Source organism: Paramisgurnus dabryanus, chromosome 24 (assembly GCF_030506205.2).
Source record: "Paramisgurnus dabryanus chromosome 24, PD_genome_1.1, whole genome shotgun sequence".
NCBI lineage: Eukaryota > Metazoa > Chordata > Actinopteri > Cypriniformes > Cobitidae > Paramisgurnus > Paramisgurnus dabryanus.
This window is the reverse complement of record NC_133360.1, coordinates 10857277-10929365: the sequence shown is the minus strand read 5'-3', so window position 1 is coordinate 10929365 and position 72089 is coordinate 10857277. Positions and strand designations below refer to the sequence as shown.

General features: G+C 37.2%; 3 protein-coding genes and 1 long non-coding RNA gene across 6 annotated transcripts; 3 read left to right on the top strand and 1 right to left on the bottom strand.

Moving 5' to 3' along the window:
* Positions 1 to 47054: 47054 nt before the first annotated feature.
* fam32a (family with sequence similarity 32 member A) lies at positions 47055 to 48894 on the bottom strand. The gene is made up of 4 exons (XM_065244865.1): positions 48740 to 48894; positions 48402 to 48540; positions 47811 to 47864; positions 47055 to 47494 (listed from the first exon to the last, which is right to left on the bottom strand). The coding sequence occupies exons 1-4, from the start codon at positions 48805 to 48807 to the stop codon at positions 47426 to 47428; spliced, it is 330 nt and encodes a 109-aa protein (XP_065100937.1). The 5' UTR covers positions 48808 to 48894; the 3' UTR covers positions 47055 to 47425.
* A 195-nt stretch (positions 48895 to 49089) lies between these two features.
* mrpl54 (mitochondrial ribosomal protein L54) lies at positions 49090 to 50379 on the top strand. Its single transcript, XM_065244852.1, has 3 exons — positions 49090 to 49254; positions 49678 to 49834; positions 49920 to 50379. The coding sequence occupies exons 1-3, from the start codon at positions 49155 to 49157 to the stop codon at positions 50050 to 50052; spliced, it is 390 nt and encodes a 129-aa protein (XP_065100924.1). The 5' UTR covers positions 49090 to 49154; the 3' UTR covers positions 50053 to 50379.
* A 2966-nt stretch (positions 50380 to 53345) lies between these two features.
* Positions 53346 to 57746, top strand: LOC135727113 (uncharacterized). Of its 2 annotated transcripts, none has more exons than XR_010525161.1 (3): positions 53346 to 53841; positions 54404 to 54463; positions 57043 to 57746. It is a non-coding gene; the product is annotated as an uncharacterized lncRNA (long non-coding RNA). The 2 variants fall into 2 exon arrangements; XR_010525166.2 differs by lacking the exon at positions 53346 to 53841 and adding an exon at positions 53848 to 54001.
* Positions 57747 to 59772: 2026 nt separating this feature from the next.
* malt2 (MALT paracaspase 2) lies at positions 59773 to 70993 on the top strand. 2 transcript variants are annotated; one of them, XM_065244821.2, is made up of 17 exons: positions 59773 to 60052; positions 61510 to 61652; positions 62630 to 62796; positions 63048 to 63178; positions 63782 to 63932; positions 64267 to 64448; positions 64532 to 64628; positions 64722 to 64766; positions 64839 to 64880; positions 64961 to 65164; positions 66317 to 66494; positions 67827 to 67901; positions 67985 to 68112; positions 68450 to 68599; positions 68760 to 68917; positions 69736 to 69873; positions 70293 to 70993. In XM_065244821.2, the coding sequence occupies exons 2-17, from the start codon at positions 61516 to 61518 to the stop codon at positions 70731 to 70733; spliced, it is 2424 nt and encodes an 807-aa protein (XP_065100893.1). In that variant the 5' UTR covers positions 59773 to 60052; positions 61510 to 61515; the 3' UTR covers positions 70734 to 70993. The 2 variants fall into 2 exon arrangements, with proteins under 2 accessions (XP_065100893.1, XP_065100902.1); XM_065244830.2 differs by lacking the exon at positions 59773 to 60052 and having other exon boundaries at positions 61526 to 61648; positions 70293 to 70991.
* The last annotated feature ends 1096 nt before the right edge of the window (positions 70994 to 72089 follow it).

The window sequence follows — 72089 nt, the reverse complement described above, 5'->3', positions numbered from 1 at the left end:
CATTTTAGATCCAATTCATTCAAACTTGTCACACAAAGAGAACGGATTTCTGAAAAGACCTCGAGTGATTTGTCTCTTTATCGGACTGCTCTGAAAATCTCATCGTGTACCCATTTCACACTCCATCCTTCGTGTGCCTAACTAAAGCAAACAGAAAAATGTGTCAAAGGCCGTGTGTGTAAACAAAATTATTCAAATGTCAAAAGGAGATCCAAAGCCATGTAAGATACTAAGCGACTTCAACGGCAGGGCTTGGTTTGTTTACCCTCCAACAAGACTCTGTTTGCGCTGGTCACTTAAGACCGATATCGCGTCGAGCAAATACGCTTCAACTAATTACATTTTCAAGACTCGATGAATGCGATGTCAAGCAAAGTTCAGCCTGTTGCATGAGTCGTGGTATTGAGAGTATCGATACAGGCTACGTGTTAAGCTGTTTATTTAAAAGTAGCTAAAAGGGCAAACATAAGTACTACACAAAGAGGTATTTACTGTGTTTACTTTTTCTTGTCAGAAAGGTAATCTCTGCCTGTTTACATTTTTACTAGTCTATTTTGTGAAGGTTAAGTTCACAAGAATGGCCAGCGCATGACTGTTATGTCTAACGCAAAGGTGTTTTGTTAACGCCGCTAAACTATGCGTAGAACAAACATTTCCACTTCATTGATCTGTTGCGAATTTTCTATAAGACGCAACTTTTTTTAGCTCGTACAAACACACACACCGACTATACTCTTTCTTTCAAGTCAGGTGCAGACGTGTAATTATGCGCTTCATTTGGGTTTAAAGTTACAGACCTTGCGTTCGGTCTCTAATACAGGCCTAATTTTCAGAGTTGAAATGGAAGTTCAGAGGATTTCCCCGTTTGTGGCTAAATGCTGATAATAGCGCTGACGAAATGACAACCATTTAACAGGAACAAAGGCAATGCAGACAATGTGACGTGATTGGACCGTTTCAAACTTGACAAAAAATTTTTTGCTTGATTTTGATGTCCTAATACATAAACGCTCTTAGAAACCTTAAAACAGTAAACAACTGCAAAAAAATAAATAAAAAAAAACGATAAATTGCTGTCCTCTTATAAGCGCATTGACTGAAAGTTGACCCTAAGGGTAAAACTTACATGGGAACACAGTGATCATTCTGCACACTGTGTCTTTGATTTTGACGATATGACGAAGCTATTAAGAAAAAATTAATTTATAATGCAATTAGCAATTACGGTTAAGAAAACTGAGGTTAAAAAGTACATAGACATAGGCGTGAAATAGAGTCGTGATACGATTTACGATGTAAAGTTCACACACCTGCTTTTGCCTCTTAGCGCTTGTGCAAGGGTGTACTTGTTGTAGACTACCGTAATTATGACTATTAGTATTTGTAATTGCGCTTAAAAGGGTAACGGGCTTGTGGTGTCAGCAAAAGTGGCATAAAAAGTCCAGAATATTAAAACGTTGCATGCCAATGCTTATTTTTCCAATTCTTGTAGTCAGCAGTGCACTGAAAAAAATTATTAATTCAATTTACTAATTTTTTAAGGTAAGTGCTTGCAATCAATTTATTTAAGCTACATTAAAAAAAAAAATTTTTTATTTTATTTAATTTTTTTCTATTTTTTTTTAAATGTAGCTTAAATAAATTGATTGCAACCACTTACCTTAAAAAAATTAAGTAAATTGAATGAATTACTTTTTTTCAGTTTGGCTACCTTTATATATTTTTTTGCCATGTGTGGGAACATTAGACTGTAAAAAAAGATGGACGTAGTCACCCATAGGTATCGAAGATCGTTTTTGAAGCTTAAAGTAGGCGGTGTCTTCAGACGCTATCTTGGCCGTGCGTCACCGCGCATCACTCGTGGAAATATACGAAAATGGGTAAAAAGGCCCAGGGTTGTGGGTGAAGCTGAGGTGGCTGGTTGCTGAAATCGACTTCAGTGACAGCAGTGGCAGTTCACCTGTCACTCAAGTGGCCACGCCCTTAATTATGCAGAACTTTAAAGCTTGATATAATTTAAACGGATGAGTTACAAAAAAGTTCACCCCCCTCACAGTTGTCATGAAGGGCAAAATTAGCTATACAGACCAAAAACAATTTTTGTACCAGGCTGTAAACATATTATTTTCTACTGTAAAGTTGGCCATTTTAACATGGAGGTCTATGGGAATTGACTCCCTTTTGGAGAAGGCCTCTAGTGGCCAGTCGATGAATTGCAGTTTAAATCACTTCCGTATTGGCTTCATCAGAGATCGGAGGGTTGATCCTCGGTGGGATCACGTTGTTGAATCTTGTACAAAAAAACATAAAAATTATGTTTAGCAGGCGTGAGAATAATCTCGTCTGTCTTTAAGTGCGGTGCCAATGCCATTATATCATTCATGAGAAGCTTCCTGATTCATTAGCATCCGCATCTCCTGTACCGGTCCCACGATGCAATGCGGTTACGATTTAAGTTTACATTGATCGTTCGATATCACCTGGGGGCCAAAATCTACCTTGGAACGTCTACCGATGCCCACCTGCACTCACAAACCGTGTTTTGCTGATGGGAATAGCAACATTCCCATAGCTTCTCCATTTCTGCCCCTGTAGATTTTGGCCAGTCGGTGTTCGAGCGGGATTCGAAAGCTAACGCAAAGCCTGCGGAGAACAGAGAACGAGATGGGTCGGTGTTGCATGTTCAGGTTAAGACAATAAACTGCAGATAGAGAGAAGAAGCAGGCAGCGCATTCCTACTGCTGTAAGATTCAGGACTTTCCCACAGGCTCCCACTGAAAACCTGCGGAGGGGAAAATATTTAGCTTGGAGGTTCGCACGGCTGCGAGGGCAAGCCAAGCTAAACCGCACGTATGATGACTACGGTTGGAAAGGTGGAGGCGAAGATGGCAACGAACGGTTGCCATGGCATGAGAGAGAGAAAGTCTGGGACCTAACCCCATATACCGGATACGTGTCAGCGTGCATGCTGGTGTAACATTATAAGGTTTGGTGAAACTCTAACAAGCCAAATGGTATTGGAAGTGGGTTAGTTGACCAAAACGTAGTTGTTACAGGAAAGCTAAGGTCACAGGAGTGAGTCAGGGGAATATTGCTATTCCCATGTGAGTCTACTGTACACTTTTACAGCTGTTGCACAGGAAGCATAGTGTTACAGCTATAGGGTTTTTAGCTACTGTATTAAAATTTAAAACCGAATGGGTCAGTGAGTCAATACACATTCTTTTACGGAGTCAACAAGTTCAGCTCACCAGTTTTGGTGAATCATATTTCAAAATCATCAGATACCTGCGGTTCTTCTATTAGATGTTAATGGAGGAACTGTGTGAAAGATGAGATTGCGTTAATATCTAACTGCACAAAAGGGACACAAAATGGAGAACAAGTTAAGATGTTTGCTTAAAGTCACAATTTTTGGATTTTTAAATCTGTTCCATTCCTCAAAACAATCTCTCTTTACTTTCGGTCATATGGCAGGTGGACGGGGCCTGGAAAAAGATATCTACGATAAGCAAATAGCAACACGAACCAACTTCCAAAAGGTCCAATCAATTATCGATGGATGAATTCAATTTAACTCCTACCTTTTTTCATTTCAAAAGCTCTTTTATTCGGATAAAGTTCATGACAGGAAAAATAAGACAATCGCCACTTTCGTTTCATTGTGACTTTAAAGGGATAGTTCACCCCAAAATAAAAATGTTGTCATTATTTTACTCACCCTCAAGTTGTTTCAGACCTATATACATTTCTTTGTACTGCCGAACACAAATGAAGACATTTTGAAAAACACATCTGGGGCACCATTCACTTCTTACTATGGAAGTCAATGGTGCCCCAGATCTGCTTGATTATTTTATTCCTAAAAAACAATGTTATTTTGTGTATTTGGTCTATTACAATGTGTTCACGTGGTTTAGGGTTCAAAAACACATTATTTTCCACAAACCGTACATTTTTGTAGCTCCAGATTTCCCTGTCTTCCTGAAACGCACAGATTTTGTACAAAACTGTCCCTGATTGGCCAGCTAATCTGTACGTTGTGATTGGTCTGAATACATCTGATGTCAGCCGGAAATGTGACGCTCCTTACCATGTTTGAAAGATTCGTTCACAATGCAATGCTAACAGGAGTTAAATTACATGCTAAGTCCAAACAGGGAGGAATTATGATAATGTCGGTCTTTACGTCACCAATCGCAGAAATTAAAATGTTGCCTACAATTCGTGTGTTTGTTGTAGTCAAAAAAATAAGAGATTTACGTTGGAGACGATAACTCGCGTCATCGTTTACTTTGGGGTTTGTACCTTTTGCATATCGTAATACACACTTGAAATGTAAAATTGTGAATCAGATAATTGGTGCTCTTTAAAAACATTCTTCAAAAAATTTTCAGCAGAACAAAGAAATTTATACAGGGTTGAAACAACTTGGGGATAATTAAATGATTTTCAGGTGAACTATCCCTTTAATCTCTTAGCATTTTCTGAAAAACTGCTTAAAAAAATCTTAACATGAAAACTTTCAAAAGCTCAGGTCTGCCAAGATTTTAAAGTCTGCATCAATCAAATAGACAAAGATCTCAATATCAAAACAAATTAATTGTACTCTGCATTTCTTCTGTATCTCATTTAAATGTCTGGTGAAGCATCCTAGACAAAGTTTACTGAAGTTGGCTTGTGAGTGCACTGGAAAACACAGCCAAAAGTTCAGCGGTCCAGCCGATGTCAGGTCAGGAAAGTCTACGATCGAAATTCCCCCAAATCAGGTTCATGTCAACCCAGAGACCTTCAAAGCCTCTGGAGTCCTAATGGAGATTAGCGAGCATGAGTTTGACCTGTTTAATTACCCCTGCAACTACCTCAGGTATAAATGCGCCGCCCCCTCCTTTTTCCACCCCGATGGGTAGATAACATCTTCCTTTGCCATTGACTCTCAGTCAAACCCCTCTCAGCCAAACTACCTCAGAGCCGTGCTTTAACATTGTGTCCTTCAAGAGCAGCTTCCGTGGAGAAGGCATTCAGACTGACTGGAGACAGTGCTCACTAAAACTGCCTCCATTCAACTCGAGCCGTCTTTTATTAAGCTAATTAGCCCACATGGAATAAAGGGGCTGTGTGGTGGAAAATGCACCCAGCTGGTAATAAAATCTGGGCCCTGTCATCTCTCTTCACCAAAACATAGTCGCGCTGTTTAATTTATGGCACAGTAATGAAATAAAAGAGGTAATTAAACTAAAAAAATGGAGCGCGGGTGATCATATAAACCTCGTTTTAAGGTAAAGTTTAGGTGCAGACACAACCAGTAAGGTTGATTGACTGAAAACTGAAAACGTTGTGTCACTATTAACCCAACATAACATCCAATTGACGGCTGTTTCAGGCGGGACTATCTACTTGGTCGGCGAATGAGAGATGGGGGAAGTGTTCTGGAAAGTTTGTTTTAAAGACATTATCATTATTTTTTGGCGATTACATTTTGATGATAGTGGTACAGAAATCCCACAATTTGCATTTTGTTTATTAATTTGCATGAACACTTAAAACTGTTGACTTTCAAGATAACAAAGGCCCTGTTTACACCTAGTTTTAAAATGCTTTTGGTCGATCGGATGTCATGTGGACAACGCTAAAAACAGGTGTAAACGTTTTGGAGCACGTCCACTTTTGACCACATTTAGAGATAATTGAAAACGCATTTGACCGGTTTGCTTTTTATTGCTGTTTATACCTGATATTAAGATGCACTTGGTGTATCAGATCAACAACTGGATGAGAGAGATACATTCATGTCTGGTACTTTAATCTGTCTCTTTTGTCCACTTTGGACATAATACTTTGAGGGGGTGGTCTGTGGGCGAGTCCCTCTGCTTTTGTTTGGACACGAGCTGGAGAAATGACGGGTTTACATTGACACGCACTAATATTAGGTCAAAGTCCACTGTTGTTAGTAAACATGCTGCATGGTGTTTTGTACATGTATATAGAAGAGCTTTCTTTGATATTTCAGCGCAATCGATGAAATAAGATTGCGCAATTTTACACGCTCGCAAAATGAAAAAAGAAAAGAAAAAAGAGGCGGAGAGAAGTATCTTGAGTTTTATCAATGATAGCCTAATGAGGCATACACACAAACGTGAGTTCAATGATTTGCACGAGTAGATTACATACAAAGTCAATGCAAAGACGCCATCAGATGCATCCTCGTGAGTTCACCAATTTGCACGAGTAGATTACATACAAGGTCAATGCAAAGATGCGATCAGATGCGTCCTCGCGCGGGGCGATGCGAATGATGCAATATGGGCGGTGCGTTTGCCGCGAAAACACGCGCTATTTGCCTCAAATGCGTCTTTGCCTAAGTTGAAAATATTCAACTAGAGCGAAAAATTCGCATGACATGAAGTTAAATCCCGCGAGTAATCTAGAGCGAGTAATGCGATGGCCCGCGTTTGGTGTGAACGTAGCATAAAGATCGCTAAAAGTCATGTTTGATGTTAAAACATTGTGCATGGTACATTACACATAAGATAATAGGCGGAGAGTTTTTTGTTTTTGTACAGTGACCTTGAGTGTTCAGAACGGCAACTTTAAGTAAAATGTATTATTATTATTATTATTATTATTATTAGAGTAGGCGGTCTTTTGTGGCTGCTCGAACACATTCGATCACATGCAATCTAGTCACTTGTGTTTTCGACTACCTCTGAATGTGGCCGAAAATGGACGAGCTCAAAAAGTTTCACACCCCGTTTACACCTGTGTTTAGCGTCGTCCACATGTGATCCGATCGACCAAAACGCATCTTAATACCAGATGTAAACAATCTCTTAGGGGCTGATCGACCAAACGCATCTTAAAGGGACATTTCACTTTTTTGAAAATATGCTAATTTTTCAGCTCCCATAGAGTTAAACATTTGATTTTTACCTTTTTGGAATCCATTCAGCTGATCTCCGGGTCCGGCAGTACCACTTTTAGCATAGCTTAGCATAATCCATTGAATCTGATTAGACCATTAGCATCGCAACAAAAATAACCAAAGAGTTTCGATATTTTTTATATTAAGTCCAAAAATAGTCCCCTGATATTGAAAGTAACCAAGGCGACTTACGATTTTCAGGCAGTGCGTAATATCATTGCGCCTGCTGCAGCCATCTTACATCAGCAAATTCCTTGATTATTACGCCAGAATGAGAGTATAGTTCCTAACCATATCTGCCTAGAAAATCACAACTTTTAATTTTCTGTCTGTCTTAGTACACAATGTAACTACAGAAGAGTCAAGTTTTAAATATCGAAACACTTTAGTTATTTTTAGCGTGATGCTAATGGTCTAATCAGATACAATGAATTATGCTAAGCTATGCTATAAGTGGTAGCGCCAGACCCGGAGATCGGCTGAATGGATTCCAAAACGGTAAAAATCAAATGTTAAACTCTAAAGGAGCTGGAATATGAGCATATTTTCAAAAAAAGTGGAGTATCCCTTTAATACCAGGTGTAATCAAGGCCAAGATTTAATTTTAGGATGGAACTTAACTTTATTCATGGACTGTGTCACGTTGTCTTAAAACGATTGGCAGTTTTGGGAGGAACTGTAAGAAAGGACTGATGATGTCAGCAGAAAAAGGGAAATCATTTCATAGCATGTTGATGAAAGATTTATCCCACCATGAATCATTCAAAATAAGAGCAGTAACATGTTAAATTTAATTTTGATTTTATGTCGACTAGCTGGGTGGAGAAATTGAATTATTACCACAAAAAATGTAGTGATACTTCAGCATTCGAGTCTGTAAACTCGCTGAATCTTTCCATGATCTCTTCCCCTATTCTCCACTTTCCCTCTCTCCATTCCTCACATTCCCTCTCATAAACAGAAGATCTGCACAGCATGTATTTTTGTTATCCTCTCTTTTATCACACTCGAGTTAGGGGAAAAACATTTGGGAGCGTTTCGAAACTGTCCATTAAGACGGGAATATCGTTACATCTTTTGCCGTGTAATCAGACTCCAATTAGGCTGTGTCTAAACAATTACAACATAAACACCTGCTAATTATTAATATGTCCAGTATGTATAATAGGAATTCATTGTAGGAATACATTCCCTGTGGACGTCGAGCACCAGTCAGGTGCTTCACAGCTGCTACAATGAAATTCCAAAGGCTTGTACAATGGGACTTATTTTAATCATGGACAAATAAAATCACTACTTTTAGCTCTGACCTACTGAGCTTAAAATTTACCCCCCCCCAATTCCCATGTAGCTGAAAAGGCATCCCATTGTTTTCTGCTTTAAGAGATTTGAATAGACCTTTATTCAACACCGAGTGTCTGGCCCTCATCCAAATCAATTGTTTTGCGTTTTTACATTCAATATTTCTTCACATCATCTTGGATTTCCATTTTGGACGCCCCTTCCAGCTACAAGGGTCAAACCGTCGTAGCTATGTTGAAAATTGAGCCGTTCGCGGTAATCGACTTTGTAGTAGGTTAAATATCCCATCAATTTTAATACAACTATCAGCGATCGCATTGACGGGACCCTATCCTGAAGCGGCACCCTGAGCTTGTGTGGCTGAAAGCTGTCAGGCGGGGTTGAATCCATTACAACAACTTTCCTGATGTTGACGCTTATGTTAGTCAATTCCAAAGTGTTTTGGCAGTCTGATGGTCTCAGGTTGCACTTATTTGCTGTGTGAGGTCTGCAGATGGTTTTGAAACGCTGCCTGAAACCTCCCCCACTAAAAAACATTGATATTATTTTAGCGCGACGCAGTTTATCCCATTTCTTTATGTCTGGTGATGTTGCGTCAGCATTTCTCTTGGGGATTTTCTGGCTTTACTACCAAATTCCATTGCAAAAGACTTAATGAGAAGGAGTTTGTCAACCTCAAGCGACGGCGTTGAGTTTTGCTACATTGTTTATGGAAAACAATTGTCTTGACTTATTTGAGTCATCAAGATTATATTACTGATATACATACTGTAGTATTATGTCTGCTTAACATGAAAAGATGTTGTGTGGTAATGCAATAAACTTACTTGGGCAACTTGTTTGTATTTTAACCACACAGCTTTTGTCATGTTCTTAAATCAAAGGCCTTTAGATTTCAACTGTGCATTTTAAATGTAAGTCTGTATCATTTGAAACCAGACCAAGATGGTTTGCTGGTCTCTTTGTTTAGTTTGCAGTTTGCACATAAAGAAAAACATGTAAAATAACACGTAGTGCATTATATATAAATCATTATAAAAACAACAACATTATTCAAATGTTATCATTCACATATACAGTATGCTGTCAGAAGAAATGGTTCAAAAATGGTGCAAGCTTTCACTGGGACAGTTCCCCTTTAAAAAGGTACTAATATGCACTCTTTACATGCAAAAGTGTATTTTTTGATAAGGTACTACCCCAGTGACAGCTAGGGACTATTTAAAAAAAAAATTCTGACAGTGTATATCATTTCTTGAAAAGCATGAGGAATAAAAGAGTTATTTTTGCTTTACTTTTAGGCACCACATAAGGTTTTATTGGGGGAACCTAAGTGTCTTAATATGACAAAACATCCATTTGTATTACTTGACTAGCTGTCTCAGTTGCGTAACTTACGGTTTACATTTCAGCCTGAACTATTTGGGCATCGTCCAGACAGAAACATCTCTCTGGCACAACATCATTCAATCATGCCTAAAACCACCTACTATACTGTACTGTATTGCATTGTTTCTACTTTAAAGAGTGCTGCAGGGATGACGTATTTTTGTAGGCCAAACCCCGGAAGTTAGTGGGATACTGGCTCCCTAGATAAATATCCCATTCATTTTTCCAATAGACTTTTGGATTATTCGCAAAAAAATAAGATCTGTGTTTGACAAACGTTTATGACACTTACAAGTTTTGTACGACAAGAAAAACTTCACAGATGAACACAACTTTTATACATTTTGAAGTATTTTTTTTTATTTCTAGTGAGCGCGTGCATGTACTGTAGACTTAAAAAATCATAAAAGTTGTGTTCATCTGTAAAGAGAAACTTGCTGTACAAAACGTGTAATGGAGGGTACACATCACACGTGAATTAAATGATTTGCGCTAAAAACGCGCTTTTCCCCTTAAACGCGTCTTCTCGTAAGTTGAAAATATTCAGCTCAAGTGAAAAATTTGCAACATTTGCGAAGTTAAGTCCTGCGAGTAATCTAAAGCAACAGACGCAATGCTTCACGTTAAATGTGTACGCAGCATAAGTGTGATAAACTTTTGTTAAACATAAAGCTTACACTGTAAAAAGTGAAAAGGTGAAACAATGAAGGGTACACACCAAACGCAAATCAAACCATTTGCGTGAATAAATTACATTCAATGACGTGAACAGTCGCAAACTCGCACGGGGTGATGCGAATGACGCGAATTGGGCGGAGCGTTTGCAGCGAAAACACGCTATTCACCTCAAATGCGTCTTCTTGTAAGTTGAAAATATTCAGCTCAAGTGAAATTTTTTTAACATTTGCGAAGTTAAATCCTGCGAGGAATCTAGAGCGAGGAACGCGATGCTTCACGTTTAATGTGTACGCAGCTTAAGTGTGATAAACTTTTGTTAAACATAAAGCTTACACTGTTAAAAGTGAAAAGGTGAAACAATGGAGGGTACACACCAAACACGAATTAAACCATTTGCGTGAATAAATTACATACAAAGACGCGAACAGTCGCAAACTCGCACGGGGTGATGCGAACGATGCGAATTGGGCAGAGCGATTGCAGCGAAAACTCGCTATTCACCTCAAACGCATCTTCTCGTAAGCTGAAAAATATTCAGCTCAAGTGAAAAATTTGTAACATTTGCGAAGTTAAATCCTGCGAGTAATCTAGAGCAAGAAAAGCGATGCTTCACGTTTAATGTGTATGCAGCATAACTGTGATAAAGTTTTGTTTAACATAAAGCTTACACTGTAAAAAGTGAAAAGGTGAAACAATGAACGGTACACACCAAACGCGAATTAAACCATTTGCGTGAGTAGATTACATACAAAGACGCAAACTCGCGCAGGGTGATGCGAATGACGTGAATTTGGCGGAGCGATTGTAGCGAAAAAGCGCCATTCACCTCTAACGCATCATCTCGTAATTTGAAAATATTCAGCTCAAGTGAAAAATTTGCAACATTTGCGAAGTTAAATCCTGCGAGTAACCTGGAGCGAGGAACGCGATGCTTCACGTTTAATGTGTACGCAGCATAAGTGTGATCAACTTTTGTTAAACATAAAGCTTACACTGTAAAAAGTGAAAAGGTGAAACAACTTTAAAGATTACTTCAATTACTTTCACCTAAAAAAGTTATTTTATTAAGTGGAAAAATTTATATATATATATATATATATATATATATATATATATATATATATTTTGGTGTTACGAATTGAAAAGATTTTTTAATGATGATCTAATTTTACTTTTTACAGTGTATTGTTTGCGATAATTCAAAAGTCTATGGGAATAATGAACTGGCTTTTAGTGAAGGAACCAGTTTCAAAGTTTCAATCTTCATTGAATTAGGTGAGCAACCCGTCATGGCCAGTAAAGTTGATTGCCGTTCCCGTTGACCAGCTGAAAAATGGCGGGTCTAGTCCTGAGTCATCACTTGACGTGATTTCCTGGCTATCACGCATACAGGAACTCTGATCTTGGCTGAGTCCATGGTAAATACCTGCCATTTCCGCCCATCTACCTTTTGGCCTCGGGGTCTTGGACAGGAGTGGGATTTCACCACAGGATGTGTGCAATCAGCTGATACTGTAGATAACCATTAGATGATCTAGGCACAGCTTTTTGAGACTAGATAGTTGGTTCCTGTCAATGAGTTGAATCACGTGGAGGGAACGTGAAGGTTTTAAAATGCTCCCTAGCTGTCACTGGGGCAGTACCTTCTTAAAAGGTCCTAATCGGTCATTTGGTACCAGCATGTCCCTTTAAGGTACTAATATGAACTTTATTGGTGCAAAGGTGTACTTTTTGAAAAAGCTTCATCCCGGTGAAAGCTAGAGGGACCATTCTGTGACCACGTTAGGAAAATTTTAATTATTTTCGTTTTGAAAGGGTTCCTGGTAGAGTATTGCATTAGTAGTGCTAAAGGTCATACGTTCAATCCCAGTATAGCTTGAATGCACTGTAAGTCATTTCGGATAGAAGCATCTGCCAAATGCACTAATGAAATAAATGAAGGAAACCGTTTATTCAGGAATTCATATAAAAATCTTACATTTGACCTATCACAAGTATGTGTGAGTACAGCATACTTGGCCGTTAACTACAAGCAGCACACAGCAGACGTTTCCCCCTGTAGCCCCTTCTTATAGTCGTGGGCGCTTTAGACGAAAGGGGAAAACAAGCTTGTTTCATGGTTGCCACGGAGAGTGGAGCCAAAACAAAGGGCTCGTGATTCGATACACGCTTGCTTTCTCCCTCCACAACAGGGGCGCCCTTGCGAGATGACTTTTAGCGAAGGACAGGCGTGTCCACGATCCTCTTCCAGGGTATTTTCCAGTCGCCATATTGACTTGGCCCTGTGACAGCGGAGCTGACGGCAAATGAATTTAGAGCTCGCTGTCAGCCAGCAATAATCGCCGGCATGTTCGGATTTCTGTCTCTCGAACCGCAGAGAAAACACTCAGGCTGATCAAGAAAGAAAACGGGGAGAGGAATCCCGCCTGACGGACGTCAGCGATGGCGTAACCTTGGCGAGCTTCGTTGTATGTGTGTGGAGTGTCGTCAAAATGACTGAGGCTCGCCTGGAGTCGGGCCAGGCCTGACACAGAGCTCCAAACTGAATGAGCCTGCCAGGCGTATAGCTTGGTGGGAACGGGAATGTGTTTGCCTGAGTGTTGGCGGATCTGGATGCCGACCACACCAGAAGGTTACGGAGGTCCACCTGCAGGCACTACGGCCGCCCTTGTGGTCTTTAGGATCGGAGGCTGCCCCCCGTCAACAGAGAATCGAATGGGGGTCACCGCAGGCAGCAGAATGTTGTAATGAAGCCCATATGCGGTGAACACCGCAAGCATCTTGATCAAATTGGCGGCTATCCTTATATTCTCTCTTTTTGGCTTTCTCCTTTTTCTCTCAGCCTGCTGCGAGTAATTATCTCTCCTCCATCTCTCCATGACAAGCCTGCCCGAGTCATCCCTCCCTGTCATATCACAACGGCCACAAAGTACCTACATGCTACGAAACATCAATGTGAACTTGCTCACCGCCAATCGCAATTGGCAATCAGCATCCCATTATTTCCATCTCAACATATCAGACTAATGTGCTCTTCAGTGGCTTCAAATCCTCATCCAAGCTCAACTCATTCACCTCAAATCCAACACCGTGAAGAATCAGCTCCGTAAACAGAGCTCGTGCTCTGCGTTCGTAAGTTTCCAAAAGTCAACAATGAAAAACATTGTGAATGTTTTGAAACCAATCTCACTCCGTTCTCCAAGATCTTAAACTCCACGCACGACCAACCTGGCCAAGCGGATCAGCGCAGCTCGTTCGTTTCGTAATTGACATTAACTGCCCTCGTCTCTTGCCGGGCTCCCATCCAGGAACACAAATCACAAGTCTTGCTGGAGGAATCGCTCTTTTCTTTCTCTGGAATGCATCGTTCCTGAATATGGGTCCTGGGGGAGTAATGGAAAATATGGGCATATTTCAATAAACAATTGCAGCAGATGCAGAGCACTGGGCCAACTTTACTCCAAGCCCTTGTTTCATGGATGACGCGAGGCATTAATAAAAGACAGAAACACTCGACGCGAGTCCACTGTTCAGAATTGTTTTCAGGTGGCCTGTTTGGGCACTTAACCTTTAAATGTTATTGTAATGTTCTTTTCGTTGCTCAGCAATTGCGTACGAGTCGAAGCAAAATCCCCGCCATAGATCTACAGTAATAAAACTACAGCTGAAGTGACGTGATGTGCATGAGTATCGTAATGCTCCTGTCATTTTAATGTAAAACATTATTTCCCAAGTGTAAGTGGGCATAGGAAAATTACAAATGGGATCTACTTCGTTTCGCAGCTGTTTCTCCCATACATCACTGAGATGAAATGGAGATCTCTTCTACTCCATTTAAGAGATCTCAAATCATGCTCAGGTTTGCAACAGGGTGCCAAGGTCATGGAAATCCTAGAAAAAAAAATCTGTATAAACTCCAACATTTCTTATCAAATGTTAATGAAGATCAGCTCAAATATTAAGGACAATTCAATACAAATTGAAGATAAATCAAAGCATTTGTATAAGATAGACAGATATAGTTTGTGACTGTCTTTCTCATATAGCATAAAATGTTAATAAGGTGGTGTAGTGGTTAAGGATGTGGGCTTACAACTCAAAACTTGTGGATTCAAACTCAGCAAGATATGACTCATAAACAAAAGCACGAGAACTATACTGTAAATCTGAAAGTGTCTTAATATGACAAATAAAGCATCCATTTGTATTACTCGACAAGCTGTCTCAGTTGTGTAACTCCTTTGACAGCTACCATACTGTTTACATTTCAGCCTGAACTATTTTGGCACAAAAACATCGTCCAGACACAAAAACATCTCTTTGGTTTAACATGATTCAATCATGGAGATCAGGCCCACATGATAGAAACAAGTTGTCTTAACATGTTAAATTAGATGTACTGTCACATACACTGTCAGAAAAATATGTATCCCAGCTGTCACTGGGGTGGGACCCTTTTGAAAGTACAGTTTTGCACCTAAAAACTACAGACTTAAATACATTTTGGGTAATTTATATAAGCTGTCATCAGACTCATCTTCATCCATGTGCAACAATTCCCACAGAAAGTTTTCAAAATTCCCAGATTTTTTACAGACTTGGTCGCTGTGTGTCCCTAGTCTCATTCAATGAGGTCAGTAGGAGGCGTTCCTAATTTTGGTTGTCCTATAAAGAACTATAAACAAATGAGTAACCGTCTTATCAATAAATAACGAAAGACGGGTGACAGGATCTCTCTGCTTAACTCTCACTGGTTGTCGCTCCTGAAAGTCGCTCGTCATTTGCATAAAGTTAAACTGTTCTCAACTTTAGCACATAGCTAGACACGCCCACTTCTTTGAAAGGTCACGCATGACTTAAAGGATTAGGCCATTTTCTTAAAAAAATCCAGATAATTTAATGTTTAATCCAAAATGATGATGTCTTTCTTTGTTCAGTCGAGAAGAAATTATGTTTTTTGAGGAAAACATTCCAGGATCTTTCTAATTTTAATGGACTTTAATGGACCCCAACACAAAATTGCAGTTTCAAAGGACTCTAAACGATCTCAAACGAGGCATAAGGGTCTTATCTAGCGAAACGTTTGTCATTTTTGACAAGAAAATAAAAAATATGCACTTTTAAACCCCAACTTCTCGTCTATCTCCGGTCCTGTGACGCGCCAGCGCGACCTCACGTAATTACGTAATGCCGTGAAAAGGTCACGTGTTACATTTATGAAACGCACATTTGCGGACCATTTTAAACAATAAACTGACACAAAGACATTAATTAGTATCAATCGACATACAACAACGCTGAACGGTCCTCTTTCTCCACACTTGTAAACACTGGGGCGTAGTTTCACATTCGTCATCCGTGACCTCTTGACGTGATGACGTATTGCGTGAGGTCGCCCTTGCGCTTTTTTTAGGACCGGAGGAAGACAAGAAGTTGTGGTTTAAAAGTGCATATTTTTGATTTTTCTTGTCAAAAATGACCATCGTTTCGGTAGATAAGACCCTTATGCCTTGTTTGGGATCGTTTAGAGTCCTTTGAAACTGCAATTTTATACTGCATTTAAACTGTTACGTGTTGGGGTCCATTAAAGTCCATTAAAATGAGAAAAATCCAGGAATGTTTTCCTCAAAAAACCTAATTCCTTATTGACTTAACAAAGAAAGACATAAACCTCTTGGATGACATGGGGTGAGTAAGTTATCAGGAGTTTTTTATGAAAGTGGTGTAATCCTTTAACATATATTTTCCATCTTGATAAAATGCATAAAGTATTACTTTATTCTAACATTTACGTTAATTATTCAGTCCCATGCAAAGCAAGCTGGGAACCTGAAATCCTCTGCCCAGGTTCAGGAATGCTGCTTTGATAAAACAAATAATTTGCATAGTCCCAACTCAACATAATAAATAGTGACCAATATTTTTGTTTGATTTTTTTTTCTTTAAATAAAGTCAATTAACAATTACATGTCAGAAAAAAATTGTCAAAATATGTACTCAGCTGCCACAGCCCAAAAAGTTTAGTTTTGCACCTACATAAAAGTACCTCAGAGACACATATTGGTTCTAAAGTGTGCATATTAGTACCACAAAAATACATATTAGCATAAGTGTGGCATAAGTGTGGCAAATGGTACATGTTAGGACCTTTTTTAAAGTTACTGGCCCAGTGACAGCAGGGGTACATATTTTGATATTTTCTAACAGTGTTAGTAAATTTAACAAAGAGTTAAATAAATTTTTCAGTATATCAGGACTTTAAATAGCACTTGTAAAAATGGACAAACTTTTATTTGTTACATAGCAGGTTTTTCTCATAACCAAGGCAACATCACAAAGCATCATTTTCGAACAATGAAGAACAGGATAAACATGCACTCCATTTTCAAGTTTACAACTAAGTAAACAGTCAGTGTAATCTTCATTGTGTTAAATGCATGCTGGCAGGTGTGGCCGTGTTTCCTGCTAACGTATACGCAGGTAAATCCTTAAAGTGAACCCGTTGAACTTTTAGCGTGACAGCCGCAGGTTTCTACAAACAGTTCAATATGTTCTGCGACGTATGATCTTTAGCATGTTATGAATCGGAATACATATCCTCTTTGTGAGCTTTACCAAACAGATGTGAGACAGGACCCGGTCGCTGTGCGATGCATTAACAGCTTTGAGAGACCTGTGCCAAAATCTGCATTCGGTTCTGTGCGAGTCTTTGCGTGCAAGACTTTGCAAAGCTGCAGTTTATTCTTTTTTTTCGTTTAAACGTACTTTGTACTGACACACTGATTTGATTTTCATTGCATTTAAGTATTTGACCATGCAAGCAGTTTAAAAAATGCATAGTCGCAGTTATGTGCGTTGTACAGTGATGGAAAACATATTTTTAAAAGACAGATACCTAGACAGACGAACAGAAAGATACAAAATATTTTATTATTGCTATTAATATTATTTATTTATTAATTTTGCTGAATTAATGAAGAAAACTATTTGTGAGCGCAAAACCAGTTCCCTTTTTGAGGAAAAAACTGCTTCGTCTTAGTGACGCTTTGGGAATGCCTCCAGGCGTGAGTCCGTCTGAATGTGTCTCAAATTCAACCAATGGTTGGGCGTGACATCATCAGCGGGGTGACGCGAGAGCCAGAAAGTATAAAAGGCATCTCGGTCTCTGAAATATTGTCAAAGACGGCGTAACAGCGACGCATAAAGTATTGCGAGGAGACGCAGCGTCTCGTTCCCTTCGCATGGAACAAGGGTTACATACGTAACCCAAGATGTTGTAACGGTTTTAAATTGAGGTTTATACTTTAGAAAGTAAGTAAATAAATAAGCTTTCCATTTATGTATGATTTATTAGGATGGGACAATATTTGGCCACTATTTAAAAATCTGACATCTTCGGGTGCAAAATTCGTCTTTAAAGTTGTTCAAAGTCCATAGCAACATATAATACTATTGATATATAAAAAAATATATATATTTTTATTGGAAATGTACAAAATATCTTCATGGATTATTATATTTCTTAATATCCTAATGATGTTTGGCGTAGCTATTGCTACCACTGAAAAAAATGATTCATTCAATTTACTAATTTTTTTTAGGTGAGTGGCTGCATTCAATTTATTTAAGCTATTTTAGTTTTTTTCTATTTTTTTTTCTTGTTGTTTAAATGTAGGTTAAGTAAATTGAATGCAACCACTTACCTAAAAAAATTAGTAAATTGAATGAATATTTTTGTGGTACTTATAATTGGGTTTGTGCTTCAGGGTCACATTTTGTTCCTTAATAGCTACTAATAGTCTACTACTATTGCAAAACTTGAAAGTGCATCTTATGTCAGATGCCATTCTCGAGGGTGTGACAGTGTAATGTTGACAGGTGTGATGTTGACAGATGTTGATGTTGACACTTAAGATGTTATTTTGTTGACAGACTGTTATTTAATCACTCGCACTGTACTCATTTAGGAAGAATCATTGGATAACAGATCCGCAGGCCACACGTTTTACGTATAGGCCCTACGCCCAATTATTTACACTCAATTACATCACTGACAAGAGAGCATTCAAAATACGGCGAAACTACACGAAACTTCGCCGTACGCCAAAACCACCTCAAAGAAATCGTTTATTTCCAAATTTATCCTTTAGGCCGATGTGTCACAATAACAGTACGTCACCGATTTCTCACGGTAATTAAGCGGAGCGGTATTGTTACGAAACAATACTACAAAAGCCAACTTCTGCTCCATTGAGTCACAGACAGATGGACTTGCAATTAGTATTTGATCGGCAGACAACAAACTTGTTGTTCTTCTGACCCTAGACACACAAATTCCTAGTCTGGCCTTTTTACTACTAGCAGCAACAGGGGGCCGGCAAGGTGCATTCAGGTGCGCTGGTGTCTTAATGCATAGTAGAAGACATGCAGGACAAATAATTAAGACTCCCACAATCCCCTGCCGAGGGCCTGTCTCAGGTGTGTGTTTGGGGATAAACAAACAGTCTTTGTTTCAAACTACGTGTTTATCAGGTTAAATCAAAGCCTGGACGTGAATAACAATGCTAGTAATGGAGTGCAATCAATTTGGTTTCAAGTAAAACAACATGAATTAAATCAAATGACTTTAAGGCTTTAGACACTTGCAAATGCTTTAAATGCTGGAGGGTTGTTATTTATTATTTTGTTAACTTATCTTGAATTACATGCAATTTATTTCAGGGCTTAAATGTAGAAATTATTGCAAATTTACGGCATTCATTTACATTTGTAAGATTTAGGTTAACATAATCCTAACCTGACGTATGTGACCCTGGAGCGCAAAACCACACTGGAAAAAATTATTTTCAAGAAAAACATTTCTTAGTATTTTTGTCTTGTTTTCAGTAAAAATATCTAAAAAAAATTAGCAAAACGACCCAAGAAAATAAGTCTAGTTTTTAGACCAAAAATATCTAATTTAAGTGATTTTGTGCATAAAACAAGCCAAAAAATCTGCCAATGGGGTAAGCAAAAAATCTTGAAAAAATTTTTTTAAACACTCAATTCAAGAAAAATGTGCTTACCCCATTGGAAGATTTTTTTATGGAAAACAAGACAAAAATACCAAGATTTTTTTTTTCTTGAAAATAATTTTTTTTGCAGTGCAGTCAAAAGTAGATTTGTAAAAAAATTTAAAAATACATTACATAAAGATGAAGATATTTTGTACATTTCCTACTGTAAATATATATAAAAAATATTTATCATTAGTAATATGTGTTGTTAAGGACAACTTTAAAGGCGATTTTCTCAATGTTTAGATTTTTTTTGCACCCTCACATTTTCAAATAGTTGTATCTCAAATATTCTCCTATCTTAACAAACCATACATCAATGGAAAGGTTATTTATTTAGTATAAATCTCAATTTAAAAAAGTGACTTTTGTGGTCCAGGGTCACATACTGTATATTGAAATTAAGATAAACTGAAATGTTTTTTTTTTTTAAATCCAGCCGTGCTGTTGATTTTATTTAGTACTATGGTAAATGTGACTTTAATACTAAATGATAATTTTATGTATTTGCTGTATTTATGATGATGAGTAAAAACAAATTAGTAAAAAAGAAAACAAAATATATATTTATTAACAAAATAAAAAATAGATGCAGGTACACTGTAAAAAAAATGCAGCAACTTAGTTTTGCAAGTCAATTCAACCTACTATTTTAAGTTTTAACCATAGTCTGTAAAAAAATATGGACGTAGTGTCCGTGACATCACCCATAGGTTTCTGAAGATCGTTTTTTAAGCTGAAAGTAGGCGTTGCCTGCCATCGGCATCTTGGCCGTGCGTCATCGTGCATCACTCGCAGATATCCGAAAATGGGTAAAGAGGCGGGACGTGTGTGAAGCTGAGGTGACTGGTTGCTGAAACCACGCCCGCCTAGCTCGACTCTAGTGACAGCGGTGGCTGTTTAACCGTCACTCAAGTGGCCACGCCCATAATTATGCAGAACTATAAGGCTTAATATAATTTAAACAGATGAGTTACAAAAAAATTCACCCCCTCACAGTTGTCATGAAGAGCAAAATTGGCTATATAGACCAAAAACAATGTGTGTACCAGGCTGTAAGCATTATTTTCTACTGTAAAGTTGGCCATTTTAACATGGAGGTCTATGGGAACTGACTCCCTTTTGGAGCCAGCCCCTAGCGGCCAGTCGATGAATTGCAGTTTAAATCACTTCCGTATTGGCTTCAACAGAGAGATCGGAAGGTTGCCCCTCGGTTTTGACCATAGACTGTAAAAAAAGATGAACGACGCGACGTCGCCTCCCTCCGTTGTAATAAATTGAAGCCAAAAATGTCCGACCATGGTAGCCGCCATGTTACGTAAAAACGTCAGTTTGGAGCCAAGGCATGCGCAGAAGGAATCGTCCGTGGAGCCAGAGGCGGACCGCGGTATCAAACTTCAGGCCAAACGCTCGCACAACCAATTCAACCACGCCAATCATAACGACACGCCCCGTTTCTATAGCATTAAATTATTAGCTAAAATGAAACTTATCACAAAAATTAGCAATTGAACATATATCAGCGTGATAACAACTACTTGAAAGGACCAAAAGCATCTTTCAGAGACTTTTATTGGAAGTGTAAATAATTTTTTTATTTAGAGCAGAGTCCCATTCGTTTGAATGGAGAGGGCGGGGTTTATGACTTGTACTGCAGCCAGTCACCAGGGGGCGATCAAACAGCCAGCGGCTTCACTTTTCAAGACTTATGAGGCACATCCGGTTTTGACTTGTGATAAACTGACATAACTTATAAAAACAAGTTGAAATTATTTAACTTTGTTTTATTATTTTTTAAAGTAAAGTAACATAAACGTTTATTTGACACCATTTTTTGCCGTTGCAGTAGCTATAGCTAATAAAAATGTTGGTTTGTACACCAAATTCTGTTTGAAAAGCTTAATCTACTGTGTAAATAACTTTTTTAATTAACATTTTCAAGAAACATTGTAGTTGAAACTTGGCAATTTGATCCTACAGATATTCTATAGCTCTTGTTTAATAAATTGCTTGTGATGATCCTCATTTGTAAGTGGCTGGATAAAAGCATCCGCTAAATGAGGAAACGTAAGCATAGTCTAGAAGCCTCTTTCTCCGTGGCAATCGCTGAATCTCTAGATAACTGAAAATTACCCCAAACTATGTTTGATTAAAGCGTTTGGACCACCATCGTTTTCAGATGAATCTCCAGCGTCGACCCCTGGGACATAAATCTCCCTGAACCGCTTCACATTTTCCTGAAGTATTAAGCATTTACCGTTAACCTTTGCAAAATAAATCGCTTCAATGTTTTGGTTTGATTTTCTCCCCTGTGATGCAATGTTTTGCAATTGTTAAAGGTTAAAATCTTCGCAAATCATGTTAAAGGTAAATGCTCATCTGGGACTTGCGTGGCTTAAAAAAATACCCGTTTGATAAAGGCGGTTGGCAGGGCGAGGTGAGTTATACCGGCATTTATGCTTTTCGAGTGTTGCGTAAAATCGAAAAGCGTTTGGCAAAGTCTGCTTTTTCTTGGCCACAGGATCTTGACAGCCGATTCAAAATGAGATGAGAATTCACCTAACTTTGTACGTGAAGGATTAGCCGCAGCTAAAAGTGCTTTAAAGTCATTTTTTTGAACACTGATTTCTCAAAACCCAAGCACTTAATTCTTACCTCGCTTAACGAGCGTGACGTCAGCCGGCCTTTTCATTTCAGCCTAGCGCAGCAGAGCTCAAACGCAATGACAGCAGAGCACCCGTGTCATTTTCTTTCAAATTGCAGACTCTGTTACCGCGTCAATGGTGAGTTAGTAACCTAAAATGACATGCTTCCTTTCAAATAGTGTAATTACATGATTGGAGGGTTTGCATGTGTTATTTAATGTGAGTGTGACTTAATAAGGGATGCAGAAGGGGGGCAGTCAGTCCATGTCAGCATGAGGCTCTTATATGTAGTATAGTGGGCCATCTGCCGTGACCTGGCAGAGCAAGCGAGCTTACGCCGAAACCGTAATTCCCTCCCACGCTTCTTGCACTACAGGGACCATAAGCTGGCTGGTATGAGTCGTTCTGGAAGGAATGCAGGTACGGCACCTTCGTCTAGACGGCATGTTCCGCTGATCCCACATCTGTTACATTCCCAGGTCTCCCGCAAAGCCTCAGTGCCGGGTCCAATCGGTCCTTCAAGGGCCTGCAGACAGGTACCTTATGGGTAGACAGTAATACATCTCTCGAGTTAAGCTAGGATTTACGTAACTGTGCAAACAACTCTGATGCTCTGTCGTATTTATTAGCGTAATTTTAAAGGGGACATTTCACAAGACTTTTTAAAGATGTCAAATAAATCTTTGGTGTCCCCAGAGTACATATGTGAAGTTTTAGCTATATTATCATATAGATAATTTATTAAAGGATGTTAAAATTGGCACTTTGTAGGTGTGAGCACAAATTTTGGGTGTGTCCTTTAAAATGCAAATGAGCTGATCTCTGCACTAAATGGCAGTGACGTGGTTGGATAGTGCAGATTAAGGGGCGGTATTATCCCCTTCTGACATCACAAGGGGAGCCAAATTTCAATCAACTATTTTTCCACATGCTTGCAGAGAATGGTTTACCAAAATTAAATTACTGTGTTCATCTTTTTTACATTTTCTAGGTTTATAGAAGCAATGGGGATCAAATTATAGCACTTAAACATGAAAAATTCAGATTTTTATGAAATGTCCCCTTTAATTTACTTTTTAACTGGAGCATTTGTCATCATCTAAACTAATAAAACAGGCTGTGAGAGTATAAGAATGGGTTATTGTTAATACTCATTTGATATGCAGAGACTTTGTAAAATAAACAAGTTTACTTAATGAATAAATAATATTTAATACTTTAATTGCTTCAATTGTTAGTGGTGGCACACATGTACTCCATTTTTTATGTTCCCATGCTTTAAATAACTACACTGTAAAAATGATGTCATATATATTTGTGTTACTTCACATTAACCAGGGTTCCCACACCTTAGTCAACTTCAAATTCAAGGACCTTTCAAGGACTTTCCAGGTCCAATACCCTCAAATTCAAGGACTAAATGTGGGGACACATTTCAAATGAAAGCAAGGTCACAATGATTGTGTTACCTTTTAAGATACATTGTTCAAGTTCCCTTTTGAGGGAACTCGCGCTGCGTCACTGCGGTGACACTTTGGGGACGCCTCCAGGGGTAAGTGCGTCTGAATGTGTATATTAAATTCAACCAATGGTGAGGCTTAACGACAAAGACAGGGTGATGCGGGAGCCAGGAAGTATATTGCTATCAGAAATATTGCCAAAGATGGCGTTACAGGGACACTGGAAGTATGGCAAGGGAGACGCAGCGTCTCGTTCCCTTCTCAGGGAACAACAGTTACATACGTAACCCAAGATTTTTTCATGTGCCAAACACAACTATTCAAAAAAGCATTTTGGTATGAATCAACATTCGCATACAGAAGATATAAGCATTTAAAGTGAACAATTTAGCACATGTGCTTAAAAAGTCTAGAATTTTTATATTATCCTACACTACACAGGGAATAATAGGGATTTTTTTCTTACATAAAATAGATTCAAGCACTTTCAATAACCTGTATCTATGTATGTATATTTAAAAAAACTTCCCAGGTCCTTGAATTATTTCCCCCAGAACTTTCAAGGACCTGTGAGAACCCTGATTAACAAGTTAAACAATTTCAACTTGTTTTTATAAGTTATGTCAACTAATCACAAGTTAAAACTAAAAATAGTAGGTTGAATTGACTTGCTGCATGCTTCATGCTTTTTTTTGTTTTTTAATGAAAAATCCAGAATTAGATTTAAGCGTTTAACTGTAGTTCAACTGATCGGATGTCTGATTTGTACTGGATCTAGAAACATTTGTAAGCGAACGTCAAAAAAAACAAACATCTGATGATCTATCATGCATGCAACAAGATCTCATCTGTGCCAGACGTTTGTGAAAAAACTGGAAATTGTTGACATTGTTTAAGTGACATTATCTGTGATCATCTTAAAGACAAGAGATTGCATAATATTTTTTGCTTTCCGATGACAGATGCATTAAGTCTTGACGTAAACCACCTTCCGTCCGTTTCGTCTTCGCATCGGAAGCGCTCCGAGCCATTGAATTTCACTGAATGAGCCAATGATATGTGCTAAGCACATTTCAAGTGTGGTATTCGTGTTAAAAATACTTTCCAGATCACATGACCACGTTTATTTGTGGTTTGCCAGACCAGGTGTTTGACGTTCGGAGACATTCCATAATGGCGTGACAAAAGACAACACGATAATTAAACAACCGCAACCGTATGAATATTTGTAAGTGTATTATCTGGTCTGCGTCCCATGGGGTTTATGTATACTTTCTCTTGAAGGACAGGAAAAAGTGCAAACAAACACAGCAGGTTCTCGTGGGAATCTTCAACACAGCATAAAAAGTCCTGTGGACATGGTTACATTATTCATACTCAAATCATAGTGCAAATACCCCGATCGTTGTAATATATTTATTCGTTTATATTATTTTTTGGCTCACTGTAAAATATTTCTGTAGAAATTACAGTATTACTGGGTATTACTGCCAGTAACTTACTGTAGATTTTACATTTATGGTATTTACTGGCAACAGTTTGTTTAAAGTTAAAGTCTTTTTCTTCTACAGTAAGTTACTGGAAACCAGCTGCATAATTACAGCAATTTTTTTACAGTGAATAAAAATCAGCGGTGAGTAACATTTGGTGCCATTTTGTACGGCAACGCATGCAAAATTATTTAACGGTATTCTTTGAAACCAAGCCTGGAATGTTTCTCGGCAGGTGATGTTATTTGCGCGAGCTCATGTGTAGATCAAACCGTAACGAATCGGAGCTTCAGATCTTGCTACGATTCGAATAAACAAACACACGCGTTTGAGGGCCCCTCGTGCCTACTGTTTTATTCCTGGTAGCGGGTCAAAAAAATCACCCGGAGCTGTTGGATCTCAAGGGTTTGGTGTTGGTTCTGTAACAGTAGACTCGAAATCGTCGCTTCAAAATGCAGGTGCGAGCCGCATCTTCTTTAAAGATTGAACTTACTGTGCATGTAACCAGTTCCTGCTTTCGTCTACTTATTGTAACATGACATGCTAACTGGATTACTCAGTCAACATGATTTAATCTCATTTGATGTCTGAGATTGATTATGCTACATTAACAGAACGCATTCCACGACATCTGGTAAACAAAACATGCAAAACTAATCTGATACGAAGCTCCGGAGGGAAAATCAATTCTGGGCATTTGAGATGTTGTGAAGCCAGTTGTGTATGTGTCAGTATGAAGTTCTCGCAAAGGCAGGCATCACTATTAGCGTCTACTGTATCTCATGTTTACAGGTATTAAACTTCAGCATATGTTGGGTAGCAACCATTAAAAAGCCGGCTAACATCACGTAAACAAATTAACATTAAATGTTCCTTTACAGTAGGAATGTAAGTGCAAAACAGTTGGACCGTATATATATATGTATTTCCTAGAATATCTCTGCAGTGAACCGTGGGAGCTTTGTCCTGCGAATTCAGGTCGATCTTGTTTTGTGCACCTTACTGCTTTGACAGCTGCTCGCCCAGAGGGGGAGGAAGACGTGCTTTCATCCCTGGACGTTCACCTGACCCTTTCGTAATGTAATAAAGGCCCGTGATGTTTACAGTATTGGTTTTACTTAAGAGGGTCCTGGAGATTTGTCTTCCAAGCGGGAGGTTGTACTCTTGACCTCATATAAGGTAACATGCCATGATTGGTTTCACATGGTTTTTATTTAAACAAAATAATTGCGCGACTGTAGATACCAAAAACGTTATTAGTAGTATCTGATGAATAGCGAATGTTTTTTTGAAAGTGAGTTTGGACGAAAATAAATCAGTTAGAGTTTATCACACCTTACCTCTTAAATCTGTTAAAGAGAGAAACCTGTTTTCAGATCGAGGTGCTAGCACAAATCTGGGCCTAAGGGAAGATGTCGTTGTTCTTTCCTGGCCCGATTTAGTAGGAACAGCAGTGTAAAAAAAACCAAGCGTTTAATCCTTGCCAAAGGCTGGTGTTTAGCTGGGATTCACCTGTTGAAAAGCTTGTTGGTAAAAGTGCAAAGCAATCTGGATCAATGACTTTAAAGGTACAGTACATTTAAAAATAAAAATTTGAGAAGTATAAAGATTCTTATGTGTGTACATTTTAAGTGATAAAGACCTCAAGATTTTTGATATGAATTAAACTTTGGTTGGCAATGGCTTTCAGTTCACTTTTTTGGAAAATATGCCCATTTTCCAGCTCCCCTAGAGTTAAAAATTTGAATCTTACCGTTTTGTAATCCATTCAGCTGATCTCCGGGTCTGGCGCTAGCACTTTTAGCATAGCTTAGCACAATCCATTGAATCTGATTAGACCATTAGCATCGCGCTAACAAATAACCAAAGAGTTTCAATTTTTTTCCTATTTAAAACTTGACTCTTCTGTAGTTACATCATGTACTAAGACCGACGGAAAATTAAAATTTGCGATTTTCTAGGCAGATATGCTAGGAACTATACTCTCATTCTGGCGTAATAATCAGTGACTTCGCGGCTGTAACATGGCTGCAGCAAGCGTAGTGATATTACGCAGTGCCCGAAAATAGTCCCCTGCTATTGAAAGTAACCAAGGGGACTATTTTCGGGTACTGCTTAATATCACTAAGCCTATCTGCCTAGAAAATTGCAACTGAAATGGTCGATTATTACCTTATTTGAAAGGGTCATGAATAAAAATGTTGAGCTCTGCTCTGATTGGCTGTTTGTCAGAGCAGCTCCTTCAGTAGCTCTGTGTGTGTTTGTGTGTAAACAGACGAAGATACAGAATTTGAGGAATAATCGATTGTTTGGAGATTGTTAATGAATGTGGTAAGTTTCTGCAATGCGTAACTGTAACGTCCCTAGTAGAACTACAGCCTAAACGCTAGCATAGCATTAATTAGCATATAGCGCTAACTCAGCAGTCACAACTTTGTTGTAATTAATTGAATGTGTAATTTAATCTTGGGGGCGTACATCATGACTGTAACGTCACAGTTGGTGTTATGTTGAGATTGGCCTGTTTTGCACCTTTTTGCATGCGTTTTTCATAAGATGGAGGAAATAATTGTGTTTGAGGCTCACGATATGCCTAGATAAATACAGTTTTACATTCTACGGCGCCTTAAAAAACAACATAAGGACGATTAAATGATGACAAAATATAAATTTGTGGGTGCATTATCCCTTTAAAGCGATTGCATGTCTACAGCAATTTTGGATTCTAGTGGAGACGTCCAATATCTCATGGAGGTTTTTGTGCACGATAGATGTGGTCACTATGAACGACTAGGTGCAGCGCACGTATAATTCTTCAAAAATATGAAATTATCATTTTGCATCCACATATGAAAGATTTGAGTAAATAAGAATGGGATTTTCACTTTTTGTTGAAAAAGCTGTGTTTAATTTTAGCTTTGGCCTTGCATGAATATCACACTAAGATCGCTGCGTTTTCAACCCCAACGATCCAGGCACTTTCTTTGGCTTGTTCCCAGCCTCCTAAACTTGTTTGGCAGGCGACTGGGTTAAGATTAGAACATGAATTAGCACAGCTGCTATCATTACCTGTCTCAGGTAAGAACTGTCTGTACGCAGGTTCCACAATACCTTGCGGCATTCTGACCTCACATGATCTGTGCTTAAAACGCGAGGCATGCAGAACAGTACGTCCCTGCTTTCATGGAGCCGGCGAATACATGATTGAACATGTCATATTTTATGTTGACAAGTTTGCCTTTGGTTCTGATCTCCTGTAGTCTGCATATTTTGAGAGCTTATAGGCTGAACGCTTTGACTAAGCCACCATTGTATGCGATACTAAAAAAACGTGCATTTTTGTCGCTAACCATACACAATCGATCTAAGTAACACTGCTGCACTGTATTTAATTTAAGTCACTGTCTTTCTCATGCATCATCATTTTATTTTTTACAGTTCAAGTGCAACGCTATGTCACGTTAGCATTCCATACACCATATGTCAGTATATTAACGTTTTATTTACAAAGGTTATGTTTGCAAACTTCTGCTGATTAAAAAAAACTGGTATACGCTTTTATGGTAGTGCATCCGACGGGAAACAATGTCTTCCTTTAAAACACCATAAAGATTAATGATTAGTAGTTTAGTGGAAAGCTACTATCCATGTTCTTAACTATTATCTCTAAATCCCCTAGTTGGTGTATAGCTTACAGATAAGGCATGCTCCCTCCTAGGAATATTGATTAAACGCTTGGTTTCTTTATTTAAAGAATGAGTCAGTCATCGCAAGACAAATGTTTAAAGCCAGAAGAAATGTCAATATGCACTGCGCCGTTCGACGTGAGATACCTGCATCCTGAAGGGAGTAATGGATTAACAATCCTTTATTTAAGATCATTTCATTATTGTTAAGGCAAGCAATACTGTTGCTATCATTATTATTGTTAAACTTTTTTATTAAACTGTATTTGGACCATTTTTGTCTAGCAGTGAACAAAAATCGCTTAAAATAATTATTTGGGTTGATTCTTCTATTAATATTTATGCACATGCAGCCATGGCACGTTTCATTTCACATGCACGTATTCTGACATATATACGTTTATATGGTTTCCATCCGTCGGTTTATGCTATTTCGGGGGTATCTTTATGTGGGTTGTGTTATATTTAACTTTTCTTTCATTAAAAAAAACCTCCCCCCCTCCACTTCACTCATCTCGGGCCTTTTCTTGTGTTTAGCGTAGCCTCTTATTTAAAGGGAATAATCTGTAAATTGCATGCTGGGTTAAGCTTAATCATAACAACTCAAAGTAAATAGGTCACAATGAGTGCTTCTTTTTACTTTACCCCCCCCCTCCACCTCCTCGAGTCAAATGGAAAGCACATGTGTCTCCAGGGTTTATTTTTACTCCCCTTTAAAGCAGTAAGGAGGGCTAGAAACCACTTCATGGCTTTAAAGGAGAGTGGTCGATGCGCGGAGGGGACGAAATTATGGGACTCGTGTCGTCCTGAAGTCGTATTAAAGATAGAGGCAGATGGGGATGCGGTGAGGGATGGAGGCTGGTGGTTAGCATTAGCGGCATCGTACAGATGAGCAAGTGGACTATTTTGTTGATAATAAAACACCTTAAACATATCTGACATTGTTTGCTGGTCCTTAAAGGAAAACACCACCGTTTTTCAATATTTTACTATGTTCTTACCTTAACTTAGATGAATTAATGCATACCTATCTTTTTTTAATGCGTGCACTTAATCTTTGTACAGCGCTTCTTAAATGTGTTAGCATTTAGCCTAGCCCTATTCATTCCTATGGCTCCAAACAAAAGTTTTATTTTGTGCCACCGTACTTACTCGTGTAACTACTCATGTAGCAGTCTTTAAATCGGGAAAACATGAAAGTGTTTGGTGGCTTTTAAATGCCTCCCTGTTTGGATCCTAATGAATGAATGGGGCTAGGCTAAATGCTAACACATTCACGACATGCTGTACAAAGATTAAGTGCACGCATTAAAAAAAGACAGGTATGTATTAATTCATCTAAGTTGAGGTAAAAACATAGTAAAATATTGAAAAAACGGTGGTGTTTTCCTTTAAATGCTGGCACAGGAAATGAAAGTGTCCAAATCCTCTTTAAAACCACTTAATAGATCTGGCAGGAAACCAGCTAACTATTTTAGCTGTTTTTTATTTCATTGGTGTATGACCCTTAACTGTAGCCAAGTTGTGTTTCCATTGTAGCTATAAAATACACAATTGCTTCTTAGGAACAAACGGTAAACAAACATCACTGTAAAACATCCGCAGGCATCGCGTACATCCGATAAACAGCAATTATTGTGTAATCCGTCAGATTATCTTCACGAGACATTCCTAGCATGCAATGACATTTACCTATGTGTGCTCAACGGTGTTTGCTGGCGAAGCTCTCAGGTCTTAAAATGAACCAGAAGTTCATCTGCAAGCAGAACAGCGGTCGCTCCGGGGGTAAGTCATGTGGGATTACACAATCAACTGATGATGAAATCCTGCATAATGAGAGACATGGGAGATATTTACAAACTTCAAGTACACCGTAGATAACACTTAACTTGAATAACTTAAAGGATTTTAAAGGGAATGTACATCCAAAGGATTAACTCACACTTTTGTTATTTTCAAACCTGTTAAATGAGAAATTTTGCACGGATTTTGGCAAAGCTCGCATTTCGCATAAAACACCCACTTCTGTGCAAATCTTCTGAAGTACAAATCAAGGACTTGCTGTTGTAACATGGCTGCAGGAGACGCAATGATATTACGCAGTACCTGAAATTTTCCCCGTAGTATCACATTTTCAATAGCAGGGGACTATTTTCGGGCAGTGCGTAATATCATTGCGCCTGCTGCAGCCATGTTACGGCAGCAAAGTCCTTGATTATTACGCCAGAATGAGAGTATAGTTCCTAGCCATATCTGCCTAGAAAATTGCAACTTTTAATTTTCTGTCGGTCTTAGTACACAATGTAACTACAGAAGAGTCAAGTTTTAAATAGGAAAAATATTGAAACTCTTTGGTTATTTTTTAGCATGATGCTAATGGTCTAATCAGATTCAATGGATTATGCTAAGCTATGCTAAAAGTGGTACCACCAGATCGGCTGAATGGATTCCAAAACGGTAAAAATCAAATGTTTAACTCTAGGGGAACTGGAAAATAAGCATATTTTCAAAAAAAAGTGGATTGTTATTATTACGTGTGTTCCCTGGGATCGAACCCACGACCTTTGCACTACTCACACACTTACAGCAACATGGTAATTTGTTAGAGAGCAAAAAAATTACAGCATTTGTAACAACACAAGGATGAATAAATATTAACAGAAATTTGTGTTTATGTATTGGTACTTGAAGGGTTTTGGTTTTACGGTTTCGGGTGGACATCAACTCTCGCCTGCACGTTCTGCACGCCCGCCACTTGAACTGTCTGAAGGTTTTCATTATGCATCATTAAAAGCAGTCAAATGTCCCGGAGACACACATCATCATACTGTCAGAATACCAGTAAGGGTACAGTACATACCTTGGCAGTAGTCGGATGCCCAGAGGCATGGCAAGCCTGGGACATGCAGAGATATTTCCCAGCATCGCGCTCTGGGCTAAATTATTATATTTCAGACCGACATCTTCATCAGTGATGAAGAAGCAAAGCCTTGAAGGTTTGACACTTTCATAAGGATTTAAAGGGACGGTGCATGCAAAATTAAGAATCGTAGCGAATTGCCTGATTCGTTAAATAAAAAGCCGACGTCAAGTTTAATTTTGGTCGAGTATGCACTCGAGTCATATGGAAAGCTTTAATAATGCTTTGACAGCACCAGTCTCTATTCGCTTTAAATTAGCCTACAGAAGAAAGGAAGCCATTTGGGTTGAGTAAATAATGCCAGAATTTTCATTTTTGGATAAATGATTCCTTTAATGCAAAGCAAACCCTTTGACATTTCTCTTTACGGTATGTTTCAAGTCACACACATCTTTGTCACGGATGAGGTATTCAAATAGAATCAGTCTAAAAGCTTTTCGCCAATCCTCCACTTCATAAACTAAAGCCTCTCTGTCTATTACTTATGTACAGTATGTATATGGCTACAAGCCAATGGTCCCACATCAGTCATTGCTACTCAACCGTATGATGATCCTCGCCTGCTTTCCATTGAGCAATGACTGCCTGCTCACGTCACAAAACCAGGTGTGCTTACACGCAAGGGTTTCCCTTGAAAAAAGAAAATCGGGTTGCTAGGCGACAACGTCAGAATAACAAACATAAGGACTCCCAAGCACGCAACACACCTTTTGTGAGCGAGAGGCACTCGCCGTCCCGTGCAACTCGATACGCAAGCGATTATATCACGTCAAAGGCAAACATATGGCCAATACGAATGCCAGAACATTCATAATTGGGATTTTATGAGTTAAGGTATTCGGTTTCTAAAACAAATGTATGCAAGATTACGTCGACCGGCCAAATAGCCTAAATACAGCGTACAGTGTATAACTAAACTAAATCAACAAAAGTTGATCATTGTCAAGTTCAAAGCTCATGAGGATATCTAATTTAATATTGTGTTTCTGATACTTAGGAGAAATGAAAATTGATATTTAGGAAAAATAAAAGACCTTTTGCTCTGATCATTAAAAAAAATGAAGAATAAATAATACAATTTCTGACTTTTTATTGCATTTAATTGCATGTTGAGATCTTAGGAGGACACATGACAAACAGAATGCATTAAATGGCAATGAAATATATCCAACAATAATAATAAAATACTTTCTTAAAGGATATAATGTACCATTTTAACCTCTTCAAAGTTTAATCATTGTTGTTGGCTTACAGCATTCAGTCACAGTTAGGCTTGACACAAACCAGAACTAGTAGTAATATTTCATATAGTGTGTGGGGAACAGCGCCCTCTACAGAGTTGTGTTGTTATTGCACCAGAATAACTATTCCAGATGTTTCTGTCTGTGCACAATTTATCTTCTCAGATATTTAAAAAAAACACAATTCTCATAAAACACACACACTTTTTACAATTGATATTTAAGACATTCATCTGCTGTAAACCTATTAATGCGGCAATTAACTGTCTCATCCTAATACCTTCATTACCTCAGAGTATCAGACAAGGCGTTTACCAAAAGCCGTGTCTCTCTTGTGAACAAACACACTATCTGTGCAATGTGCCATACAGCCGCACTGACCACAAGCACATGGCATACCGAAGTGAAGCACTCAGATTAGATAACTGCACAATACTCGGGGGAAACGTCTGCTTGACAAAGTTCCTCTCAAACATTTATAATACTAGTAACAGATAGGCAAACACTGGATCCTGATATAGGGGATTTCTTCAGTGGTCCTACGCTGGGAGTTCTTTGGGAAGTTCAAAATGTCAATTGCTAATACAGCTACTTTTTCAGGAATAGTTCACCCAAAAATGAAAGATTCTCATTATATACTAGTACTTACCCTAGTTGTTTTGTTTGTACAATGACAATTAAGTAATATTCTATTCTTCTCTTATCTATTCTATTCCTGTTCTATTTCTATTCTATTTCATTCTATACTATATATTACGTTCTATATCTGTTATACATTATATATCTGTTCTTTATTTATTCTATTCTATATCTGTTCTATATTCTGTTCAATTCCATTCTATATTTATTCTACACTCACCTAAAGGATTATTAGGAACACCATACTAATACTGTGTTTGACCCCCCATATTGATATGATACCATCTTGCAGTTGATGGAGATTTGTGGGATGCACATCCAGGGCAAGAAGCTCCCGTTCCACCACATCCTAAAGATGTGATGAAATGATTCGAGCTTTGTGACATGGTGCATTATCCTGCTGGAAGTAGCCATCAGAGGATGAGTACATGGTGATCATAAAGAGATGGACATGGTCAGAAACAATGTTCAGGTAGGCTGTGGCATTTAAATGATGCCTAATTAGCACTAAGGGGCCTAAAGTGTGCCCAGAAAACATCCCCCACACCATTACACCACCACCAGCAGCCTGCACAGTGGTAACAAGGCATGATGAATCCATGTTCTCATTCTATTTACGGCAAATTCTGACTCTACCATCTGAATGTCTCAACAGAAATCAAGACTCCTCAAACTAGGCTTAATTTTCCAGTCTTCAACTGTCCAATTTTGGTGAGCTCATGCAAATTGTAGCCTTTTTTTCTTAGTGGAGATGAGTGGTACCCGGTGGGGTCTTTTGCTGTTGTAGCCCATCCGCCTCAAGGTTGTGCGTGTTGTGGCTTCACAAATGCTTTGCTGCATACCTCAGTTGTAACGAGTGGTTATTTCAATCAAAGTTGCTCTTTTATCAGCTTGAATCAGTCGGCCCATTCTCCTCTGACCTCTAGCATCAACAAGGCATTTTTGCCCACAGGACTGCCGCATACTGGATGTTTTTCTCTTTTCACACCATTCTTTGTAAACCCTAGAAATGGTTGTGCGTGAAAGTCCCAGTAACTGAGCAGATTGTGAAATACTCAGAGATTGTCTTGACCAGGACCACACCCCTAAATGCATTGAAGCAACTGCCATGTGATTGGTTGATTAGATAATTGCAATAATGAGAAATTGAACAGGTGTTCCTTATAATCCTTTATGTGAGTGTATATTATATTATATATATGTTCTATATTTATTCTATTCTATATCTAATTTATTCTATATCTATTCTATTCTATATCTGTTCTATATATATATATATATTATATGTTCTATTCTATTCACAGAATGGACCAGGTGAATTCACACAGAACATGTGTAAAGATGAATTGAGATCAAGGCATCATTGTCACAAACTCGCCCAGCATGTGGTCAGCACTGTCCCATTCATTGTGTGCTCCAGACAGTAGCTTTAAACCACTTCCTTCACCACATTCCAACACTCTCGTACCAAAACATGACACAGTGCAGAGGTGACATCAACTGAATACAGGCCGCTGACCTCAGATCTTGAAATAGCCGTTCATAGCTTGCTGGAGGAAAGCCTTAGTAGGAGGTTTCCCCCATACGCTGTATGGTTTTTTGCTGTTGGAGACTCTTATTTTTTATACAATTATTATTTTTTTATCACTTACTTATTTTTAGCATGTTATCGCTTTGTTTTTTTATGTTGTATTATTTAAGTTACCTCGAGTTCATTCAGAGGAAAGACGCAAGAGACAAAATATTGCAAACATTACCAAGGGCCAATGCATTCAATTCTGCATTTCAAATTCGCCGTCACATAATGGTCAATACCACCAATTGTGATCAAAGTCTTAAACTACAATTACTTTACAGACATCGCATGTCGTAACATACAACTTGCCGAAAAATTATCATAAATGACAGAATAAAAATCGCACACTGTACCCGCAGATTTGCAAGTATTTTTCAAGATCTAAGTTGTTTTGGGTCGTTAAACGGTGTTCAAGTGCTAGCCAAACTGAGTTTGCCCATGAAGAAAAATATTTTCTTTGGGAGGAAATATGTGTGTTATGCATAATCCACAGATCATCTCAGGGATAGTTTCTTTGTTATGTATTAGATCTTGGCAACCCCTGCATTGACTAACTAATGCTTTTGAGCACAATGTGGATTGTAGACACAGTTGAAAGAGAAACCGGGGAGAATCAGAACATTATTTTGGATCCAGAACGTATGTAAATAAGATATTAGCATGTACAGCACCTCATCAATGCCCAGAGCAACGATATATCAACTGGGGATCGTGCCAAAATGAAACAAGGCCCAGCTGGAGCTCAGCACAGGCTATCAATCACAATTAAAAACTAAAATTATGAGATACTGAGGTCTGAATCTCTGAACTTTAAATATTCAATTTTGCTATAGTATATAATAGGTATGCACCGATACTGGTATTCGATCACCGATAGTTTTGCTTTTTACTCGTTTCAAATTATTCTCAAGAAATAATTTACTTAAATCTCTAAAAATACTAAAAAACATGATCTTCTCATAAGGACCTGCTAAATGAAGCAACAGCTGTGTTGAGTTTTAGTCTTTAAGTCTGAGCCAAATCTTTATCTACATTGGGATCTGGAGAGCATTGGTGGAGGTGAACCTGACGTCCGGCCCATGCTCAAACAATAGGCCGTGTGCACATGTTTACTGTTGAATTTGTCACAGAGAGACCAAACCAGCTGTTAGAGGAGACCATATGGTTACACTATATCAAGTGTGCTTTATAACAATAACAATGAAAGGTTGCATTTAGGTTTTTATTGGCGCTGTAGTGTGGAGGATTAAGTGTAGAGTGGGGAAAACTGTTTGTTTTGAGAAAATTAAGGACAAACCACAGATAACTCATTCATGTCTTTGCTATTGCTGGTATGTTGTGAAATGAGTTATGATACTGTATGTTGTGGAAATAGTGGTATGTTGTGAAATGAGGGGACAAAGTCCACCTTTTTATTTAGCCTAATGAAGAAATCGAGCGGGTAAAACAAAAACCTGGTTACCATAGTACCACATGATCGTTCCTCTGAATGAAACGTAGATTTTTATTATTTACATATATATATATATATATATATACACTCACCTAAAGGATTATTAGGAACACCTGTTCAATTTCTCATTAATGCAACCAATCACATGGCAGTTGCTTCAAAGCATTTAGGGGTGTGGTCCTGGTCAAGACAATCTCCTGAACTCCAAACTGAATGTCAGAATGGGAAAGATAGGTGATTTAAGTAATTTTGAGCGTGGCATGGTTATGTGATGCCAGACGGGCCAGTCTGAGTATTTCACAATCTGCTCTGTTACTGGGATTTTCATGCACAACCATTTCTAGGGTTAACAAAGAATGGTGTGAAAACATCCAGTATGCGGCAGTCCTGTGGGCGAAAATGCCTTGTTGATGCTAGAGGTCAGAGGAGAATGAAACGACTGATTCAAGATGATAGAAGAGCAACTTTGACTGAAATAACCACTCTTTACAACCGAGGTATGCTGCAAAGCATTTGTGAAGCCACAACACGCACAACCTTGAGGCGGATGGGCTACAACAGCAAAAGACCCCACCGGGTACCACTCATCTCCACTACAAATAGGAAAAAGAGGCTACAATTTGCACGAGCTCATTAAAATTGGACAGTTGAAGACTGGAAAAATGTTGCCTGGTCTGATGAGTCTCGATTTCTGTTGAGACATTCAGATGGTAGAGTCAGAATTAAGTATAAACAGAATGAGAACATGGATCCATCATACCTTGTTACCACTGTGCAGGCTGGTGGTGGTGGTGTAATGGTGTGGGGATGTTTTCTTGGCACACTTTAGGCCCCTTAGTGCCAATTGGGCATCGTTTAAATGCCACGGCCTACCTGAGCATTGTTTCTGAACATGTCCATCTCTTTATGACCACCATGTACCCATCCTCTGATGGCTACTTCCAGTAGGATAATGCACCATGTCACAAAGCTCAAATCATTTCAAATTGGTTTCTTGAACATGACGATGAGTTCACTGTACTAAACAGTACCCCCACAGTCACCAGATATCAACCCAATAGAGCATCTTTGGGATGTGGTGGAACGGGAGCTTCGTGCCCTGGATGTGCATCCCACAAATCTCCATCAACTGCAAGATGCTATCCTATCAATATGGGCCAACATTTCTAAAGAATGCTTTCAGCATCTTGTTGAATCAATGCCACGTAGAATTAAGGCAGTTCTGAAGGCGAAAGTGGGTCAAACATAGTATTAGTATGGTGTTCCTAATAATCCTTTGGTGAGTGTATATCATATTGTATTATTTTCAGTTTGTTATAATACCAGTCAATATTTCTTTATATATTTTATTTTTTGCACCTCTTTTAATGTATACTACAGTATGTACTAAAGTTCATAAATTCACTCTAGTTAATGCTACAGAGTTCATGTGCCAAACAAACATTGTTACTACATTTTTACTATAACAAAACCATAATTGTCTTAAAGGGGACATATCATGAAAATCAGACTTTGTCTATGTTTAAGTGCTATAACCCAGTGCTTCTATCAACCTAGAAAATGTGAAAAAGATCAACCCAGTAACTTAGTTTTGGTAAACCATTCTCTGCAAACATGTGAAAAATAGGTCATTGAAATTTGGCTCCCCTGATGATGTCAGAAGGTGATAATACCACCCTTTAATCTGCACTATCCAACCACAGCACTGCCATTTAGTGCAGAGATCAGCTCATTTGCATTTAATGACACCCAAAAACGGCACATTTTTGCTCACACCTGGCAATTTTAACATGCTATACTTAATTATCTATATGGTATTTTAAGCTAAAACTTCACATAGGTACTCTGTGGACACCAAAGATTTATTTGACATTTAAAAAGGTCTTGTGAATTGTTCCCTTTAAGAATTTAACACATTTTACCACATTTACAAATGTTAGCTTTTTATATTCATAAACTGGTCATTTAAATAATTAAAATTGCATAAGCTGGTTTAAGGTGGCACTAGCTGGTCTTTCCAGCAGCTGGTGAGTCAGCTGGACCAGCTTAAGAAGTAACCAAAACACCAAGCTGGGAGACCAGCTAAAACCAGCTGACCAGCTTATGCTAGATTTTTCAGCAGGGTCGTTTCTAATAAGATCATTTTAACCTGAGCATTTCTCTTTGTATGCGTCTAGACAATGGGTCTAAATTGCTGTTTCCTCTTTCCCAAAGGATCTTCTGAAATGACTGTCTGCAGAGCTATCAAAACAAACTGGTTTCCTGAAGGGGTTGCGAGACGAGAACATTTAAAAGGGTTAAACAGGATGGTTAGTGTTTAGGGGGCCTGTTGCTGTAAATTGATAGTTAGAGTTTAGCAGCCTTAACTAGATGGTTTGTAATTTGGCCCGGTACCACAACCCCCCAACCCAGTACAAAGCTATACAGTTTGATGAGTCCAATATACTTGCAAGTATTTCGTAACATCTTGCCTACATATCATAAAATCCCAGGCCCAAATATAACATCCCAAATCCAAGTCATTTTTCTAATTAATGCAAACAACATGGAAAAAGAAATCCAATAAAATTTGGAAGACTGTGACAGCACCAAAATACGACAACATCAACAAAGTGCAGCTGGCTAGAGTATTATATCTTTTAAGTACCCCAAGGTGGAGCTTGGATACGGTTAAAGTCACTTGGCAAATCTGCGTGCAACATGTGGCAGCTGTCCTCATTTTCATTGAATTTGTGCCGAGACAAAATTAAAAACAATCTGTTGTTTGATTTTGCATGTTAAACATGCAATAAAACCGCTAATGCTTTGACAACAGCTTGTCAAGTTAGCCATCAGTACATTCAGTTTAATGCATTCCGCTCGTGCCTGTCGAAGTAAAATAAATCTTCAGCGTTCGGCTCGCATGTGCGCATTATGACATCACATAATTTCATACTTTAAGCAATGGCAGCTATGTTGAAATGTAGAACAGTAACGTAAACAGTCAGGGTTCTAATCGTGTGCTTTAAATCCCACCGGGTAGCGCAATGTTCGTCATCAAGCGACCCTGAGCTGTAAAGTTCAAAACTGTTGGCAGACGGCTACAGCTAGGCCTCCGTCTGTGCGAGCGGGATCTTAATATTACGCCCTTATTTCCCCTGAGCTCGGTGCGCTTTCTCTCTATTGTTTTCATCACTAAGTTGTTATTGGAAGAGATTGTATCGACTTCTTGAGGGTTTTTTGCATCCGGGTTCATTTGGACTGTTTCGATACGAACCTGACCCCAAGCTACATGTCACGGGGTTAGCGACAAGTCCGGTTATAAATGATGTCCATAATTCACCAGGACTTCCCACTCTGGTTGCTTAAATCAAGTTTTATCAAGGTTGAACACTGACAGGAATTCCATCGGGATTAGTTTATCGGCGAAAAAATGAGCATGGGGAAACTTTAAGTTGTCAGCAGTCTAGTGTGCCGTTCAACAGCATACTTTTTTAATAGTAGTACGAATAGTAGTTTATAGTCATTCCAACTATAATTGAAATATGCGTAGTATGCATTTACACTTTCATTACGTTATCTTACAAATCAAACAAAGTTATTCTTAAAACACTGAAATTGGGGTGACATTGTGGTTCTTGCTGTTTTTCAGTCCCTATAATTCAAGCTTCGAGGTTCGAGCCTCGACTGGATCAGTTACCCCGAGTACTCTGGTTTCTTCCCACAGTCTTAAAATATGCAATTGAAGATGCCAAATTGTCCTTTATGTATAGATCAAATGTGTGTATAGATTAACCATAGATTTAGCCATAGATGCTGGAGTGGTGTTAAAATAAATAAATAAACAAACAAAACACCGAAATTACATTGCATGCGGACTCTGTCGGTTGACTGTTCCCTTCTCTGAGGGCTTTATAGATAAACCTGTTTCTCATTGAAACCCATATCTCACTAACAGCACTTTCATTATGTCTGTGGGTTGGAGCTCTGTGTTTAGCTCCTGTGGCTCGTGCAGCAGCATGCTCATGATTAGAGACCAGGCTGTGGTGCATCTTGGGTGATGAGTTTTGTGGGCTCACCACCAGAGGTTAAGATTAATCCTCGAATATCAGGGCCGGGGACAGCACAAGTGTGCCCCTAACCCAAATGGAAACATCTAAGAAAATCACAGCGATGCCATAGAAGAACCATTTTTGGTTCCTCAAAGAACCATTCAGTCAAACGTTTTTAGAAAAAAAACATACAATTTTATAATCTTAAGTACCTTTTTTGGAAACATAAAGGTTTTTCAGATGTTTTTTATGGAAGTATTCAAACAAAAATGGTTCTTTTGTGACATAACAGCAAATTTCACTACACTCACCTAAAGGATTATTAGGAACACCATATTAATACTGTGTTTGACCCCCTTTCGTCTTCAGAACTGCGCTAATTCTACGTTGCATTGATTCAACAAGGTGCTGAAAGCATTCTTTAGAAATACTGGCTCATATTGATGGGACAGCATCTTGCAGTTGTTGGAGATTTGTGGGATACACATCCAAGGCACGAAGCTCCCGTTCCACCACATCGCAAAGATGCTGTATTGACTGTGGGGGCCATTTTAGTACAGTGAACTCATTGTCATGTTCAAGAAACCAATTTGAAATGATTCAAGTGTTGTGACACGGTGCATCATCCTCCTGGAGGTAGCCATCAGAGGATGAGTACATGGATGGACATGTTCAGAAACAATGCTCAGGTAGGCCGTGGCATTTAAACAATGCCTAACTGGCACTCAGGGGCTTAAAGTGTGCCAAGAAAACATCCCCCACACCATTACACCATCACCACCAGCCAGCACAGTGGTAACAAGTCATGATGGATCCATGTTCTCATTCTGTTTACACTTAATTCTGACTCTACCATCTGAATGTCTCAACAGAAATTGAGACTCATCAGACCAGGCAACATTTTTCCAGTCTTCCACTGTCCGATTTTGGTGAGCTCGTGCAAATTGTAGCCTCTTTTTCCTATTTGTCGTGGAGATGAGTGGTACCTGGTGGGGTCTTCTGCTGTTCAATGTTCTGTGTGTTGTGGCTTCACAAATGCTTTGCTGCATACCTCGGTTGTAACGAGTGGTTATTTCAGTCAAAGTTGTTCTTCTATTAGCTTGAATCAGTCGGCCCATTCTGCTCTGACCTCTAGCATCAACAAGGCATTTTCGCCCACAGGACAGCCGCATACTGGATGCTTTTCCCTTTTTACATCATTCTTTGTAAACCCTAGAAATGGTTGTGTGTACAAATTCCAATAACTGAGCAGATTGTGAAATACTCAGACTGGCCCATCTGGCACCAACAACCATGCCATGCTCAAATTTGCTTAAATCACCTATTTTTCCCATTTTGACATTCAGTTTGGAGTTCAGGAGATTGTCTTGACCAGGACCACACCCCTAAATGCATTGAAGCAACTGCCAAGTGATTGGTTGATTAGATAATTACATTAATGAGAAATTAAACAGGTGTTCCTAATAATCCTTTAGGTGAGTGTAATGTGTTTCATTAAAAACTCAATGGTTCTTAAAGGGATAGTTCACCCAAAAATGAAAATGCTGTCATCATTTACTTATCCTCACATTGTCCTAAGCCTGTATGAGTTTATTTATGCCATTGAACAAAAAAAGAAAATACTCTAGTCATTGATGGCTAGCACACAATTGTACCCATTGACTTCCATAGTATTATTTTTCTTACTATGGAAGTCAATAGCTACTGTTAAAGGAGTAGTCCACTTTAAAGATGGGGTCCCTTTACTTTTTATATTATGAAAACAAATACTATGGTAAGTCAATGGGCCCCATCTTTAAAGTGGACTACTCCTTTAACTTCATGTTATTTATCAAAATATCTCATTCTGTTTTCAAAAGAATAAAGAAACTCATGACAACGTGAGTAAATGATAAATTAATAAAATAAAATTGGGTGAACTATCCCTTTAAGGGACACTGGAGAAAAACTAAAGCTGAAAGATTAGAAAAGGGAATTTCCATTACAACATTATGATCTCCATGTGACACCTAGAGGTTTTTTTTATGGTGATGTGCCGATTGCATCATTTGGTAATAACTGAAAGAATCACATCCCTCTCAAACTGCCTTTAAATCTTTTTTTATTTAATTGAATTGTAAAACACAATGGGAAAGTTTCTCGGACAGGGTTTAGATTAATTCAGGACTAGGTCTTAGTTATATTGAAATAGTTTTTACAAACATACCTTACGTTTGAAAGATTTGGTAACAACGCAATGCTAACAGGAGTTAACTTACAGGCTGTGATTCCAAAGCGGGAGGAATTATGATAATGTCGGTTTTGTCCACGTCAAAGGGTCAGGAAGTAAACTGTTGCCTACAATCCGTGTGTTTGTTGTAGTCCAAAAAAGAGATTTGCGTTGGAGACGATAACTCGCGTCATCGTTTACTTTTGGGTTTATACCTTTTGCATATGATTTACATGTACTGATACACACTTACACACCAAAAGAAATGTAAAATCGTGAATCGGACCATAGGAGTTCTTTAAGATATGTCAGTGCAAGACGTTCTTAAATTAAGACAGCTCAAACATGCATTTTAGTCTGGGACTATAAGCCCGGTCCATGGAACGGTCCCAAATAGTTTCAGCCAAAAAGCCACCCATGTTTTAAATCCTAAAGATAACTACAGAGATTTACACAGACATAGCGAATGAACATTCTGATGTCAGTTTTTAGATAACATCAATACAGCACGTTCTCATTAGAACCACATGTTAACATGATCCAGCGTCACCGACCCGCCCTGATCACCATGGCAACAATAATTTATTACTAGGTTATAATAACTGTGCATTGTCTGGGGAATTGTAAATATTGTCTCAAAGGGAAATTAAGGCCGACTGTCAAGAAAGTACACAGATCATTGCAAATATAAAACAGCCACACATGTGCTTGCAGGCTGCTTTAGGCTCTTTCTTGAATAACTATATTTCTATAATGAATCCTAACAATAGCTAATTGTTTGGTTACATGCTGAGCTGTTTCAAAATCTCTAATTTAAACCTAAAATATTTTCAGTGTTTATATTGAAGCGTGTAGAGGAAGAGGCACATATTATGCTTCGCGTCGGGTCCTGATCACACTGTCGGGGCTTATTTCCCGATAACTACCGGCTGCCTCTACATTATCCCGCTTATTACACGGCTACTTGTCACATAAGAAATAAAAACGGACATGAATATGAATTTGAAACATTTTATTGGCATATTTGTTTTAAATTAACATTTTTATCCTTCCGCGAAACTTTGCTCAGATGCATAAAATGATCGTAATACCTTATTAAGATCCTCTGCTTCATACTTGTCTGTCTCCATTTTTTTCTCTTTAACCAGTCTTTGAGAAGTTTTAATGCCCATCCTGTATTTTTTTGTGTGTTGGCTTCGTAGCTGTCATGCTCTATTTTGTCAAGTTCAGTCTCAGTAAGCTGTCTGTGTCTTGCCGTGGTTGTCCAGTGTTTGTCACAAGATGGCGCCAAACAAACAGTAATCTTTATTGATCTTTATAGGCGCGGAGCGATTTTACTCGTACAAGTAGTACCGATTATGCGTTATTACTTTGGAGCGGTTATTATTTGAAAAGAACGAACCTGCAAATGTCTCAACTGACCAATCAGAAACAAGCATTCCAGAGAGCCGTGTAATAAGTTAGGATAACACATTATGGGGCAGTTTCAAGACATATCTTAACATATATCAGTGCCATTGTTTTGTGTCAAGATACGCATCAGTATTGTTTTTTGTAATGTGTGTTTGTAAAAACAACTTAAATGGGTCAGTTAGAATGTGTTGAAGCATCGAAAATACATTTTGGTCCAAAAATAAAAAAATTACGACTTTATTCAGCATTGTCTTCTCTTCCGGTTTTGTTTTCCAGCGAAGCGCATGTGCGAGACTAAAGTCACGTGACTGCAGTGACGCGGCTGACGTGTTATCTGGTGCGCCCCAGTTTTATTTGTGTGTGTGTGCGCCTGAGCTTCGTTTACAGTCTGAGGGAGATGCATGCTGTAAGTTTGAAAAAAAACTTCACAAACATGTCTAAGGAAATCACGTCATCCACTTTAGTCTCGCGCATGCACTTCACAACAGATGCGGAAGAGAAGACAATGCTGAAAAGTCGTATTTTTTGTTATTTTTGGACCAAAATGTATTTTCGATGCTTCAACACATTCTAACTGACCCACTGATGTCACATGGTCAACTTTGATGATGTTTTTATTACCTTTCTGGACATGGACAGTATACCGTACATAAGAGTTTCAATGAAGGGTCAACAAGCTCTCGGACTAAATGTAAAACATCTTAAACTGTCTTACGTAGATGAACGGTGGTCTTACGAGTTTGAAACGACACGAGGGTGGGTGAACTATCCCTTTAAGGTGCACAGCTGTACTTTTTTAAAGGGTACAGCCCCAGTGACAGCTGGGGACTTTTTTCCTACAGCATATTAAGAAATTCTGAATTGTATGTGTACTTGACATTTCTTAAATTAAACATTTCACTTTGTTTCGCTGAAATTTGTGGAAATAACTATACTGCATCAGAAAACTGCAAAATGAAAGTATTTTTGAATGGCACCAGTGATCTGTTCATACCCATCTCGTGTTCTTTAACATATTATTAGCAGCTAAACAATTGCAAAATAACTAAGTAAATATTCCCATTACCTACGTGATTGATGTTTTGGACACATTGCGTTGATCTACGATTATACCCCTGTGGCACAGCTTTGATACATTTGACTTTATGAGTGTGTAATTTAACAATGTGATTATGTGGTTTCGTCTGTTTCATGTTTGTTCATCTCGTATGTGCGCAGAGAACCGGCACACGCACACGAGCTCTAAAGTGGCCTGACCCTTGTAATTACGCCATTTGACGGGTGTGCTTAAAGCTGGTAGAGGATTCTTATGACAAGAGGTTTCATTGGCTTCGAGACCACAAGGGGTACAATTTCAAAGCAGATACGTATCAGAGTAAATTCTGGGCTATGTTTAGAATATATACTAGCAGAATTTAGCATTTCTGTGGTGTATATAGTATGTATATTTTCCTTACGTGCATACAATAGTATGGGCAGTTTATTACAGGGCACTCTGCACTATAACCCACAATGCAATGCACTCAACTTGAACTTTTGTTTTGAGTGTTACGCATATAATCAATAGTAGTGATGATAAACAAAGGCTGTTATTTGGATTTTTTATCGGCTGATACATATTTTCAATCGGACAGTATTACTTAAATTTGTTGTTTGTAATGAAAAGGTGTCACTCAATGTAAAGGCAAAGTCTGACAGAAAGTAAAATGACCAATCATTATTCACTTTTTAACATAACGTTATGTTGTGTCACACACACACACTAGTTCAACACACTTATTCAAACAATACCTTTAAATGTCAAATCCACATTAATTATGTTTTGTAAATATGCTTTAAGTGCTTTAAAAGGGTATGTTTATAAATGTTATGCATAACAAATGTTTATTTAGTTATTTACTGAAATAACATTTGTGTTATATCAACCCCGCAGCTTTCTTATAATCGATATTGGCGAAAAATAAAATAAAAAACAATATTAGCCGACCACTAATAAATAAACTCAAATTTGTACATAAACGGGAAGTCCATTTTTTATTTTCATTACTTTAACACACTTAATGGGAATGTCAAGTGTAGAAGAGATTAAATGGTATTGAATTTTACATTCTCAAGGTTAATAACTTTTAATAAATAAATGCATTGATGACATTAACGTTTACATTTCTTAAGTCTTATAAAATGAGTAAAGCCCGTTCTGCCACTTGGGGCCTTTTGTTCAAAAGTAATCTGACAGGATACCACTTTTTTGGAATACGAGTACTTGCATTTCAGTACTTGCCGATACCGAGTACTTGATAAAAAACATGATTTAAATTTACAGGTAACAGCTTTAGTCATATAATTTAACAAAAAACAAGGGACTAGTTTTCCAGTTTGTTGTAAACTCTGCCTCTTTGGACAACACGAGGCATTAACCCTTTACACACCGCTCAAACATAGACATTTCTCAGACCGTGGTATCGATCCCTGGTATCGGGGCACTTTTAACGAGTACTTTAGAAAATGTGGTATCAAGGCCGATACCAGTATCGGTGCATCCCTAGTTTAAAATAAAAAAATTGATTCAGAATTTAGATATGATCACAAAATAATCCAATCTAGGTTTTGATCTGGATCAAATCGTCAGTTTGTGTTGTTTTTATCTAGTACTAGGCCTAGTCAACCCTGTGATGTATGATCCCATTTAGAACCGTTGTAATCTAGATTTGGTCATCTGTAAGCGTGTATCTGTGTACCAGTTTTGCTTTGAAAACCACAGAAGTAGAATGATTACCTGATCCTTACAGCAAAACATGGACCACTCTTATTTAGCATGAAAGCAATTGATGGCATGATAAAGAATAACAGCGCCTCCTGCTGATACTGAGCTATATTGCAACACTGATATCTTTAAAAAAAAGCATCTCTCTCTTCAAGACCCCGGAAGGAAGGAAATCTAGAGTAACATTGTCTGCTTTGTACAACAGAGCTACATCTTTATTTAGACGACGCTAGGCAAAATACATTGGTACAAAGCCAAATATGACTAAAGCTCCATTCTCTTCTGAAAGAATGCTGGGATGTTAAAGGAAAAAAAATGCACATTTAGATACCAAGGGTATGTCTCAAGAAATCAATCCCTAAAGAAACGCTAAATAATCTGAATCCACAAATACTGCTCGACACAGGCAAAACGTCAAAAATGTTACAAATAAAAAAATAAGAGTATATACAGTAACATCATAACCAGTCAAATGTTGTTTAATGTACCATTATAACAAATAATGTTACTCTGCTAGTAACCAGTTGAAAATAAAACCAAAGATATTCAGTTTATTTAGTCCAGCTGACTTTGGGTATGTCATAATGTTCCGTCAATGCATCCAGGTGTCTGTTAAAATCCTGCAATGGGACAAAAGTAAAAAAATCTATTAGAAATACACAATTGGGGCGGTTTCCCAGACAGGGCTTATGCTAGTCCCAGCCTAAAATGAATGCTTGAGCTGCCTTAGTTTAAACAAAAAACAAAAACAAAACAAAAAACAAGATGCACACCTGTATTGTTTTTGTAAGGTTTGATTGTAAAAAAAAAAAAACCTACTTAGTGTCCTAATATAACTAACGCCTGGTGCTGGATAAATCTAAACCCTGCCTGGGAAACTGCCTCAAAAAGTTACTTGCAATACAAATACATAAACATAAACAGTTACATGTATACCTCAACTCTTCTCTTGTGTGTCTTGGAGGCCTTCTTTAAAATCCGCTCCATTTGCTAGTAAAAAAACAATGTCAAAAATAAAAAAACATTAAACTTATATCTTATTCAGGTGTTTTAAAGGGATAGTTCACCCAAAAAAAATGAAAATTCTGTCATCATTTACTCACTCTCATGTTGTTACAAACCTGTGTTTATTTCTTTGTTCTGATGAACATTAAAGAAGATATTTTGAGTAATGTTTGTAACCAAACCATTCGTGAGCACCATTCACTTCTACTCTTTATTCCTACTATGGAAGTGAATGGGGCTCACAAATGGTTTGGTTACAAACGTTCCTTAAAATAGCTTCCTTCGTCTTCATCAAAACAAAGAAATTTATACAGGTTTGTAACAACATGAAAGTGAGTAAATGATGACAGAATTTTCATTTTTGGGTAAACTATCACTTTAATGACGTTAAATGCATAATAAATAAATGGCAAATGGATTACACATTGATTATAGTTATTTATTTAAATAGGATGTATATCGTCCATTAAACAATAGCAAACTATAAACGTTTATACTGCTCAAATATAAAACAATAAGTACCCTTCTCTCCTGTATTTTGTCAAACGCCATTTGAGCTGGTGTCCTTTTATCAACATAACCTTTCTTTGTTCCTTCTTCATTTTGACTGCTCACCACCTGCTGCTCTAAATTTTTCCTTTCCTTATCCTTCTTCTTTTTCCTATAAAAACAAACATTTATAAATAAAAATGTGCGTTATTGTAAACAAAAAAACTTTCATTACATAACACAACAGACCTAGCATAACAGCTAACGCTAGCGTTTCGTTAATCGTAAATACTGACAACATTTCAGCAACAAATACGGCTAAAATATAATTTGTTATGTCTAGAAAAGTGTCTTAATATACTAACACATACTTTTTACTTGCCAACTGGACTCCTTTCAATTTTAAAGCACTTTTCTGGGTAGCTTCGTATTCCGACATGCTAGCTACTAGCTTTTCAGTCTGACAGTGGCCGTCCAAATGCAATGCAACGTCTTTATAGATTGTAGAGTATTACCGCCATCTAGTGGTTAGGAGTGCATACGTCATTATTTCAAAATATTAACAGTTATAAAGTTAACATTTATTTTTAGTTAATCGTAAATTGTTGCAATATGCTAATGGCTTGTGAATGTAATGCTAAGTCAAATAAACCAGGCTTGACGGATGCAGCCTTCCGTTTTAGAACGCCTCTAGTTGTGTGCGCATGCGCGTTGCTGCCTCACCCGGAAGTACGTCTCACATGTACGTATGATAGACAAGCATGGTGGAAGATCACAGAAGGCACAATGGCCCTACATAACGTACTGCATTCATTCAAGAGGTTAAACTTGATTTGTTTTAATGAGCGTTGTGTGATTCAGTCCCGTGGTTATGCTAAGAAAGTAGGTAAGGTTTGACGTGTTTTATTACGCAATATTGTCTGTTTTGGTTGATGTCAACATTACCCTGCAATTTCTGACCTTGGATGTCAATGTATGATGTTATTTGCCCCAATAAATGTTGTATTCATTGTGTTATATAAAGTATAGAGTGTATAACTTTAGTTAATAAATAGCACGAATAGAAATATTTTATAACATAGAGTTTAGGTTAACATTTGCATGAACGTATACAGGAAATTGAATATTTTAGGTGTTGTGATTGGTTACTGTTTAACGTCACTCTACTTTTCATAATATTATTAAATATCAATAAAATATTTACCAAAACATCAAAAATGTCATCACATAAACAAAAGTGCATGATTGTGATTTCGTTTTTAAAGGAAAACTAATGCAAAACTAATTTGATATTTTTGTGCAATGAAAGCAACCAAAGGGAAAGGTAAAGGAATGGTAAAAGAGGCTATTAAGGGCCCAGAAGTCTGTAAGGACCCAGCCAGACTGTGCACACATGCAATCGGAGTCAACATCTTCAAACAGGGCGAAGACCCTCCTCTTAAACCCAAGGAGGAATATCCAGAGTGGTATGAATTTGTGCTTTTTTAATGCATATTATCTGAGTAAATTGATTGAAAATAATTTTTAACCCAAGTTGTGACACACCTCCAGGTTGTTTCAGCTGGATCTTGGTCCACCCAAAAAACTCAACGAACTGGATCCGGACAGTTGGGAATACACTAAGCTTTTAAGAAAGGAGCATATTTGGAGACATAACAAACTGCATAAAGGCAAAAAGATGTAAAGGGTTTAAAACATGAATCTTTTTGAACCAGGCGCTCAGCGGACATTACGTGGGGAATGGGTCAAAAAGTGTTTGTCAGCCGACTCAACGAATACACAAGAGACTACATCAGAGATGTCCAGCCAGTTTAGAAAAGCATTGATGAAACATGTTTTTTTATTTCCATCGGTGTACCTGATGATCAAGTGGTTGTGTAATTTTGCTACTGTGTTCTTTGTTAACTTAAAAGTAAAGTTGCATCATATTGTTTAGTACTATTCATTTAATTGTGCATATTTGTCATGGTCACATGCAGAAATAAAATTCTTATGCAATTATCAATTAGCATGCTCAGAATGTATTTGTGCAATGTCTTGGGATAAGATGTGGTATTAGCAAATGCAATTGAATTAACATTAGTAATACAGAACAATTCAATAGATCTCCTTTTGTGCACAAGTCAATGTGAGTTGTAGAGATGCATAATATATGACAAAATATGTTCAAAAGTATTTCCTAGTTTAAGACCCCCATAGATCTATAGATGATATGTAAGATTTAAAGATGCCATAAAATGACAAACTACTCCCCTATAGATCTTAAGTTATATTCTATACATCTGTTGTACATGGGATGCATATAATATATCTTTAGATCTATAGGGGAGTTGTTTATGACTTATTTTATGGAATCTCGAAATCCCATTAATTTGTACGTAATTCATGCATTCATTGCATACTGCTACATTTAAGACGCTTCCCTATAGACCCATAGATGTATACGTCTCTTGTGCATAAGTAAAATGTGATATGTAATGTATATTAGACTTCCCCATAGATCTATAGATAAGATGTGAGATTTAGAGATGCCATAAAATGTGACATAACCCCCCCCCCCCCCCCCATAGATCTAAAGATATATTCTATACATCTCTTGTGCATGCATAAAATGTAAAGATGGCATAAATATGACATAAACAAAGGCAACAGTATTACTTCATTTAAGACACTCCCCTATATGTCTCCTGTGCATGAGTAAAGTACTGTATATATGGCATAAATATGACAAATCAATTTTAAAGTATTACTTAAAGATTCCGCTATAGATATATAGATGAGATGTAATATGCCATAAAATATGACATAAACCACCCCCTATGGATCTAAAGATATATTCTATACATCTTTTGTGCATTAGTAAAATGTAATATTTAAAGATGGCATAAATATGACATAAACAAAGGCAACAGTATTACTACATTTAAGACACTCCCCTATAGATCCATAGATATATACGTCTCTTGTGCATGAGTAAAGTACTGTGTATATATGGAATAAATATGACAAATCAATTCAAACATATTACTTAAAGACTCCTTCATAGATATATAGATGAGATGTGAGATTTAGAGTTGCTAAAAAAAATTATAACATAAACCACCGCCTATAGATCTAAAGATATATTCTATACAATTCTTGTGCATGAGTAAAATGTGATATGTACAGTATATGACATAAATATCCATTTAAAAGTATTACTTTAAGACTCCCCCATAGATATATAGATGAGACGTGAGATGCCATAAAATATGACATAAACCTTATGGATCTAAAGATTTATTCTATACATCTTTTGTGCATGAGTAAAATGTGATATGGACTGTATATACTGTATATGACATAAATATCAATTTAAAAGTATTACTTAAAAACTACCCCATATATCTATCTGCTCTTATGCATGAATTAAATGTAAGATTTAGAGATTTCTCAAAATGTCATAAACCACTTCCCTATAGATCTAAAGATATATATATCTTGTGCATGAGTTAAATGTATTATGTAAAGATGGCATAAATATGACATAAACAAAGGCAGCAGTATTACTAAGACCCTCCCCTATAGATCCATAGAAATATATTTTACATAGATATATTGTACTTGTACATGGGTAAAGTACTGTATAACGTTATATATATACGGCATAAATGTGACAAATCAATTCAAACGTATTACTTAAAGACTCCCCCATAGATCTATAGATGAGATGTGAGATTTAGAGTTGCCATAAAATATGACATAAACCACCCACTATAGATCTAAAAATATATTCTATACATCGCTTGTGCATGAGTAAAATGTGACATGTACTGTATATATATATATATATATATATATATATATATATATATATATATATATATATATATATATGTGTATATATACCCAGGTAAAAAAGTAGTATACTTTAGTGTATTAGAAATATGATTGAAGTACATGAAGTATAAAACAAGTATGCTTCTACTTGTTGTACTTAATTTAAAGAGTATTTAATATGTACTTTTTAAAAGTATACTTCCAAAAAGATGTAATTAAGTTCAACTTAACAGTCCAAAAAATAAGTATACTAATTTACCAGTAATTCAATTATTTTTAAAATGTACTTTTGGAAAGTATACTTCAAAAAAGATGTAATTAAGTTCAACTTAAGAGTCAAAAAAATAAGTATACTAATTTACCAGTAATTCAATTATCTTTTAAGTGTACTTTTTGAAAGTATACTTCAAAAAAGATGTAATTAAGTTCAACTTAAGAGTCCAAAAATAAGTATACTAATTTACCAGAAATTCAATTATCTTTTAATTGTACTTTTTGAAAGTATACTTCAAAAAAAGATGTAATTAAGTTCAACTTAAGAGTCCAGAAAAATAAGTATACTAATTTACCAGTAATTAATTTATTTTTTAAATGTACTTTTTGAAAGTGTACTTTGTTGTCAATGTATTTTAAATTGTATAGAAGTTTATTTTTTTTAAGTGTATTAAATTTGACATACTTAGAGTGACAATTCAATATACTTATGGGAAGTATATTTTTTGGAAATTAATTGTTAATTTACTTTTTTAAAGTGTACTATGATCTCACTTCATTAGAAGTGTGACTTCTGTACACTTTATACGGTACACTCTAAAATAAGTGTATTTTTAGTTGCATATCAGAGTACTTTCATAAAATACGTTAGAATAATAAAATGTATACACTGCATCAAAAGAGCTGTATCCGGACAAATACGGATGGGAAATCCCTGCTAAACTTTAGGTTTGCCAGATAAATGAGGCAGAGTGCTTGGAAACGTACTCAGAAGTAAACTCGTGAAACATCCAGAAACCTTGTGTATAGGAACTGGTGGAAGTTTCCAGGAATCCTCAAAGCTGGATGTGAGGAGTGCTGGTTGTGAGGTGTGAAGGGTTAATGACAGAGGTGCTCTCTCTGTTTTCAAAGCTGGGTGGGAGGTTCGAGGCAGCACACATAACATAAAAACTGGATAAAAACATTATATATCTACAAGTGCGTTTACTAAATACATGTATTATTATGCTAATGTGATTTAATTGATAAAGTTTTTTTTATTTAAGAAAATCTGAGCATCACTGAAAATAACTGTCAACATGTTTGTCAACTAAACATGTTTTGTAAACGTTATACATTTTATAAAAATATTTTATATTTTTATTATTGATAAAGTATAAAGAACAAATCCGTGTGAAAACGCAGATTATAAAAAGTACATAAGGTGCAAGCAGAGGATCCAAAATAATGAAGAAAAAAAAAACATTTGAAACATCCAATGCATCTTGGAACTCGTAGTCAAATTTACATCTGCAGCATGTGAACGCCAGGGCAAAAGACTTCAATTCCCAGAATGCACCTGCACCCACCCATTCATTCCCACCAATCAGGATCAACGGCATTATTCAAACCGCTACTGAGTGACTCGGTTTTCGTTTTCATGCTAAACAGTACGGCTGAGGTAAGTTTGACTTTCATTCCTCTACATCGCGCAGATCTGTTCCGTATTTGTTCCTATTTTGTTCTTCACTGTGATTATTTTTGTCTTTATGCGAGAAGTGTTTTAATTTAAAGCACACACAGGAAACATCACTGTGACGGTACACAGTAACTTAACGTTAGTAAGTTCAACATGCGGTTTTTCAGTGAGCAAAGTTACATGCAAAATGCCTGATAAACGAATCAATTCGATGTTTAAAACTTAAATAAAACTGCAAGATTACTTGTGTTGGAGATGTTCAGCTAACTGTAGCAAATGGCTCTTTCTGCTATTTTAAACGATATAGACGATCTCTTGTTGTTTAAAAGCTCATTGCTGTAGTTCTGATAGATGCTGCTTATTTTGCAAGCCTGTTTTAATAGCTTTATTCTGTTTAGTAACCAACTTAAGCAGGCTTCACGTTAAGTTTAAGATAAACTAACGTTAGATGCTGTTGTAAAGAAGCTTGGAGTCAAAATATATTTTAAAGTTGTATGATTGCCTTCTTTTTTAATATGATGTCTATCCATGTTTGTGTTTACAGAGGTCATGTACCATGTGGTCGACCTTGCTGATGCTGAAGAGGTTTCTGTGTTAAAATGATGTAAGTTTAATCATTAATCTTGTTTTAATTCATGCCCATGTCATTCTGGCTACCAGTCAAATATCGCATACAATTAAAAATACTATTAATCACCTATAAAACCTTAAATGGCCCAGCACCTTCGTATCTTAGAGAATTAATATCAGAATACAATCCAACACGTACACTGCGGTCGCAAAATTCTGGTCTCTTAATTATTCCTAGAATATCAAAAGTGTCTAAGCTCTGAAATGATTTGCCAACTGATGTCTGTGAATCAGACACAGTCAATCACTTTAAATCTAAAGGGACACTTCACCCATTTGTATTAAAGGAATAGTCTACTCATTTTCAATATTAAAATATGTTATTACCTTAACTAAGAATTGTTGATACATCCCTCTATCATCTGTGTAAGCGCTGGAGCGCGCTGCGACACTTCGATAGCATTTAGCTTAGCCCCATTCATTTAACTCTTTCCCCGCCATTGACGAGATTTCTCGTCAATTAAGAGAAAACACTTGCCCGCCAATGACGAGATATTCCGTCTTTCCGCAATACCGCTATTATCCACCAGGTGGCGCCCTTCCGCAACTTTTTAAAACCGGAAGTATTGCCCTATGCCAAGCTGCTGCATGTCCGTGTCTGTTTTAAAGATCGCTCTGAATGGGATCTCTATGAAAAGTCCGTCATAAAAATGGAATTATCATTGCTTTATGCTCAAAATATGGTGTTTTTGCAAAAACCTACCCATATTCAAAAGCTGATTGCAAAAGAACCACTAAAGGTAGGATGAAACGGTTTTTTTTGTTTGAAAGCAGAGGGTCTGTTCTTTCATTTGGTATATTGTATGTTTATATATTTAAAGAAGAACATTTTCTGGAAGGCATTAAACTTTGGTGAAAATCATGAAAAACGCTGGCGCTGGCTGGCAACTTTTTTTTAAAAACGCTGGCGGTGAAAGAGTTAATGGTACCATTTAGAGATAAAGTTAGAAGTGACCAAACACATCAACGTTTTTCCTATTTAAGACAAGTAGTTATACGAGCAAGTTTGGTGGTACAAAATAAAACGTAGCGCTTTTCTAAGCAGATTTAAAAGAGGAACTATATTGTATGGCGGAACAGCACTTTTGTGAGTACTTCGACTCGGCGCAGTAACACCCTCCCTCTCCCATTATGAGAGGAAGAAGGGGAGCGGATTTTTCAGGCGAGTTGAAGTACTCCCAAAAGTGCTATTATGCCATAAAATATAGTTCCTCTTTTAAATCCGCCTAGAAAAGCGCTACGTTTTATTTTGTACCACCAAAATAACTACTCATCTTAAATAGGAAAAACGTTGATGTGTCTGGTCACTTCTAACTTTATCTCTGAGTGGTACCATTGAATGAATGGGGCTAAGCTAAATGCTATCGAAGCGTCGCAGCGCACGCACACAGATGATAGAGGGATGTATCAACAATTCTTAGTTAAGATAATAACATATTTTAATATTGAAAATGAGTAGACTATTCCTTTAAGCCTAGTATCTTTAGAACCCCAGTCATGTTTTTGAATGTTCGTGCATCATTTCCTGAGACAGGAGAAATACAGATTTCAGTGTTGCACTTTCTTCTTTCAATGATGTAAAAATCATCATTTTGCATCATTGAAAGAAGGAAGTCCAATATCTTTGTTGAGGGGGTGAGACTACAAACACCCCTTTTTCAGTCAAATAGGCACCAAATTCGAAATGTATGTTACATTTCCACTACAAATATGAGACACTTTCAATAAAGATTAATGTTCCATTAAAGCAGTGGTTCTCAATCTTGTTCCTGGGGACCCACTGCTCTGCACATTTTGTATGTCTCTCTAACCTGACACACTTTGCTTAGTTCATGGAGCTCTCATCTAATGAGCTGATGATTAGAGTCAGGTGTGTTAGATAAGGAATACATACAAAATGTGCAGAGCAGGGGGTCCCCAGGAACAGGATTGAGAACCACTGCATTAAAGGATAATTCTGCCATTTAACACTTTGAGTCTCATTTCCAAGAGAAGTCAATGGAACTTTACAAAATGCCAAATAAAACACGACAGAAACTGTATTTTGCTACACTACTTGTTTTTAATCATCAACGAAAACCACAAACCACTCGGTTTTAAAAATGAACGTTAAGTGTTGTTTTAATGACATGCTTGTGCATGGCCCTTGACCTCCATTCTGAAGCAGTCAAGAGACGCTTCTAAACAAGTCAAAAAGTCAAGACATGACCCATTGTCAAAATTTCAGTGACCAACACTGTAGTTCATCCAAAACAAACCAGAAATGAGACTCAAAGTGTTTAATACCGGAATTATTCTTTAAGAATTTTTTCTTTACCAAAGCATTCACATATTTTGACTAGTATATTATACTTATCTCGCAAAAGTTAGCTTGTACAGAACAAAGCATTCACATAACTTGTCTAGGTAATTTACTAATGCCGCAATAGCTAGCCTGTCTGGAACCGAGCATATATTAAAACACAACACTGTGTAACACTTGCATTACATGTGAATGGCCCCTACACTAATAGGATTTTGTTTCTCTCTCCCTGTCTCGTCCTCAAACCCGAGGACATTGAGACAAACGGACCAGTTCCGGCTGCCGTGGAGGTCAACACACCACTGATCTACTGGCTGCCCTTCAACGTGATGCCCAGCCGATGCCTGACTACCGACGGAACCCGCTAAATCTCCTTATCCGTTTACATCCCATATATATATGTGTATATCTTTTCCTCCTAGGACTTTTTGTTCCTCCCTGAGGTTTTTCTCCTAGGGGTTTTTCAACCTCGGGGAGTCAACCAACATTGGCTTAACTTAGCACCCTCTTTTATACGAGACATTATTAATTTGCTCGCTTGTAAAGTTTATTCATAGCCGCTGTATTTTGCTACTTATATTGTCTGTTGATTTTTCTATGTTTCCCCTGCTTCTTTTAATGTAAAGCTGCTTTGAAACAACTACAAATTGTGAAAAGCGCTATATAAATAAAATTGAAATGTCTCTTTCCTGTTTTACAGATGCAGTGAGGGAGTGATTTCCCAACATCGAGGTGGCAGAGATCCGGGACCTTCTACGGAGGAAGTGCAACAATGCCAGTTACAAGGCCTCCAGTAGTTCAAATCAGAGCTAGATGTGCATATAGTACAAGTTGTTCGCAATTGTTCTCTTCCCGGCATTTCAAAGAAAGTCGACTGTTTAAGGTTCCCATTTTGCCAATATCTGTTTTGTGTGTTACTTTTGTGTCAATAATAAAGATCCTTTTTTGAAATGCAGTTTGTAATCTGTTTGTGTGCATTTGAACTGAATTTTTATATAATACACTTGTAGTGTAATTGCAATATTCATGCTTAAGTATAACAAAATGGGGATAAAAGTACAAATTAAATATACTTAAAATATAAAAATACACTATAATAATATTGCACTGAAAGTACGTCTTTATGATATTTAGGTTGTAATTGAACTTCACTTTAAAAACATTATTATTGTCATAGTGGGACACTTTAAAAGCACTAAAAATAGTTAGAAAGTGCATTTGTAGAGCACTTGAAATATTACAGAAGCATACTAAATTAACATAGTTTATACTAATTATAAGTATGATAGCAGTATGCACAAAATGTACTTAAACGCAACTATAATTTGTGCTGCAATGGCTTTTTAAGTGTATTTCCATTAAAATGGCAATACAATGCAATTGTACTGTAAGTGTGCTTAATTACTCATGAATCTTGATTTTCAGGAGTGTATTTTAGTGCACTTGAAGTTTAAAAAAAGTTGTTCCATTTTAGCATACTATTTACACTTGAAGTGTAATCAAATAGGTGTTAAGTTGAAGTTAATACATAATTGAGTACACTTAACTATACTTGGATTTGACGAAAATAGTACAAAATCTAGAAAATATACTTAGTACACTTTTTTAAAGTATATTTTTAATATAATTTTTTTTCACCTGGGTATATATATATGTGTGTGTGTGTGTGTGTGTATATATATATATGTGTATATATATATATATATGTGTGTGTGTGTGTGTGTGTGTGTGTGTGTGTGTGTGTGTGTGTATATATATATATATATATGTGTGTGTGTGTGTGTGTGTGTGTGTGTGTGTGTGTGTGTGTGTGTGTGTGTGTGTGTGTGTATATATATATATATATATATATATATATATATATATATATATATATATATATATATATATATATATATATATATATATATTAGGGCTGTCAAAAGATTAATCGCGATTAATCGCATCCAAAATAAAAGTTTGTGTTTACATAACATATGTGTGTACTGTGTATAATTATTATTTATATATAAAAACACACCCAATCATGTATATATTTAAGAAAATTTTTTTATATTTATATATAAAATATTTATATTTATATATAATATAAGTTATAGAAATGTATATACAGTATTTAAATGCAAATATTTCTTAAATATATACATGAATGTGTGTGTATTTATATATACATAATATTTATACACAGTACACACACATATGCTATGTAAACACAAACTTTTATGTTGGATGCGATTAATCGCGATTAATCTTTTGACAGCCCTAATATATATATATATGTATATATGTATATATGTATGTATATATATATGTATAGATATGTATACAACATAAATATGTATTACTTAAAGACTCCCCCAAAGATCTATCTGCACTTATGCATGATTTAAGATTCCCTTAAAAATGTCATAAACCACTTCCCTATAGATCTAAAGATATATTATATATATCTTGTGCATGAGTTAAACGTATTATGTAAAGATGGCGTAAATATGACATAAACAAAGGCAGCAGTATTACTACATTTAAGACCCTCCCCTATAGATCCATAGATATACATCTCTTGTACATGGATAAAGTACTGTATAACGTTATATATATGGCATAAATGTAACAAATCAATTCAAACGAATTACTTAAAGACTCTCCCATAGATCTATCTGCACTTATGCATGATTTAAGATTCCATAAAATATGTCATAAACCACTCCCCTACAGATCTAAAGATGATATTCTATAATTTTTTTGTGCATTCGTGAAATGTGATATGTAAAGATGGCATAAACAAAGGGAACAGTACTATTACATTTAAAACTCCTATCTATTATATACATCTCTTGTGCATGAGCGAAACGTGTTGGAGATCCCCTATAGATCGATTATCGGATGAATTAAGTGTGAGATGTAAAGATGACGATGCCTTGCTCCTATAGGTCGGAAGAAGGTGAAAGTAAAAATCTCGTGCGTGCATGCAAATACATGTCAGAAAGAGGAACTGGCAAAAAGAGAAGTATCGGATGTTTACTCTGCTGATTTATGAGTCGTGATAAGCAGTAAAACAAAAGACTCTGATTCAGAGCAGTTTAACAGCTGTTTAAGTCCTTATTGATTTCACGTGTAATTTAAGTTATTACCTTTGAAATTTTCGTTAAATATCATTATTTTTGCGCTCCTCGCATCTCTTACGTTTTGGGGTGTAACCTACATTTAGGAAGCGACGAGATAAACTTACTTCCTGGAGGCTCGATTGCCGTGCAACAGGTAACAGTTACATGTACTTTATGTTATATAGTTTTGCATGTTGATAACCTGACAGTCAGATATATAAATGTTAAAATAATAGTTTATATCTAATTCTAAAGTATATGTGATACAAGGAAAAGTACCATATTTATTTGGTTACCGTTAAAGATGGATATAAAAACGTATATTCATGACGTAGGCTATTTAATAATCTATAATCATACTCAGTTCCGTTCCGCATATTCACTTTTTTGGGTTTTCATTCAATACGATTTTTGTGTAAAGTAGTGAATTCTTATTGAGATTTTAAATATTTGTATTTCTTTATCTTAATCTGAACATCTTGTGGGTGATGCAATTTCTTCATTTATTTATAAGGCAATATAAAGACTACTTCCTTTTTAGTTAACTGTATTTCACCTAGATCGAACATTTTCTCATCTTTATATGGAAAACACTTAAGTGTATACTTTATTAGTATTGTCTGTAGTAAACACTAGTAAATTGGATACTATAGTAATAGTAGACATTGAAGTATACTACAGTACAGTATTTGCTACAGTTTATATTCACTACAGTTAATACTACTATACTTTACATTAACAAGCTGTAATAATTAGTATAATTTATTACAGTATACTGCAATTTATTATAGTAGCCTATACTATAGTATATATATTCAAGTAGAGTATTTTTACATAAGTGCACCAGTATGGGCTACTAAGGTTTTGTAACAGTCAACAGTTAAAAATGATCTGATAATGATGTGGGTTGAGAGGTTAGACATCACATTTTTCTCTGCGGTATAAAATGTTGGGTGTGACAGGGAGAAATCCATAAACTGGCTGGGAATTTCTGTACGGATTTGGTTTGGAATGACTCATTTCATACCTTATTAGCGGCAAAACAACTTCAATAGATCATTATTGAATGTGGAATCAATAATTCGCCATTTTCAACAGTCTGAATTTAAAGGGCTCCTATGCAACATCAACGTTTGGACATAATGTGTGTTTGCAGTGTGTGAACACACCACCCTACGATGAAAAAAATCCAGCCGCTCCTTGTTTTTTAATCGGCATTAAACAAAAGCAGTCTCATTAGACATGCCATTTTGATTCTTTAATCAATGTGAGGTCACATTGATAAAGCCCCGCCCTCTTACAGTCCTGCATTACCATAGTTCCCACCCTCAGCGAGTTGTACTCTGTCCACTAGATACTATTGTCTGTATTATTCAGATCTATTTGAACTAAAAACACTCACTGTCTATTTGTAAGGAAGTGAGGAGCTGTATCTAATTTGCATTTAAAGGTACAGCGCGTTTTTGCTCCCTCTCAAACATGGGCATTTTGGACATGCTATAATAAATGATCTGTGAGGTATTTTGAGCTGAAACTTCACAGACACTGAGACTTATAAAAAGGCCACAATAGATGCCCTTTAAATAAACCCTTTGGTGATTTCTTTTCCAGACAGGTATGGAGGACAGAAATTTGGGTCTGGACACCCTGAGCGAAGCAGCATTAACCAGACTCGGTTATATGCTGGATAATTTACATTATGGTTGGAAACAGCTTGCGAAGGCGGTGGCCGACCAACCACAATTCTGCTGTAGGTGAGTCCATTGTAAATCCTGAGCTCAATATGTAGAGCATTGCGTTAGGTCATGAGTTTGATGACGGGTGAGGACACATGGGTGATTCTCAAGAAATCCAGATTTAGAAGGTGTCCAGCATAAGAATTTTTAAAAAACCCATAATGCCATTTTTTTTTTTTTTGCACATATAAGATTAAGGTCTGAACTTACTATAATCATTCTTTTTAGAGGATTTAAAAAATATTTCCTATAGAATTATTTAAATTTTTAGATTATCATTATCAAAATGATCATTACCGCAACATGATATTACATTAAATTTATGCATTTACAAACTCATGTTTCGATAATGAGAACTAAAAAGTTGTGTAGGTACTATGACAAACACAATTTTAACTTTTATCTGGAGAGAAAAAATAAGAACCGCTTACCTGGTAGCCATCTTGAGTGTCACAGCCAATTATGTCCCTTCCAACTAATTTTTTTAATGTTAGTTCCTTGAGGGCTTAAACAATGATTGAAAATTGTTGCGGAGGATGAGAAAATTGGTCTTGGACACATTTATATTCCTTATTATTTACCAATGATCGCCAAATACCACATGTTTCTTTACTGTAAATGTTTATAGTATAACATGCACTGAAGCTTTTTATTTTTTAGATTTTTTAATTATAAATATTTTCATGTCAAAGAACCCAAATCCAGTCATGGACATGTTGCGGTAATGAAAATATTCCCCTTAAATGTGGAAAAAACAACAAAATCAATTTGTGTGATGTCATTTGAAATCATGTGCAAAATAGTACATGAAGAGATGCTTGTAACTGTATGCTTCTACTTTTTTTATTCAAATGTTTCATGACACCTCCTAAGTCTAATTTCGCAAGAATCACCCACATACTGATCAAATGTATAGATTAAAGTCGTTTTGGATAAAAGTGTCTTCCAAATGTGTAAATGTAACTGATCATTACCATTTTGTTTTTTTTTATTAGTGATAAGGAGTTGACTGACTGCTCACTCAAGGTGCTAAGTCCAAATGGCAGCCCCGGGCGATATCTCCTCGCCCTCCTTGCAGATCGAAAATGTACCCTGGATTTCCTACTGCACTGCTTAAAGAAAATTGAGCACAGAGATGCTGTTGGATTTCTCACTATGCACGGTAGCCGAGTACACACCATATCGTACCTCATTTTAAGCTAGATCACGTTCACCACAATCACTAAAATAGATCACTGTGGTGTAGCTTAATGGTTAAAGATCTTGGTTGAAATCCAAATGAGTCACTTTAATCCAAAGTGCATTCAAGTTTTACATTTTATTAGTATGTGTGTTCCCTGCAACCCACAACCTTTGCACTAAAGGAAGATCTCTATATATTTATTAATGTAAGTGTTATATGTTTTTGGATAGTGATGGAGCAGATTAATATCACACAGCAGCCACAAAGTCAGCGGGTACCAGAGGGAAGCCGTGCGGTTCTGTCCTGCAAAGCTGTTGGACCTCTGGATCTCACCTACCAGTGGTTCAAGGGCAAAGATGAGGTAAACAAAGATATTATAACCGAACCTACTTACACTCACCTAAAGGATTATTAGGAACACCATACTAATACTGTGTTTGACCCCCTTTCTGGTCTGCCTTAATTCTACGTGGCATTGATTCAACAAGGTGCTGAAAGCATTCTTTTGAAATGTTGGCCCATATTGATAGGATAGCATCTTGCAATTGAATTTGTGGGATGCACATCCAGGGCACGAAGCTCCCGTTCCACCACATCCCAAAGATGCTCTATTGGGTTGAGATCTGGTGACTGTGGGGGCCATTTTAGTACAGTTAACTCATTGTCATGTTCAAGAAACCAATTTGAAATGATTTGAGCTTTGTGACATGGTGCATTATCCTGCTGGAAGTAGCCATCAGAGGATGGGTACATGGTGGTCATAAAGGGATGGACATGGTCAGAAACAATGCTCAGGTAGGCTGTGGCATTTAAACGATGCCCTATTGGCACTAAAGTGTGCCAAGAAAACATCCCCCACACCATTACATTAATGAGAAATTGAACAGGTGTTCCTAATAATCCTTTAGGTGAGTGTATTTAAAGTCGTCGGCTCCAAATCGCCACATTTTTACTTTCTCGATAGGTGCCAAGAGGCAGTAGTTCAGAACTGGTGCTTGACTATTTGAATCCAGCTCAACAAGGCCACTACATCTGCCGTGTAAGTTCTGGAGACAAGTACGTCTTCTCCAACTGGGCCAACGTACGTCTAGTGAGGTCTGGAGGCGCAAGTGCAGGTATATTTTTCTGGGTGTGTCCTTTTAAATGCAAATGAGTTTATCTCTGCACTAAATGGCAGTGCTGTGGTTGAATAGTGCAGATTAAGGGGGCGGTATTATCCCCTTCTGACATCACAAGAGGAGCCAAATTTCAATGACCTATTTTTTCACATGCTTGCAGAGAATGGTTTACCAAAACTAAGTTACGGGGTTGATCTATTTCACATTTACTACTGTAGGTTGATAAAAGCACTGGGGACCCAATCATAGCACTTAAACATGGAAAAAGTCAGATTTTTTATTTACTTTATTGGTCCCATATTATGTTGTCTTTAAACATCTGTGATTGCAGGTTCCAGTTACTTTCCTTCGCCGTCTAGTGGCTTGCTCATAACAAAGCAGCCCAGGCCTCAGTCATTGGTGGAGGGTGATGCTCTCTGTCTCGAATGCGGTGCTCAGGCCAACCCGCCTCCACAGTTCCAGTGGTACCATAACAAACAGCCAATGCCAAATTCCACAAGAAGCATCTTAAAGGTCTCATTTTTATTTAACAATTCATCTTTTCCGTATTTTAGTAAAAATGTACAAATACAGTACAAGTATATGTTCTTGTGCAGATTCCATGCGTAACCACAGCTCACCGCGGTGCATACACCTGCAGGATTTACAACCTTTATCATGAAATGTGGAGCGATCAGGTGCAAGTAAACATAGGTGAGTCGCTTTAAATCCATTTTTGTTTCCTTAAATGCATATTTGTATTGTATATCCAAAAAGATCTTTATATTATGGCCTTTTTTCTCTCAGGTCCTGGTTCCGTTTCGGACGCATCATGGGAAATGACTGAAACGGGTAGGCACAAACTATTTATTTGTATGTATTAGTGATGTATCATTGTCACTCACATGCACCTGTATTTCACAGATACTCCAGATGCTCCACCGAAACAAATGAGTGATTTTTACGGTATGTAAAACGGAAAATCTCATTAATGTCTTCATTAAAATGTCAAACTTTCTTATTCACACGCACTTAACAAATTATAGCCACTGATAAGGTCGCGCTGCTTATCGGGAACATGAACTACCTACATCATAGACTGCTGAGAGCGCCAATGGCCGACGTGCATGAGCTGACAAACCTTTTACGCCAGCTGGATTTTAAGGTCGTCTCTCTGCTGGACCTCAACTGGCAAGAGATGCACAGTGCCGTCAATGAGTTCCTGCTGCTGCTGGATCGAGGAGTTTATGGTTAGTATAACTTACAACAGTTAAATTAGTCATTATACATTTTTTTTGTAGAAAGATATATATCAGTGTGCAAATATAACAGTGTTCCTGTAACTGTCTGCCAAAAACATAAAAACAGTACAGATTAGGGATGCACGCAGTGGCAATTTTTTAATATATTTATGGTGGAAAATTTACAAAATATCTTCATGGAACATGATCTTTACTTAATCCTAATGATTTCTGCCATCAAATTTATCATTTGACCCATTATATGTATTGTTGGCTATTGCTACAAATATACCCATGCTACTTATGGGTCACAAATCCTAGAAATGCAGAGCGTACAAACTGCAAGTGTGTTGTCATTGTGACCCAATTCAAAATAATCAAACGGCGTGCATTTGTAAATAATCGTCGATGTCTGATAGTAGAAAAAATTAGCTTTTATGTGCCAATACCAATGATAGGCTGATAATTCGGTGCATTCCTAGTATAGATATAAGACTAGTCTTAACATCCCTGGTACCTTTTTTGTTTATTTAAAGCAACACTATGTAGTTTCCATGTAAAAATGACTTACAGCTCCCCCATGTGGTTGAAAAGCACAACAGTGCCTGGTATCAGACACTTTTCTGCAGGCACGGGGAGGGGCGGGGCTGTGTTTCCTACCCTCCACCGCCACTTTCAGAGTGTGCTTGTAGCAGCTAGGAGGCTGCTCAGGTTGCAGCAACAGTACATTTTGTCCAGTTAAAAGTTGTTCTATCACTGAAATTATTTTAGAGACATTATTTAAAGATAAAAAACTACATAGTGTAGCTTTAATTGTTGGTTTATTTGCGTATGCGGTCAGCTACCAAAAAAGTGAAGTACTTTCAGGTCAGTTGAACACATTTTAATGTGATTTCCCCTACAACCCATGGCAGAAATTCAGTGCAGTTATGAAATAGCGTACTACTGTATTGTACTTTTTGTTTTTTGCTTCTGTATTGGTGGCAAGCAGATAAGGAACTTGGTAATTTCCATTTTTTACTCTGATAATGAGGTGTCTAACCAATCTTGTGAACTTCTGTTTCAGTTTACTGAACAAACTAAGTCTCTTTGTTAAATTGAACAATTTAATTTCTGCTTATTCTGTAATAATATCTCATTTTGTATGAATGTAACTTCTAGGGCTGTTGTACTTTGCCGGTCATGGCTATGAGAATTATGGGAACAGTTTCATGGTGCCCACCGATGCTCCAGCCTCATATACCTCCAAACACTGTCTCTGGGTTCAGGACGTGTTACAGCGCATGCAACAACGCCAGACAGGACTGAACATCTTTCTGATGGACATGTGTCGCAAACGGTATGACTCGTCTTGTAGTTCCCGTAGCATGTGGATAAAATGTCTGCCAAAGGCATAAATGTGACCCTGCCTGTAAAACCCAGCTAAAAACCAAATTTTCCCCTAAATTTAATAATTTCTACATACAGCTGTGGACAAATATTTTGGCACCCTTGGCAAATAAAAGCAAAGAAAGCTGTGAAAATTAATCTACATTGTTTCTCCTTTTGAGCTTTATTTAAAAAAAAAAAAACACACAAATCCAATGTTTTATTGATAAAGATGATTTTTTTTTTAGTTGCCCGGCAGCTTGTTTTGTGATTTTCACAAAATGCATTTCAGGAACATTTTCTTCTAAAAATATATAAACATAAAAATATATCAAATGAAAGAACAGACCCTCTGCTTTCAAACAAACAATAAACAAAAAAACAAAATGGGGAAAAATGTTTCATCCTTTCTTTATTTATTTCTTTATCTTAAATATGGGTATTTTTCCTCGAAAATACAAAATAAGCAAAAAGCCAAAATAATTGCATTTTTGTGAAGGAATCTTGTTAGAAATCAGATCAGAACAATTATCAAAACATAAACGGAGTGTAAAATTGACAAATAATTTTTTTACAGTTTTTTTTAATAAATTGGGCATCTAGTGGATAATTGCAGTATTACAGATTACCATAAAAACTCATCAGGAACACGTTTTTTCCGGCAAATGTTTTCTCTTAATTGACAAAATAACTTGTCAATGGCAGGGAAAGAGTTAAAAGTGTGTGTGGGGGAATCACATCATAAAAAAGCCATTGGCCACAATTATTGCCACCCCTTAATACTCCTTTCTACCTGTATTTGCAATATAACCAGACTTGTGTCATCCCGTGTCCTGAACGGCAAGTTCAAGTCTGAACTTGCCGTTCTTGGTATTAAGAAACGGCCATTGTGTATTAGAGAAAAACATTTATTTAATAATGTAATTTCCCCCCAATTTTGTTTACTTCAATAAAACATTGTATTTTTGTGATTTTTTTATTAAAGCTAAAAAAGAGAAACGTATATATATATATATATATTTACAGCTTTCTTTACTTATATTTACAAAGGGTGCCAATATTTTTGTCCACAACTGTACAATGTGTAAAGAGCATTCTGTGAAAAAATAACCTTGATATCTTTAATATTGACTGGGTAAGATCCTGTCAATTAAAGTGAAATCAAACTTTGAGGATCCTAATCTCAATATTAGATTAGGAGACGTTTTAGCATGAATTTCACAAATGTAAATGGGTCACAAATGTAAATGTAGAAATGTAAATAGTGCTTTAATTTATGTTATTAATTTATGTGTTTTAACAGAAACCCGAACGACGACAGCATCCCACAGCCCGGCCCCTTGAAAGTCACCGCAAACATTGTGTTTGGCTATGCAACGTGAGTCTCTTCAAAATCACGGTGCTTTAGTAATTTCACTGACATTTAGTGGTCGTGCTTACAGTTGTCACATTCAAATTCAGGTGCGTCGATGCCGAAGCATTTGAAGTAAACAAAGACGATCTTTCTAATGGAATCTTCATGAGCTTCCTCAAGAAGAGACTTATGGAGCCGGAGAAGGTCACAGTCTTACTTGATAAAGTAGCAGAAGGTTTGGGGTTAAACTTGTTTGTTTCATTGCAGATGTTGGTGTATTGCTTGGGCTCTGAGGTTACATTTACAAAATGTGCAATTGTATCTGAGCTAGCTAGTAAATAATATGTGATATTTACTGTCTGTATAATCTATAGTCTCATAGACATGACCTTACTCAGGCAATATTAAAGATATCAAGGCTATTTTCACACAATGTTCTTTACATTATGTAAGATGGTTTTAGATATAAGTAAATCACAGGTGGGTTTTTGCAGACAGGGTCACATATCACTGCTTAAATGTAAGTCTAGGATGTACAGTGGGGTTTTACAAAGTCTCGTGTGCCATTGCAGACATGGGAAGATGTCTTATCACCCGAGGCCGGCAGGCTCTGGAGCTGCGCAGTAATCTCTCTGAACGTCGTGCTCTTACTGACCGCATTCAGGCCCCGGACTGCAAAGTCACAGCATCAACGCGAAACTTACAGTGGGCTATCGCACATGGTGAGGCTCTTTTATAAAACCTATTTAGCTTTATGTGCTTATAGGTTAATAGTAGTGCATCAATATAGGCAAGTGTCACATTTAGGGTTGTGGATTAGTTCAGAAACTTTACCATAATTCCTCTCCCAAAAGTTGCTTATATCATGAATTTGTGTTTTAGTGATTCCTGAAAGTCGCTGTCTTGAGTTTGAATGCGGCATTAAGGTACAACTGGGCTTCGCTGCAGAGTTTTCCAACATCATGATCATCTACACTCGGATACTGGATACTCCAAAAGACATCGTATCCTGCTCTGCACAACTCTCTGACTTCACAGAGGTAAAGTGCACAAGGTCTTGGGGTCGATCTCCCAGGAACACACATACGCAGGGTTCCCACGGGTCCTTGAAATCCTTGTGAAACTGGGGGGGGGGCATTCAAGGCCCTGGGAAGTTTTTGGAAATATACACACATAGATACAGGTCATTGAAAGTGCTTGAATCTATTTTATGCAAGAATTTTTCTGGGGAAAAAATCCATATTATTTCTTGTGTAGTCTAGGATAATATCATAAAAATTCTAGACTTTTTAAGCACACGTGCTAAACTGTTCGCTTTAAATGCTTATATCTTCTGTATGAAAATGTTGATTCATACCAAAATGCTTTTTTACATAGTTGTGTTTGACACATGAAAACGTCTCGGGTTACGTTTGTAACTGTTGTTCCCTGAGAAGGGAACAAGACGCTGCGTCTCCCTTCCTGCGTCCCTGTAGCGCCCTCTTTGGCAATATTTCAGATAGCGATATACTTCCTGGCTCCCGCGTCACCCTGTCTTTGTCGTTAATCCTCACCATTGGTTGAATTTAATATACACATTCAGACGCACTTACCCCTGGACGCGTCCCCAAAGTGTCACCACAGTGACACAGCGCGAGTTCCCTTGAAAGGGAACTGTAACAATGTATCTTAAAAGGTAACACAATGTAACCTTGCTCCCACTTAAAATGTGTTCCCACATTTAGTCCTTGAATTTGAGGGTATTGGACCTGGAAAGTCCTTGAAAGGGCTTAACAGATTTATTTATTGAGTAAGAAAACATAAAGATGTGTCAACTTGATGTATTTGTATTTTGTATTTATGACTATGGTGATTACAGGGCCCTGAAGTAGACCTGAAACACAGCAATCAGGAGAGTCTGCTTGAAGCTGGCAGCTTGCTGCTGTCCATGGATGATCTACAACCTCTGGAACAGCCTCTGCTTTTTACTCGTATTAGTGCCTTGCAAAGGCTCCAGGTACGAAACCTTGGATAGTGTCAAAACCTGTTCCTCAAGGGCCACTGTCCTGCAAAATATAGCTACAATATCTAAAAGCCATAAGGAACGTAAGGAATAATGGATGACGGGCCGTTGAATTATTCGAAAATAATGCACAACCAAGGTGGTAATGCCGTTACACAGTGGGTGTGCATTATAAAAGGACCGGAGTCAATTATTAAGCTATACCACGGTTACCACAGACATTGGTAAGATATGTGACAGGTCACGTGTGCGTTTATTGAAAAATAATGCATACCCATGGAACATTTCTCAACCAATCAGAATAAAGCATTCAACAGGCCCGTAGTATAAATGGATCGAATGTACTGTATTACAAACAGTATATAATGTATATATTTGTATTTGTAAATGTAAACTTGTTTTTCACTTTACAGAAAGAAATGTCGTTTACTGTGTGTCTACACTACAAGTACACTAACCTTGATGAAGAGTTATTGGAGGAGAAAAGGGTGTCTGTAGGCAAACCCCTAGTATCAAAACTCAACCTCTACGAACCACGACCGCCCTGCTCAGCATCTTCCTCCTCAGAGCTACAAACGCCCAGCATGCTGGAGTCTTTATCCTTCAGCGAAAGCTTGAGTGCCAACCTGGCAGACGAAAACTTTTCTTCTATCGGATCTGAATCCACTTCGTGGTCCTATTATCAGAGGACTATGGAGTCACCCACAATATCTGGATTAAAAAATGAACCAGAGGAAAGCATAAGCCCAGAGTTTCTTGAGTGTGAAAGCCCGAGTCGTGACACTAAAAGTTTGTCTAGTGCTGCTTCTAAGGAGCCCCCGTTCAAATTCAGCAACTTACATAATTCGATTTAAATGAGGAAAGTATTTAGTTCAAAGATGAAAATATTGGATGTGGACAAACTTTGCTACCTGAAAATGCTATATTACTACCTGCCTGCTATACCTAACAGTGTTTGTATTTGGCGAATGTGATATAACCGTGAACGTTGGTCTTTCTATGCCATATTGTGTTGACTATAAATACGATGTTTTTTACAGGAATTTATTTTGTATTATTTTTATTAAATACATTACAATTATTTAGTAGATTTGATTTAAAAATGCAATATATCTTTATATCCTAAATATATAACTTAAAGCTGTAACAGTTAATACAGTGTATTTCAACTTTTTATTGTTTATAGTAACTTCAACATTTTAAGGTCCCTCACTGATTCAGATATTCCAGAGCTTGGCATGACTAGAAAAAAGTAAATTTATTATATAGTTAAAAGTAATATACACTAAGCATACACTATGAAATATGTACTTTAATTGTTTATATCTTATGTTAGTGCTTTTTAGTCATCCCAGCCAGCATTTCAAAATTGATTCACCATTGATTTTTAAGCATTTATGCTTTTGCAACCGTTTAGCAATAACTGTTGTATCAACGTTGTTTCAACGTTAAACAAACAAGTGACATCATTTCAACCAATATTCAACGTTGCTTTTTAAGCATTTTATTAACATTTTGCAACCATTTACTGTAGCATTAACTGTTGTATCAATGTTGTTTCAACATTGAACAAACAACTGACATTATTTCAACCAAATTACAATGCTGTTTTTCAAGCATTTTATTAACCTTTTGCAACCATTTAGCATTAATTGTTGTATCAATGTTGTTTCAACGTTGAACAAACAACTGACATTATTTCAACCAAATTACAACGCTGATTTTTAAGCATTTTATTAACCTTTTGCAACCATTTAGCATTAATTGTTGTATCAATGTTGTTTCAACGTTGTACAAACCACTGACATAATTTCAACCAAATTTCAACATTGATTGTTAAGCATTTTATTAACCTTTTGCAACCATTTAGCATTAACTGTTGTATCAATGTTGTTTCAACGTTGTACAAACCACTGACATAATTTCAACCAAATTTCAACGTTGATTTTTAAGCATTTATGCTTTTGCAACCGTTTAGCAATAACTGTTGTATCAACGTTGTTTCAACGTTAAACAAACAAGTGACATCATTTCAACCAATATTCAACGTTGCTTTTTAAGCATTTTATTAACCTTTTGCAACCATTTACTGTAGCATTAACTGTTGTATCAATGTTGTTTCAACATTGCACAAACAACTGACATTATTTCAACCAAATTACAATGCTGATTTTTAAGCATTTTATTAACCTTTTGCAACCATTTAGCAT

Excerpts from the sequence above, each read along its gene's own strand:
- malt2 (XM_065244821.2), top strand. The coding sequence starts at position 61,516 with ATGGAGGACAGAAATTTGGGTCTGGACACCCTGAGCGAAGCAGCATTA. Across the intron at positions 64,449-64,531 it reads CCACAAGAAGCATCTTAAAG|ATTCCATGCGTAACCACAGC; the intron begins GTCTCATTTTTA and ends GTTCTTGTGCAG. Across the intron at positions 68,600-68,759 it reads ACAGTGGGCTATCGCACATG|TGATTCCTGAAAGTCGCTGT; the intron begins GTGAGGCTCTTT and ends TTTGTGTTTTAG.
- fam32a (XM_065244865.1), bottom strand. The coding sequence starts at position 48,807 with ATGTCGGAATACGAAGCTACCCAGAAAAGTGCTTTAAAATTGAAAGGA. Across the intron at positions 48,541-48,739 it reads GTCCAGTTGGCAAGTAAAAA|GAAAAAGAAGAAGGATAAGG; the intron begins GTATGTGTTAGT and ends TTGTTTTTATAG. Across the intron at positions 47,865-48,401 it reads ACAAAATACAGGAGAGAAGG|CAAATGGAGCGGATTTTAAA; the intron begins GTACTTATTGTT and ends TTTTTTTACTAG.
- mrpl54 (XM_065244852.1), top strand. The coding sequence starts at position 49,155 with ATGGCCCTACATAACGTACTGCATTCATTCAAGAGGTTAAACTTGATT. Across the intron at positions 49,255-49,677 it reads TGGTTATGCTAAGAAAGTAG|CAACCAAAGGGAAAGGTAAA; the intron begins GTAAGGTTTGAC and ends GTGCAATGAAAG. Across the intron at positions 49,835-49,919 it reads AAGGAGGAATATCCAGAGTG|GTTGTTTCAGCTGGATCTTG; the intron begins GTATGAATTTGT and ends ACACACCTCCAG.